The sequence below is a fragment of the Spermophilus citellus genome (assembly GCF_964194105.1).
Source record: "Spermophilus citellus genome assembly, chromosome: 5".
Classification (NCBI taxonomy): domain Eukaryota; kingdom Metazoa; phylum Chordata; class Mammalia; order Rodentia; family Sciuridae; genus Spermophilus; species Spermophilus citellus.
In genome coordinates, this window is record NC_138186.1 from 14,196,971 (window position 1) to 14,268,244 (window position 71,274).

Genomic DNA, 71,274 nt, shown 5'->3' on the forward strand with positions numbered 1-71,274 from the left:
TACTTTAAATCTGTAATTGGTCATGCACTATCAGACTTTATAGCCACCAAATAATTGATTAATGTACACACAAAATTTCCTAACTTGTAGACAAATAAATCATGCAATTATGTAACTAACCCCCTCCCCCACAAAACTTTATAGCCAGATGACAATGAAATGTAAAAACTGATCATAGATTCTATCCTGAACTAGAGGGGGACAGTGCTATAGAGTATGATTGAATCAACTGAGAAAACTGGAGTAGGATTGATTTATGTAAGTATTGTGTTCATCTTTAGTAAGGGTACAGGGTCACGATGCATGCAAGTTAAACTTAAATGGGTCAGGGAAAAAAAGGTTGCAAGGTGCTCAAATAATAAGGGAAATGGGACAAAACATTCATAATGGGTAAATCTAGACTCTTTGTATTGTTCTTTCTTTCACCTTATCTGTAAACTTGAACTTATTTCCAAATAAAAGGGTTTTTAAAGTTAAATTAAAGGTCTGGAAAATAGGAGAAAATTATATAAAAAAATAAGAAGTGATATAGCCTATGCTCTGCTGACTTCATTGTTGATCACAGCTCACAAGCAATAACATAAGCAAATCATTTTTACCTGGCTCTTGCCATCTAAGGGCCACTCACGTGTGTCACTGGAGCAAAGTGTCATTGTAATAATGAAATAATGGTTTTAAAAAAAGAAAGCTGTTTTACTAAGCTTGAGTTTGAGGGGGGGGTGGCTCAAAGTGTTTAGAAAATATGTTTATAGTTTCACGGGGTCTTTTAGTGTTGAAATGACCTTGTTATGTAAATTCAAGTCCAGTAGATTGAAAGTTTTGCCTGTGATGCAGGGATTTGAAAGCTGGCTGAGATTCAAACCTCAGTCTTCAGAGTTTTCTATTTCTCATTTCTTGATATGGATCAAGTGTGATACAAATTCCTAATTAGCACATAAATTTTTCTTGGTTTAATATAAAAGTGGCATTTTACCTTAATGAAATATGAAGTTCTTTAGTAATGTTCTTTTTTTCATATAAAACAAGTTTGCTTTATTTTTACCTTTCCTAATTGGGGTAGCTGATCATCTGGAAATATTTTTACAAAGGGTATAATTTTAAATTAATTTGCTAAATTTAAAATGATGCAAAAATTAATTCAAAAAATAGATATTTTCTATTTTCTTTCTTTCTTTTTTTTTTTTTTTTGTGGTGCTGAGGATCGAACTTCCAGGGTCTTGTGCATGTGAGGCAAGCACTCTACCAACTCTGCTCTATCCCCAGCCCTGGATACTGTTTAGATGTCACATTTTTCAGGGTCTTATTTGGAGAATAAGATAGGTTATATCCATTAAAAAGGAATCAAATAAATCATTAACCAATATTGCACAATCATAAGATAAATAGCACAGTACAGTGTGAATGAAGCATTCAACGAATGGATGTTGCCAGTGATCTTCCTTCCACATAACACAAATGACTTGCTGACAAATGGAACTGTCATTATTGATGATTTCTCTCTGTGCTCTAGGTTGCAGTACATGTTTTGCAGAGACACTTGAGTTAAAACGCATTTTCCTCTTGTTTTTTATAGGGTGTTCATAAGAATGGAAGCAGTGTTTCTTTGCCAGATTCCTTATTGCTGCATCTCATGAATCTACATAATCCTGAGGCAGAGCCTAAATTTAAGGATGACAAACCTGTCACCACTGTAACAACAACAGAGTGAGGGCAAAAGCGAGTAAAGATAAAGAAGTGTTTAAATTGATATTCAACAAGGAAGTCATTTCAGTCCACAACGTCTGCTGCATAATTTTTCCAAGATGAACCGATACACGACCATGAGACAGTTGGGGGACGGCACCTACGGGAGTGTGCTGATGGGCAAGAGTAACGAGTCTGGGGAGCTGGTGGCCATCAAGAGGTATGTGCCATTCTTACGTGTGCAGCTCTAGTCTTGCTCTCCTTTGCTTGCTTGAGATTGCCAACAAGCACTTAGAGCGGTCTAGTTCAGATCCCATGCTCGTTTGACTAGTGAGCGATGCTATTCTGGAAAAAGGTAATATTCTGTGGAGCCTATTATACATTTCTTTAATTTTCTGCTTTTTCCAGATATTCTGATAAATGAAAAGCATGAAGTGCTCTTCTCTTTATGAATAATACATTTAGACTCAACCTAAAAGTAATGAGTAATTTTCATTTCATCAGTTGATGACCGATGGTGTTGCTCAGTGGTAGAGTGTGCAGTGACTGCTCTGGGTTCAATCCCAGCACCATAATAAAAAAATTAAGTTGAATACAGCGTAGAGCTTTTTATTATTTTTAAAACAATAAGCTTCAATGTAAGGTGGTATTTCAGTGTGAAATTGACTTCAGAATGGCATAGGATATTTTCCTGAGTATGCCAATTGAATAGCATTAATTATTGCTAATTATTTCTTTTTAATCTGTTGTATTATCTGTTGGTGCATAACAAAATACCATAAAACTTAGAGATTTAAAATAAGAACAAATATTTATTAATTTACACAGTTTCTGAGGGTCAGGACTCCAGAGGTGACTTAACTGGGTAGTTCTGGCTTGGGGCTTCTCATGAATTGGCACTGGGATATTGACCAAGCTTGCAGTCATCTGAAGGCTTGAGTGGAGCTGGACTATCAACTCTCAGTGAGGCTCACTATATTAGTCTGCTAGGGCTCTGTGCCAGTCTGATTGGCTTGAAAAACAGAATTTTATTAGGGATCCAATGCAGGGCTTCTACCACTGAGCTATACCCTCGGCTCTATTTTAAATTTTATTTGGAGACAGGGTCTTATTGAGTTGCCCAGGCTGGCCTCAAACTTTCAGTCCTCCTGCCTCAGCCTCCCAATTAGGTGGGATTATAGGTGGGAATCACCATGCCCAGCCAAATATCAGAAATTTGTTTCCATTGATTTCTTCGTAGTTTAGAGGCTGGAAGTCTGAGATCAAGGTGCTGGCAGGATTGCATTCTTCTGAGGTCTTTTTCCTTGACTTGCAGATGGCTGACTTTCTGTGTCTTCGTAGGTTCTTCCCTCTGTGTGTGTCTAAGTCATAACCTCCTCTTTTTATAAGGACACCAGTCAGATCAGATTAATGGCCCTTCCTAAGAATCTCATTTAAATACCTCTTTAAAGACCCTAGCCCCAAATACAGTCACACTCTGAGGGGCTAGGGGTAAGGACTTCAACATGTGAATTTTTGGGGAGGTGAATGGGGACACAATTCATTCCATACCATAAAGGGCTACTGTAACAAAATCACAGACTGGATGGCCTTAAACAACACATTAATTTTATTACCATTCCGGAGCCTGAAAGTCTAACGTCAGAGCGTTGCCGGGGTGGTCCCTTCTGAAGGCCGGGAGGGAAGGATCTGTTCTAGGCCTCTCTCCCCGGCTCTCGGAGGCCGTCTTGTTTCTGTGCTCCTTGGCATCACCATCTCCCTATCCCTATCTCTACGTCCAAGTTTCCCCTTCTTAGAAGGGCACTGGTTATACTGGATTAGGAACCAACCTAATGACTTCATTTTAACTTGATTTCCTCTATAAAGACTGTAACTATATTCAAATATAGTTACACTGGGGTTCCGGGGATTCAGTCTTCAACCTAGGAATGTTTGAAGGACACGATTTGACCCATGACACTCACTCACAGGGCTGGTGAGTTTGTACAGATCAATGGCAAGAGGCTTCCATTCCTTTTCACATGGGCCTCTTACGACATGGCAGTTGGCTTCCACCAGGATGAGACTGATTACCATGTCCCCAGAAGTATGACGATCTAAAATTTAAATGCTTAACAAATATTTTAAAATATCATTATCCTATAGTGGGGTACGGAGGGAGAGCATGGGAGGAATAGACGAACTCTAGATAGGGCAGAGGGGTGGGAGGGGAAGGGAGGGGGCAGGGGGTTAGCAATGATGGTGGAATGTGATGGACAGCATTATCCAAAGTCCATGTGTGAAGACACACACACAAAGAATTCTAATGCATTCCTCTGTCATATATAAATACAAAAGTTAATTAAAAAATAAAATATTATACAAAACATTACATGAATAAGGAAACTATATTTTCAGATTGTTCTTATTAATAAATAAGTAAGTATGCAGTGTACAATAATATAAAAGAAAGATGTATCAGTGCGACTTAATAAAATTCAGCACCTATTCATGATTTAAAGAAAAATTCTCAGCAAATAGGAATAAAAAGAAACTTTCCTAACCTGAGAAAAACTGTATGATTCAGCAGAAGTAGGGCCAGGAAAGCTGGCCTTGAGCCCAGGTGAGCCATGTCCCTGTGCTGATCCGTCTTGCCCTGGAGCTCCTGACAGGACCATTTGGGCAGAAACCAAAGAAATGGACATGTCAGAGAAATGAGATGAAATTCTCCTCATTTGTAGATTAAAATGATTATGTAAAAACCCACAAAGAAGTACTTTTTAATACACAGTAGATTTTTTTAGAAAAATATTTTTAAAGGCCTGGAAGATACACACAAAATTCCTGACAACTGTGGCTTCTGGTGAAGAAGGCAGGAGAAAGGAGAGGGCTTGGGTCTTGTGGTATCACGGAAGGTCTCCACCATTCGGATCTCTATGACAAAATGCTCATTATTTTGTTCGTGTGGTAAAAACATGGTGTTTGTTTTAAGCTTCATTTTCATAAAACGGGGAACCGGTGTCACTTGCATGGACCTAGGTAAAGTGTTGGGAGCAATGAGGGGACCAATACTCTAAGAAGTCAAATAGGTTGAGGGATAAGGAGAGGTCATAAGGGGTAATTTAGGAATGCTTTGGCGATTGAAATATTAAAAGCTTCAGCCAAAAGTAACTTAAATAGGGGTTTATTTTTCTCACATAATAAAAAGTCTTGGCACAGGTCAGCCATTATATATTTTAAGTGAATGACTTCTATAATATGTGAATTAGATCTCAACCTGCTGTTATTTTCTTTTTTAAGTCTTGAGTAGGCAGCTCAGGCTAGTACCCTGTCTCAATGATATCATCACGACGTAGGCTCCTCTGTCTTCCAAAAATAGCTGTAGCTTCTCCAGGCATTAAGTATGAGTTCTAAGGAAGAAGAAATGGGAAGGCCTGAGGCCAGTTAGTTATTTTACTTTTTGAAAATTTGAGAAGCAAAATCTTTCCCATGGTCCTAACCAGAGGAGTTCTGGTTACTTCCCATTGGCCAGACTGTGTCACATGACACACCTAGCTATAAGGGAGTCTGGGAAACTGAGTACTTGGCTGGACATTTTGTATCCCTGAGGCAAAGCTGAGCTCTGTCAGTAAAGAGGATGAGAAGAAGGGTTCTTGGATAGTTAGCTCAGGATGTCTGCCACATTAAGTAGTATCCCCTGTCCACCAGCGTTCTGAAGCAAGGATAGAGCAGAAATGAATGAGTCTTGTGAGAGTTGAGAAAATTTAAAAATTCACATAGCACACAATTGCTAAACTCTTATTTTACTTGGTTCTCAGGATAAAATAAAGACAAGGGAGACACATTACTGTGCATATTGAAGAAGCCAACAACATAAAGTATGTTAAATCCTATGATGGGGGGATGTTGGGTCCTGGGGAACACAGAGAAGTGATGCTAGAAAAGTAATGTAAAAGGTTTCCCATAGAAAGTGAGACCTCAAGAATGAGAAAACAATTACAAAAAAACAGGAGGGGGATGGGTTGGTAGAGTACTCACCCAGCATGCACGAGGCCCTGGATTTAATCCCCAGCATGTGTATGTACGTGAAAAAAAAAGGTGGGATGGGGGAGAATGATCCAGTCAGTAAGAATAGTGTGTATGAAATTTTGGAGGGAAAAGATTATTAAAATGAATAGAGGTAACCAGATTTGCAAACCAAATTTCATATTTGCATTTAAAAGTTCAAAGCTCTAGCTTGGTTGTTTGGAATTATCAGTTGAGCATTCCTAATCCACATATCTGAAATTCAAATGATCCCATATATGAAATTTTTGAGCACCAATAGGATATGATGGTGGAAAATTCCACAGTCACTTCATGCGTGGAGTTACATGAGATCAGAGTTAAAATGCAGGCACACTAAAAAGGTTTTATAAGATTGCTTTCAGTCTGTATGTATGAAGTGTATATGAAACATAAATGAATTTCATATTTAGACTTAGGTCTCATCCTCAAGATATCTCATCATAGATAGACAAATATTCCAAAATCCAAAATCTGAAATACTTCTTGTCTCAAACATTTCAGATAAGGTATACTAACCTGTATTAGTCTGCAAATGGTAATTGAAACTCTATAGAGGAAGATGCAAAGAAGTCCTCACACAGATGACTGACAAACCCCAGCATATAAAGGGTGGGCTCTGGAAGAGGGTTTTACAAAGAACACTGAGAGAATAGGGGGAAGCCAGAGAGTGTAGAAAATAACTAATCCCAGGGGAAAGATTTTTTTAGAGGAGACGTATTCAACTGGAAGATAAGTAATAACTAGTGACTGAAATGCATCTGTATTGTTTAAGAATGCCTCTTGCTGCAAGTAACAAACATAAGTAAGTTAAAAAATGATGACTTAGATAAGTGATTTGTTTTTCCGACATATCTGAAGTGTTGATTCCAGAACTCTTTTAATGATGCAACAGGGTACCCAAAGAATATAGATCTTTTCTATCTTCTTCATACTGAGCAGTTAACACTTTTTGTTGTTGTTCAAATATGTCACCTAATGACCACATTATGGCTACTTCACCTCCAGGCATTACACCTATGCTCAAGATGGGAAGGAGGAAGAATAATACCAGCAAACTCTTCTCTTATCCTTTAAGAAAGTATTATTTCTTTCTCAGAGCCCTAAGGACTTCCCTATCATGTTATTGGCTAGAATTGGGTCTTGGTCTCCCTACTTCCAAGGACCTGCAAGGGAACAGTTTTTACTCTTCCAGCCTCTATAGTGGAAGGCAAAAGTAAAGTGCTAGAAACGGCTTTTTGGTATCCACACCATATTATCTGCTGTGTCGTTCCTTGGGTTGGGGGACTATGACATAGCTGGCGGCTACAGTAAATGTCAGTCCAATGAAACTGTAGAAGAGATCAGCTAGACTGCAGTAGAGCAAAGAATAGAAGGAAGGATGGTGACAGCGGTACTGGGCTTTGGATAGTTGGGAAGAATGTGTAACCAGGTAACTGAAGTCACAGAAGAATTGCCGGATACCAGTGAGATTCCCCCTGAGATTCCGTGGACAGACGTGGAAGTGGAGCCTCTTCGAGATTACCCCGCCCTCCCTCCACCAGCTGTAGGGAAGGCAGAGACCAGAGGATGCCCAGCGAGAGTGGTGGGAAGCTGGGAGAGGGCGGGGCCTTGAGAGGACAGTGAAGAAAGGCTGGGCCCGCTGGATGAGGCCAGCAGAGTCAAGCAGGCGACTGCAGGAGTAGCAAAGCTTGAAAAGGGGGAGTGTGAACGCATCCTGGGGTAATGATGGTGGAAGGCCGGGTTACAGCCAGAGTCTGACATTTTTAAAGGTGAGGTCTTGGAGAGTAGCCACTCAAGAACTGTCCCTTGTGATGATCAAATGTGTCTGAGTGACTGTACAGGACAGAAGAGAACATTTTGGAGTTGGGGAACTGTGAAGCCAGGCCACTGGCAGGACTGTCCACGTGGGTGCTCCTCAGTCTGCAGAAGGGAGACTCAGGGTGGAGCTCACCTTGAGTTGCTTCAAGAGCCACTGAGAAGACTTTGCATTTCCTCATAAATTCCTATGCAAAGGAATGAACTTCACCTGAAAATGGTAGATGACAGACCCCTTGATTTCTGTTCTCCATGCATCCCTATTTTTTACCAAAACCACTCACATCCCATAATATCCGATCAGGACCATCATCTTATGCGTGATGGCATAAAAATTTCAGCACTCCCAATTTAGGCCATAAAAATTCTAGGTTTACACATTTTAAATCTATCCATTCCTCTCCCCCCAAATAGAATAAATTCTATGCTGAATATATTCTGAATGTGCAGATGGAGAAGAGCTGCCGGTCCTTGGTCTTCAAAGTAGACAGTAAGCGTGTCCCCTTGAGAAGAAGTTGCTTATATGGGAGGAGGTATTTTTCATTCTAAAAACCTTTTACAGAGGAACGAAGAATTGGTGTGGGGGTGGGTGCTGTTAGAATGAGACATGCTCAGTTATCCACGAGGCTGAAAAGCAGAGTGGAGGACAAGGGCTAGCACACCACAGAGGTGGCCAGGAGAAGCGGGGGTGTGTGTGGCGATGGCAGATGTCCAGTGGGGTGGGACAATCTGAGAATATGAGTGTGGGAAAGAAATTGGAGTTCTATGCCGCATGACATTTTCAATGATGGACCGCATATATGACAGCACACTGCGTGGACCACAGTCACACAGTCTGCACCAAAGAGCATCGTGTACAGGAGGCCCCACCATCTAGATTGTGTCAGAGCACTCTAAGGCGTACACACAAGGACAAAGTGACGGAAGGACACACTTATCAGAAGTTATCCCTTAAGCACACACAACTGTACTTAATTTCATAAGGAAAGCTTTTCAGCAATCTAGAGATGCAGTCAGAAGTGACTGCATGTGTTGAGGGCGAGTGAGTTTAAAGAATAAAATAAAAGGTTCTTTTCTGAAGATGCCCTTTGGGGGATTTTAACTTATGGCACCATGTATCTGCTGCCATTAAAAACCAAAAAAACTATAACATCAGAGCACAATGGAACCGCTGCTCAGGAGGATGAAGCAAGAGCATCTCCTGAGTACCAGAGTTCAAGGCCAGTCTGGGCAACACAGAGAGGCCCTGTCTCTAAACAATAACAACAAGGGGGAAACCAAGACACTTCAAATTTCAAAAGCTGTGACATTACAGTGCATGCAAGGCAGGGGAGGAAGATTCCTTCACCTCATTGAGATCAATGTTCATGAAACTTCCACTCTTAAGGACTTGGGAGGCAACTCCATTTCTGAGGTGTTCCTGGGTGTGAGAACTTATGTCCTCAGTGAGCCACCTGTGGGTACAGAAATGCATCTAGTGGTTTAGCAAATATTTATTGAGCACCTGTCATGTACCACAACCAGATGTAGGCATCTAAGAGTGTCCCCAAGGAACTTATATTTGGGAAAAGAGGAGGACTAAACCTAGTAAGTACATTATAGAGGGTGTTCGCAGGTGGTGAGCGCCGTGCAGGAGCAGCAGAGCAGGAAGGGTGACCTAGGAGAACAGCATTATCATTCTCCTACCAGGAGTTGTTGGGAGTAGCCATGAAAATTAGCTCAAGGCATTAAAGAAATAACAACTGGTCTGGATTAGACTCCCACTCCTTTAACAGCCAGCTCTTCCTAGCTGTTTCTGTCTGCCTGAATCTTATTTTTTGTCTTCGTATGCAAGTACCTTCTATCTTCGAGGTCTCAGCTGACATACTCTCTTATCAAGATGGCCTGACCATTGATCTAAAAGATCCCCTTGCTGTTCTCGCTCATGGTCCCTATAACTCATTTCTGCTTCTGCTTTGTGTTCACTTATCTGAAGTCTAGTTCTAACAGATAGGAAATTCCGTAGTAATCGTCTCTGACTGGCTCATTCTTCTGGTACATAGTAGAAGGCAGACAAATGGAAAAATGAGAGAAAACAGCAGGAGCCTAAAAGGAAATGCCTTTTATTAGCTATACCAAGAAGCTGGATTGTCTTTGGGGTAATTATTGTGCAAGGAATTATCTGTATTTGTAATTGATAGATATATATGTCACCTTAAGAGGAAGCATTGCTGAGAAATAGTAATTGCTGGAAAGAAAGAACCATATTAGTAAATATGGACGAAAAGAATACAGATTTTGCAAGTAGAATCAAAGTGTCAATTACTACTGAATTATGAAAAGTTTTTGAGTATATTTTTATCTGGTTTCTAAAAGATTAGATACTTTTTTAATCTTAGAAAGTTGTTTTTTGGGCCAGGGATGTGGCTCAAGCGGTAGTGCTGTCTCCTATCATGCGTGTGGCCCGAGTTCCATCCTCAGCACCACATACAAACAAAGATGTTGTGCCCCACCGAAAACTAAAAAATAAATATTAAAAAAAATTCTCTCTCTCTCTCTCTTTAAAAAAAAAAAAAGAAAGAAAGTTGTTTTTTAAGAATCACAGCAGATAATAAATGCAGTTTGGGATGGATGTGATCATTCTACTAAGTGAATTTTCTTTTCTAGCTATATTTGAGTTGATTTTTTAGTTGTAGTTGGACACAATACATTTATTTATTTATTTTAATGTGGTGCTGAGGATCTTTGAACCCAGGGCCTCACACATGCTAAGTGAGCACTCTACCACTGAGCCACAAACACAGCCCTGATTTTTATTACAAATTCAGCATTATGCTACATTCATCTTTTATATTTTAGCAAGAAATTTTATGAATCTGTAACACTGAAAAGTATCTTTCGGTACACTGATAAACCCTTGATTTCATTTCTTCATAAATTTCTAGTACTTGACTAGAGCTGAATTTCTGATTCATTAAGGGTATTTTAGGGATTATAACAGTGATGAGCTACATGTTCTATAGTCAATCATAGATAATTGGTAAAAATAAGAATATTTACTGTTTACTGAGTCCTGAATTAAACATTTTGCAATATACTTTTTCTTGTGCAATAGCTTCTACTTTATGGCTAAGGAATTTGAGGTACAGAGGGGCCATGAGGTCACTCATCCAAGGTCATCAGTCAGTGAGCTGCTGATGGCTCAAGTTTTGAGGCGAGGCCATACAATTCCACAGCTCACATTCTGTGTCCTTAACCGTGATGTGCTGCCGGCTCTTTCCCCAGTCCCTCCACTGTGTGTTATACCCTGGTAGAGGCTCTGGATTATGAGACTTATTCCAATTAATAATGTAGCACTAAGCTTCTTGGGGATCTTCTAGAACACCTTGGTAGGAGATTATAATGCTAAACTAAAGCAGTAGGGCCTATTTGGTTTTTAGTTTTCAAAAGACAGCAAGTGTAATTCCTATCCCCGAAGAAACATTTTTTAGAACACATCTCCTATCTGATATTGAATAGACTACAAATCTATTCATATGCAAACACAGCTTCTACCTATGGTGTACATAATGGAATTGCTTGATTACTCTAAATACACTCTTGGTATGCATCTCTAATGGTATCCACACTGGGATGGAAGAGGGAAAGAAAAGGACAAAATCCAGGAAAGGCTTGGTTCAGCCTCCAGTACTAAAGGAAGCAAGCAAACTACTTCTAAAGCCTTCTCGCTCTGAGTCTTCACTGCTTAAGCCATTTAACTTTATGGTCCTCTTTTCTAAAGCTAGGTAATGATATAAAAGTTGTTTGATCAAATTATTGACTAATTTGCTACCAAAACTGTGATTCTTCCCCTGTCCCTCTCTGGGCTACAGTATTGCTTATTCTTTTCTTTCTTTCTTTTTTTTTTTTTTTTTTGGTACTAGGCAGTAAACTCGGGGGTGCTTTACCACCGAGCCACATCTCCAGCCCTTTTTATTTTTTATTTTGAGATAGGGTCTCACAGAGTTGCCTAGGGCCTTGCTATATTGCTGATGCTATCTTTGAACTTGTGATCTTCCTGCCTTAGCCTCTCGAGTTACTGGAATTATAGGAGTGCACCACTCACCTGCTTATATTCATCTTTTAAGTTCCAAAAAAGAAAGGAAATATGGAAGAGGCTCTTTGAGAAAAGCATAACTAAACTGATTAGGAAAATGTTAAGGACTCACCCGGAAAGGAAGATTAATGGTAATGCATCTTTGTGCTAAAGCAGAATGTCAGACCAGACAGGCAAGAGCCTTTACCAACAGCCTTGAGAGGCCGGAGGAGCTGATTTCCTTTAAGAAACTAAACAAAAAAGAGAAGTATCAGCTCACCCAAATTTGTACCTTGTATTCCTCCACCCTGTATGTTAAACGTTTCCTTTATTTATTTCAGGATGAAGAGAAAGTTCTATTCTTGGGATGAATGTATGAACTTGAGAGAAGTGAAGGTAAATCTTAGAGATGGAAAGCATTTGAAGCCCTAACTCCTTCTCGGGTGGGCCTGGGGACAGTGGCTGGGAGAGCAGTCTGTTCTCTGTGGGAAGCATCCCAAAGACAATTGTGTCTGCTTTTCCTTTACCTTCTTGGAGACATTTCTCATTTCTTCTTGCTCTGATGTTAGTGGAGAACAAAAAATAACTATCTTCATATTTGAAAGTTCTCTCACTTTTAAAAGAGCATTTTAAATTCATATTATCAAAAGAAAGACAACTTTCCAAACTATAACATACCATTTCCTTATATTTTTTCTGTATAACTTGGCCCAATTTTTGGAGACTTTTACATGGAGTTTCTCATGGCTAAATCAGGAAAAAAAGTTAGACCTATTAAATAGACTGAGAAAATGTGACAGATTGAATGTTTGGTGGAAATTATTGACTTGGTTTATTTTGCATTCATTATTTAAAACATTTGCTACTTGCTTTAAGCAGATATTCTAAGATTCTTTTTAGATTATGGAGATATTAAAATACAGTTCACTAATTTAAATGAAATGGAAAATTATTTAAGGTAGTTAACATACCTAGCATTGATAAGATTTTTCCAACTTCTATAAATTTGCTTTAAGAATTTAAATGCGGGCTGGGGATGTGGCTCAAGCGGTAGCGCGCTCGCCTGGCATGCGTGCGACCCGGGTTCGATCCTCAGCACCACATACCAACAAAGATGTTGTGTCCGCCGAGAACTAAAAAATAAATATTAAAAATTCTCTCTCTCTCTCTCTCTCTCTCTCTCTCTCTCTCTCTCTCTCTCTCTCTCTCCTCTCTCACTCTCTCTTTAAAAAAAAAAAAAAAAAAAAAAGAATTTAAATGCGTTGTTGTTTTGCAGTCTCTGAAGAAACTTAATCATGCCAATGTGATTAAACTGAAAGAAGTTATCAGAGAAAATGACCATCTTTATTTTATATTTGAATATATGAAAGAAAACCTCTATCAATTAATGAAAGACAGGTATGTCTTAATTTTATACAAACTGTATTTTGGATATTATTTCTTCCATGAATTTCTTGGATCCTTTCAATATGCCATACATTATGATATATAGATTTATCACTCCAGGAGGTGGATTTAAATACTGGAGTTATTATTTTTTTAATATTTTTTTAGTTGTAGTTGGACACAATACCTTTATTTTATTTGTTTATTTTTATGTGGTGCTGAGGATCGAACCCAGCGCCTCACAAGGGCTAGGTGAGCACTCAGTCTACTGCTGAGACACAACCCCAGCCCCATTAGTTATTATTTTTATTGAACGGTAGCTCTTTATACTGAAGGACCAGCTGGGACATAGCCACCTTCTACAGAAGTCAAGGTAAATATTTTTATGTAAAAATATTTATATATAAATAATTATTATATATTTATATAAATAACATAATAATAAATATTAAATAATATATAATGTATGAGATTTGTGTATTTTTATATGTTTATATATTATATAAATAATATTAAAATATTTATATATAAATAAATATATGTGCTTCTTTCAAAAAATATATATATGCTTTTTAAAAAAAAAGAAGTCTACCCATACTATAATATTCAGTAATAAATCTGGCCTTAGGCAAAAGTAAGGAAATTATCTTTATTGTCCTCTCAAGCATCTTATCAAAGCATCTAATCTTAGGGCTGGGAACCTAGCTCAGGGGTACAGTGCTTCCCAGCATGCCCCATGCCCGATGCAGCTCTGCCAAAAAGAATGGAGAAAGGACTGAAGTAGCTCTCAAGAAAGGACCTAATAAAATCACTGGTGAGAATGTCTAAGTGAATGATAATTACCAATCCCAAGGAAATTCTCATTTTAATTGTGACACCTGTAGACAGAATCTCTAAAGGTCAAAATATTAATTGTTGGTCACTTCAGTTGGTGGCCTGGCAGAGATTCATATTTTGCAGCCTTAATTTAGTCCTTATTAAAATCTTACTATAGACATTATGTGAACACAATTAAAATCGCATTGTTAATACTGTAGCCATTAGTCACATGTAGCTAATGAATTCTTGAAATACCTAAGTTGAAAATTCTTGAAATACCTAAGTTGAACTGTGGTATTAACATACAATAAATTACACACCAAGTTTGGAGAACTTGGTACAAAAAAAAAGAAATTTATTAATCATTTTACATTGATTGCATATTGAAATAAATTAATATGTATAATTTTTTGTATTTATGTATCAGTTAAAAATAAGTTAAAAATAAAAATTTTTAGAGAAATTTCAAAGTTAATCTGTTTCATTTGCTTTTTTAAAAACGTGGCTACTAGAAAACCAAGTATATTAGTGACTTACATTTGTAACTATTAGTGTATTTCTATTGGACTTCAGAAGTACAGTAATAGTTACTAATATGCAATATAAAACTGAAATATGCATGCCCCTTAAAACTCTTAGAGCCTACATAATACAGATTTCTTAGACCATTGGTTTATCTGATAGTGATTCAATTTTCCAATTTACTTTGTTCCTCTTGGGACAGTTTAGAATTTAGCTATTGAAACTAAACTATGAAGCCAATCTAGGTGCCCTACAACAGATGAATAGATAAAGACATTGTGAGATATATATATATCTCCATCAACCATAAAGATGAATGACTTTATAACATTTGCCAGTAAATAGATGGATCTGGAGACTATTATGCTAAGTGAAATAAACCAATCCCCAAAATCCAAAGGTGGACTGGTTCCACTGATATGCTGAAGCTAAACCACAGTGTAGTGCGGGAGTCGGGGCAGAGGGGAAAAAGAGAAATTCAGTATATTAGACAAAGGGGAGTGAAGGGAAGGAGGGAGAATAGGAATAAGAAAGACAGTAGAATGAATCTGACATAATTTTCCTATTTGCATATATGAAAATACCTAAGTGAATCCCATTATTGTGTACCCCCACAAGAATGGAGTTCTAATTAGAATAAGAAATATTCCATGCTTGTATAATATTATCAAAATGGATTCTACTATCATGTATAACTAAAAGGAACCAATAAGAAAAGAATTTAACTATTGAATGTGTATGAAATACATTCGCTGTTGGATTTGAGTTTTTATGAAATATCAGAACACACTTTAAATTTATGACCTTTAACACGATGAATCTATAAATTACACCATTAGCCAGTATCTTAAGGCCAAGAAAGGCTAACAGAATTTCATGACTGTGTATTCATTTCTTCCAGAAACAAATTGTTCCCTGAGTCAGTCATCAGAAATATTATGTATCAGATATTGCAAGGGCTGGCGTTTATCCATAAACATGGTAGGTGTCTTTTCAGTCTGATCTCCCTGTCTCTTGTCAAGGTCACACACAAGAATTATATGCCAACTGTTCAGTAATGGGGTACGTGCCTATCTATACACACAGACTTTATAATATCATAATCCTATATGGAGTATCTGTATTCTATAACTAATAGTTTGCTCATCAGCCTGTTGTCTTAGTCATCATAATAAACTCATCCTGCAACCTATGCCCCCTGCTTGTAACAGAAACATTAACAGTGAGAAGATCTTTTGGGAAAGACTGGGATTCTTTGTTCTAGCGTCAGCAGTCACTAACTTTTATTTATTTATTTATTTTTTATTAGTTGTTCAAAACATTACAAAGTTCTTGACATATCATATTTCATACATTTGATTCAAGTGGGTTATGAACTCCCATTTTTACCCCGTATACAGATTGCAGAATCATATCGGTTACACATCCACGTTTTTACATACTGTCATACTAGTGTCTGTTGTATTCTGCTGTCTTTCCTATCCTCTACTAATCACTAACTTTTAAGTAGCATATAGCCCCTGTGGTATGATGTTTCATGATTATTGTTAGGATTTACATTATTCTCTGAGTGAAATTAAAGCAGGTGCTTGTTCCTGTTTTCTATGAATTGCTTATTTATGTAATTTTAATTTATGTAGGGTTTTTTGCATATCTATCAAACCAGAATAATCATTAGTTCAAAAATCTAACATGTTTATTTTTAAAGAACATTTGTTTAGAAACACTAGATATTTAGGCATTAAGTTGGAAAAGTGTATATCATATCATTGCTGCAGGCAGACACAGCCATCCCAGTCTCCCTTCATGTCTTGTCTGATAATAATATAGTATGATTCATTGGTAAAGGTCAGTTATTTCTTAAGTACATAGAAATACAGGATGACGTGCTATTTTAATTGTTCATAATGAGTTGCTAATTTTCAGTACATTTTAAACTCTGCTCAATTAACTCTTGATATGCCTGACTTTATTTATGCATTATTAACTATAACCTAACATAAAGGATTTAAGGAGACAGTTAGCTTAGGATTTAAAAATTGTGGCTGAATAATCAGAGTTGACTAATATAGTTGACTACACAGTGATTTGAGAAATAAAGTTCTAAGGACAATAGGCATTTTTATAAAAGCCATTTTTTTTGCTATAGTGAAGCAACTCAGATGTAATATTTTGTGATAAAAGAGATATTTTAATAGTACCTGTTTAAGAACAAGACCAATAATTTGTTAAAACAGGACAATATTGCCAGTAGATTAGAATGCATGGAGGAAAATCTCAGTTATATAAATATGTAATTGGTTAGTTTGCTAAGATTTCATGGATTAATGTCACTGGCTTTGAAGTGATTAAAAATGTTTAGGCTTTAAAATCCTAGCCCCAAAGCTGCACAAAATCCTCTCATAAAAATCACCTACAGTTCTTCCAACTGGAGAGGCCTCAGAGTCCAAACCATCGGTGTCCAACAGTAAACCTGAGGTGGCTCTTAGGAAAGGACTCCCTGCAACTCTGACCTACTAGGAGGGCTTTCCTGTTCTTTGGGTTTCCTGCTTCATTTTCTTTGGACTGCCCATCATCCTGGGTAACTAACCATCTATCTATATTTCTTTTCTTTTTTTGTACCAGGGATTGAACTTGGGGTACCAGACCACTGAGCCACATCCCCAGCCCTATTTTGTGTTTTATTTAGAGACGGGATCTCACTGAGTTGCTTAGTGCCTCGCTGTTGTTGAGGCTGGCTTTGAACTCATGATCCTCCTGCCTCAGCCTCCTGTGCCACTGGGGTTAGAGGAGTGCACCACTGCACTGGGCTGTTTTATGTATTGAATTGGTAATAAAAACACTGGGCTTCTCATTACTGAAGCTACTGGGGCGAATTTAGCTAAAATAATCTTAAATGAAGAAATAAGTTAAAATACGTGTTTTGTCCATGGCTTTTTGAAATTAGTGATTATTCTCAAGGTATTTTGTGTTATACTGCACTGTGTCACAGGACTGGTGAGACCAGCTACACAGACTCAAGGCTGATGAGGAAGTGACTCCAGGTGTTAATTAGGCTCCTCCCTCTGGGCCTTGACTCCTCATCTCTTACCCAGTAGTGACAGCAATAGCTTTCATTAAGGTTGTCCCATTAGTGGAGACAGTGCGGATCCTGCCAGATCACTTTGAAAGCAGCATCCCTGCATCTCATTATTTTAATCAATAAATGTGGTTGTTTTTCCAGCACCATGTTTAATTATGGTAGAGAGATTCTGTTGTGTTTTGTTTGTGAATCAAATCAAACTGTTTGAACATGAGGATTTATTATGTTTTTCTTCTCTATTTTGCCAAGGCTTTTTCCATAGGGACATGAAACCAGAAAACTTGCTTTGCATGGGCCCAGAACTTGTGAAAATTGCTGATTTTGGACTTGCAAGAGAATTGAGGTCACAGCCACCATATACTGATTATGTATCTACCAGATGGTACGTAGTTCTGTATAACTTTCCTGAGGCTCAAGTTTATATTGAAGTTTTCCTGTGATTAATTGTTATCTATCTTTCTGGAGGCTCCATTTTGGGTATTTAAAACAATATATAGAAATGAATTTTGTATTGTTTAGAAAGAGGGAAGCAGTGGTTCATATATTCTGATCAGTAAAATCATCCTAGCTACTCAGGAGGATGAGGCAGGAGGATTGCAAGTTGGAGGCCAGGCTGGATAACTTAGCAAGATCTTGTCTCAAAGTAGATTTATAAAGCTAGGTTAGGTTAGATATAGTTCAGTGTACAGTACTTGTCTATCATGGGCCAAGCCCTGGGTTCAGTCCTCAGAACCGCTACAAAAGAAAGAAAAAGAAAAAGAATCTCATTTGTTCATTCAGCAAATATTATTGAATACCTACTATGTGCCATATATTATGTTAAGCACTGGGAACACAGACGTGAACAAAACAGAAAAATGTCTGCTTCATACTGCTCACGCTACAGCTTCTTTTTAGAAACAAGCTAAAAATATCATGAGTCCCAACAGGAAGACCCACCTGTTTGCCAAAAGACCTGTAATAGCAAACTACCTGCATATCCATCCACAGTAGTAAAGTGTATCACCCAATGGGGCAGAGGTGAGGGGGCAGAAGTGTCGGGATGAGTGCGTGACAGGTCCTCTGGGAGGTTGATAACATGCCTCTTGACCTTGATGCTGGGTCCATGGGTATGTTCGATTTGTGGAAATTCATCAAACTGTCCTCTCATAATAAGTGCATTTTCCTGTATGTATATTATATTTCAGTAAAAATAAGAATGAATATATGTGTGCATATATATATATATATATATATATATATATATGTATAAGTGATATATATAATAGTGATATACATGATTATGGAGAGGTAAAATATGAAGAGGCGACAGGGAGTTGAGGGGAGATGGGGGGAGGGGGGAGTATTGCTAATTTAATGGAGGGTCTCACTGAGAATAGGCCTGGAGGAGGTGCTGGGGCAAGTGGGAGCTTTCAGACTGAACCCATGCTGTGAAAGTAAAGGCTCTGAGACAGAAATGTGCCCCTAGTAAGTTCTGTAAAGAACAGGATGAGAATGTGCCCAGTCATCAATGGATGGGTAAAGGCAGGTGAGAAGCAGCATCTACATAGTTTTTCAAGTATCTCTCACAAGATAGCTACAAGAGACCAAGGGAAAGTTAGTTATTTTAGTGGAGAAACCTGACCACCACCACTCTAACCAGGTGATCAAAATTATCATTAAGAATCTAACAAAGATTTTATTTAGAAAATCAACACCTTGGTGGGAGGGTCGGCGGCGGGAAGGCGATGGCGGAAAGACGAGGTGAAACGGCTGAAGGCTACCTTGGAGGGAATCTCCAGTGAAATTGAGGTGCTCCTGAATCTAGAGGACAGATTTCCAGCGCACGGGATTCGGCTGCAGGGGCTTGGTCGCGGGCGATTTCTCCGCACGGAGGGTAGCAGTACTTGGTCAGCGGACCGCCCCGCAGATGGAGTCTGGGACTCGCCCTAGTTAATTAGCGGCAAGGTACCAGAGCGGGATTACAGTGAAGCGGATTCTGGAGGCTCCTGCCAGTGGCGCACTGGCCGCGCTGAGTGCTGAGTTCCAGCTTTGAGACAGAGGAGCAAACCGGTCCAGTTCGATTCCCGACACCGGTCGGAACACGGAGGAGGACAGCAGCCGCCATCTTGGAGAGCTGATGCAATCATCCCTGTTTTCTACTGATCTCAGCTCATTCAGCTACGGAACAGGTGATTCCAGGCTGGTATTTGCCTGCGTCGCGCAGACAGATCGCTCAGGCTCGGGATTGGAAACTCTGAGGAGAATACTCTTCGGGCCTCACCCCTGGCAAGGCAGGCGCCGGACTTTGAGCGGCCAGATTCTAGTTCCCCGGGTTGCTTTGGCCCAGGGTGGGAGATCCTTCGGGGACTCCGGGCGGAGGCCAGTTACAAGTGGATTGTGCGCTGAGGGGCGGCGTGGCTCTAACTCCCGGAACAGTTTTGGCTCGGGGCTAGGGAGCCCGCGGGGACTGCGTCTTTGACCCTGCCCCTGGCGGAGCGTACACTGAGCTGGGAGAGGTTGGAGCGGCCAGGCTCGGGCTCCCGGGGCTGCTTGGGCCTGAGGCTGGGGTACCTCTGTGGAGCCTGCTCCTAGCAGAGTGTGGCAGGGATCGGAGAGGCTGGGTTCTGGCTCCCGTGGCTGCTTGAGCCCAGGGCCGCAGAACCTGCTGGGACCGCGAGCTGAGGCCAGCCACAAGTGAAACTTGCGACGAGGGGCAGCGGGACTCTGACTCCCGGAACAGTTTTGGCCCGGAGCTGGGGAGCCCGCGGGAAGTGCGTCTTAGACTCTGCTCCCAGCGGAGCGTGCACCGAGCAGGGAGAGTCTGGTGCGGCCAGGCTTGGGCTCCCGGGGCTGCATTGGCCTGGGGTTGGGGAACCCGCGGCGGTTGCTCTGAGGAGCCTGCTCCTAGCAGAACGTGGCGGGGATCGGAGAGACCGGCTCCTGGCTCCCGAAGCTGCTCTGGCTCAGGGTTGGGGATCCTACAGGGACTGCTTCTTGGTCCGGGCCCTGCTGGGTGCTGCGGGGGCCTGGGGGGCAGAGTGGAGCTGCCGCCTGCACCCAGAGCAGGCTAAGGGACCCGCCGGAGTGGTATTGCGACACCCCAACTGCAGCTGGGGCCGAGGAGAGTAGCCGCCCACGCCTGGAACAGGACCAGCGACCGACGGCAGGGTAGCCAAGTCACCCCACTTGGAGTGGAGGCCGTGAAGAGCCGCCGTCTGATCCTGCAAGGTAGGCAGACCTGCGTCCCACTGGCAGGACAGGCTCGGCAGCCTGCCAGTGTGGTGGACGAGTAGCATCGAGGCAGTCACGTCACACTGGTTGGAGTGGGGGTTGAACAGAGCCGCCGCCAGCGTCCGGAAGGGGCCCAGAGACCCGTTGGAGAGGCAGTTAGGTACCCCCACTGGGAGTGGGGGTTGAGCAGAACTGCCGCCCAGGCCCGCAAGGTGGGCAGATCTGAGACCCACCGGCAGAACAGGCTTGGAGGCCGACCAGCGTGGTAGACACGTCACACCAATTGGAGTAGGGGTAGAGAAGAGCTGCCGCTCACATCCGGATCAGGACCAACGATCCGAGGACGTGGTAGGAACGTCACCACAATTGGAGTGGGGGCAGAGTAGAGCAGCCACCCGTGCCCGCAGGGTGGGCAGACCTATGACCAACCAGCGTGGTAGATAGATCACCCTAATTAGAGGAGGAGCACAGCCACTACCCGCCCTACAAGAGAGATATCCCAACTATACAAGAGCAATATAAATAAACGGGGAAAAATTTCAAAAACACAACAGTTTCACCAAGCAGAAAGAAACGCAAGCAATATGAAAAGACAAGGAAAGAAAGGACCACAAGCAATGCAGGTCAACTCAACTCTAGAAGAGGTAATAGTTGCAACAGATGGAATGTCAGATAAAGAGTTCAGGATATACATGCTTCAGATGATCTGGAGTCTCAAGGAAGACATGAGACAGCAAAATCAGACAATGAAAGATCACATTGACAAGGAACTACAGAAACAAATCCAGGAAGTAAAAGATCAATTTCACAGGGAGTTAGAAGTAATAAAAAACAAACAAATAGAAATCCTAGAAATGCAGGAAGCAATAAACCAACTTAAAACCTCAATTGACAATACTACCAGCAGAATAGATCACTTAGAAGATAGAACATCAGACAATGAAGACAAAGTATTTCAACTTGAAAAGAACATAGACAGCTCAGCAAGACTGCTAAGAAACCATGAACAGAACATTCAAGAATTATGGGATAACATTAAAAGACCAAACTTAAGAGTCATTGGGATACAGGAGGGCACAGAGCTCCAAACCAAAGGAATAAACAATCTATTCAATGAAATAATACGAGAAAACTTCCCAGACTTGAAGAATGAAACAGAATCCCATATCCTAGAAGCCTACAGGACGCCGAAAGTGCAAAATCATAAGAGATCCACACCTAGACACATTATAATGAAGATGCCCAACATACAGAATAAGGAGAGAATTTTAAAAGCTACAAGAGAAAGAAAGCAGATTACATTTAGGGGCAAACCAATCAGGATAACAGCTGATCTCTCAACACAGACTCTGAAAGCTAGAAGATCCTGGAATAACATTTTTCAAACACTGAAAGAAAATGGGTTCCAACCAAGAATCGTGTATCCGGTGAAATTAAGCTTCAGGATGGAAGATGAAATTAAAACCTTTCATGATAAACAAAGGTTAAAAGAATTCGCAGCTAGAAAACCATCTCTTCAAAAAATCCTTGGCAAAACATTACAGGAAGAGGAAACTGAAAATAACATTGAAAACCATCAGTGGGAGGTAGGACAGTAAAGGGGGGAAGTAATCAAAGAGGAAAACTAATCAGGTTTAGTAACATAAATAAACAAATGTGACTGGAGGAACAAACCAAATCTCAATAATAACCCTAAATGTTAATGGCTTAAACTCACCAATTAAGAGACACAGGCTAGTCGAATGGATCACAAAACAAGATCCAACAATATGTTGCCTACAGGAGACGCATTTGATAGGAAAAGATATACATAGACTGAAGGTGAAAGGCTGGGAAAAATCATTCCACTCATATGGACTGCGGAAACAAGCAGGAGTGTCCATACTCATATCAAACAAAATAGATTTCAAGCCAAAGTTAATCAAAAAGGATAAAGAGGGACACTGCATACTGCTCAAGGGAACCATACACCAACAAGACATAACAATCATAAATATATATGCCCCAAACAATGGTGCAGCTACGTTCATCAAGCAAACTCTTCTCAAGTACAAGAGTCTAATAGACCACCATACAATAATCATGGGAGACTTCAACACACCTCTCTCACCACTGGACAGATCTTCCAAACAAAAGTTAAATAAGGAAACTATAGAACTCAACAACACAATTAACAACCTAGACTTAATTGACATATATAGAATATACCACCCAACATCAAGTAGTTACACTTTTTTCTCAGCAGCACATGGATCCTTCACAAAAATAGATCATATATTATGTCACAGGGCAACTCTTAGACAATATAAAGGAGTAGAAATAATACCATGCATCTTATCTGATCATAATGGAATGAAACTGAAAATCAACGATAAAAGAAGGAAGGAAAAATCATGCATCACTTGGAGAATGAACAATAGGTTACTGAATGATCAATGGGTTATAGAAGACATTAAGGAGGAAATTAAAAACTTCTTAGAGTTAAATGTAATCACATACACAACATATCAGAATCTATGGGACACATTGAAAGCAGTTTTAAGAGGAAAATTCATTGCTTGGAGCGCATTCCTTAAAAAAAGAAAAAACCAACAAATAAACGATCTCATATATCATCTCAAAATCCTAGAAAAAGAAGAGCAAAACAACAGCAAAAGAAGTAGAAGGCAAGAAATAATTAAAATCAGAGCTGAAATTAATGAAATCGAAACAAAAGAAACAATTGAAAAAATTGACAAAACCAAAAGTTGGTTCTTTGAAAAAATAAATAAAATCGACAGACCCTTAGCCATGCTAACGAAGAGAAGAAGAGAGAGAACCCAAATTACTAGCATATGGGATGAAAAAGGCAATATCACAACAGACACTTCAGAAATACAGAAGATAATCAGAAATTACTTTGAATCCTTATACTCCAATAAAATAGAAGATAGTGAAGCCATCGATAAATTTCTTAAGTCATATGATCTGCCCAGATTGAGTCAGGAAGATATAGACAGCCTAAACAGACCAATAACAATAGAGGAAATAGAAGAAACCATCAAAAGACTACCAACTAAGAAAAGCCCAGGACCAGACGGGTATACAGCAGAGTTTTACAAAACCTTTAAAGAGGAACTAACACCAATACTTTTCAAGCTATTTCAGGAAATAGAAAAAGAGGGAGAACTTCCAAAGACATTCTACGAGGTCAACATCACCCTGATACCTAAACCAGACAGAGACACTTCAAAGAAAGAAAACTACAGACCAATATCTCTAATGAACCTAGATGCAAAAATCCTCAATAAAATTCTGGCGAATCGGATTCAAAATCGTATCAAAAAAATTATACACCATGATCAAGTAGGATTCATCCCTGGGATGCAAGGCTGGTTCAATATATGGAAATCAATAAATGTTATTCACCACATCAATAGACTTAAAAATAAGAACCATATGATCATCTCGATAGATGCAGAAAAAGCATCCCTTTATGTCAAAACTCTAGAAAAATTAGGGATAACAGGATCATACCTCAACATAGTAAAAGCAATCTATGATAAGCCACAGGCCAGCATCATTCTGAATGTAGAAAAATTGAAGGCATTCCCTCTAAGATCTGGTACAAGACAGGGATGCCCTCTCTCACCACTTCTGTTCAACATAGTCCTCGAAACACTGGCCAGAGCAATTAGACAGACGAAAGAAATTAAAGGCATAAAAATAGGAAAAGAAGAACTTAAATTATCACTATTTGAAGACGATATGATTGTATACCTAACAAACCCAAAAGGGTCTACAAAGAAACTATTAGAGCTAATAAATGAATTCAGCAAAGTGGCAGGATATAAAATCAACACGCATAAATCAAATGCATTCCTGTATATCAGCGACAAATCCTCTGAAACGGAAATGAGGACAACTACTCCATTCACAATATCCCCCCAAAAAATAAAATACCTGGGAATCAACCTAACAAGAGAGGTGAAAGACCTATACAATGAAAACTACAGAACCCTAAAGAGAGACATAGAAGAAGACTTCAGAAGATGGAAAAATATACCCTGTTCATGGATAGGCAGAACTAACATCATCAAAATGGCAATATTACCAAAAGTTCTCTATAAGTTCAATGCTATCCCAATCAAAATCCCAACAGCATTTCTTGTAGAAATAGATAAAACAATCAGGAAATTCATATGGAATAATAAAAGACCCAGAATAGCAAAAACAATGCTAAGCAGGAAGTGTGAATCAGGCGATATAGCGATACCAGACTTCAAACTATACTACAGAGCAATAGTAACAAAAACAGCATGGTACTGGTACCAAAACAGGCGAGTGGACCAATGGTACAGAATAGAAGACACAGTAACCAATCCACAAAACTACAACTATCTTATATTTGATAAAGGGGCTAAAAGCATGCAATGGAGGAAGGATAGCATCTTCAACAAACGGTGCTGGGAAAACTGGAAATCCATTTGCATCAAAATGAAACTGAATCCATTTCTCTCGCCATGCACAAAAGTTAACTCAAAATGGATCAAGGAGCTCGATATTAAATCAGAGACACGGCGTCTGATAGAAGAAAAAGTCGGCTATGATCTACATACTGTGGGGTCGGGCTCCAAATTCCTCAATAGGACACCCATAGCGCAAGAGTTAACTACCAGAATCAACAAATGGGACTTACTCAAACTAAAAAGTTTTCTCTCAACAAAAGAAACAATAAGAGAGATAAACAGGGAGCCTACATCCTGGGAACAAATCTTTACCCCACACACTTCAGATAGAGCCCTAATATCCAGAGTATACAAAGAACTCAAAAAATTAGACAATAAGATAACAAATAACCCAATCAACAAATGGGCCAAGGACCTGAACAGACACTTCTCAGAGGAGGACATACAATCAATTAACAAGTACATGAAAAAATGCTCAACATCGCTAGCAGTCAGAGAAATGCAAATCAAAACCACCCTAAGATACCATCTCACTCCAGTAAGATTGGCAGCCATTAAGAAGTCCAACAACAACAAGTGCTGGCGAGGATTCGGGGAAATGGGTACACTTGTTCATTGTTGGTGGGACTGCAAAATGGTGCAGCCAATTTGGAAAGCAGTATGGAGATTTCTTGGAAAGCTGGGAATGGAACCACCATTTGACCCAGCTATTCCCCTTCTCGGTCTATTCCCTAAAGACCTAACAAGAGCATGCTACAGGGACACTGCTACATCGATGTTCATAGCAGCACAATTCACGATAGCAAGATTGTGGAACCAACCTAGAAGCCCTTCAATAGATGAATGGATTAAAAAAATGTGGCATTTATACACAATGGAGTATTACTCTGCAATAAGAAATGACAAAATCATAGAATTTGGAGGGAAATGGATGGCATTAGAGCAGATTATGCTAAGCGAAGCTAGCCAATCCTTAAAAAACAAATGCCAAATGTCTTCTTTGATATAAGGGGAGTAACCAAGGACAGGGTAGAGAGGAAGAGCTTGAGAAGAAGATTAACATTAAACAGGGATGATAGGCGGGAGGGAAAGGGAGAGAGAAGGGAAATTGCATGGAATTGGAAGGTGAGCCTCAGGGTTATACACAATTACATATAAGAGGAAAGGAGGAGTAGGAGAAAAATTATATAAGTGAAGAAACGATTTATAGTAGAGGGGGTGGAGAGAGAGAAGGGGAGGGGAGGGGAGGGAAGGGGAGGGGGGATAGTGGAGAATGGGATAGACAGCAGAATACATCAGTCACTAGAAAGGCAATTTGTAAATCAATGGAAATGTAACTGATGTGATACAGCAATCTGTATACGGGGTAAAAATAGGAGTTCATAACCCACTTGAATCAATCTGTGAAATATGGTATATTAAGAACTATGTAATGTTTTGAACAACCAACAATAAAATTTAAAAAAAAAGAATCTAAAAAAAAAAAGAACAGGATGAGTGGGGAGCACAGCAGTAGGAAATGAGGGCAGAGAGTTTGCAGGGAGGCCAGATCACACAGGGCTTGGTAGGTCACTGTCGGGACTAGTTTTGAATCTGAGCCAGTGGAGCTGCTCCAGAAAGATTGTGTGAAGAGATGCCAGGACCTACCAGCTTTGCAGGCATCACCCCGGCCGCCATGTTGAAAGCATGTTTTAGGGGATCCAGGGCAGAAGCAGGGAGACAGATAATTTGGGCAGGGAAAGATGGTGACTTGAACCTGCTGGCTGGGTGGATGGTGAGAATTGTGGGATTCTGTGTGCATTTCCCCATGAAGCAGGGTGCGGGATAAGAGGAAGGAATCAAACCCTCCAAGGTTTTTGTCCAGATTTTCTGGAAGGATGAAGTCACCACTCGTTGAGCTGTGGAATGCTACGGAGGCCTTGGCAGGAAAAGCACAGTTCTGTCTTGGGTGGAGTGAGATGACAGCCAGTGGACGCCAAAGTGATAGTTAGATGTGTGATCCAGAGCCCAAGGGCAGAGGCTGGGCTGAAGACATCAGTTCAGAAGACCCCAGTATTTCAACTCTCAGGATTGGCTGAGATCACCAAAGGAACAGTATAGTTAGAGGAGAGGTCTGAGGATGAGCCTGGATAGAGTGACTGTGTGTCTCTTTTGCCCAGGACAGTCCCAGCTGGTGCCATTATCAACACACTTCCTGTTTCCTCTGGGCTCTTTTCCATAAACTTAGAGACATGTGAACAGTGAGCCAAGATTGCATCTTGACACATGGCAAAATACGAAAGATGGCCAGTTATTTCCCATCTTTCTTTATGCCTTTCCTGAAGAGTGTGACAAATGTGTTAGCCAGGAGTGGTCCTCAGCTACCTCTTCCAAGGTGGGTGGCAACAAAAGTATTTGACACTGTTCCTTCTGCCGGCCAGCCACTTGTGCCACGGCCTAAGCCATAGCTTTGAGGTGCCAATTGGTGGCATCGTGGCTGCACAGGAAGTGTAGGAGGTCATTACTCCTCTGTAAAATACCTGTAGGGTATATCAGAAGTGCTTTGAGGGGTCTCTTTGGGGCAGCAGCACGAGAGTAGAGTCCAAACTTCAGCAGCGGGAGTCATAGCCGGACAAGCATTTAGAGAGTTTCTTCCACTTTTTAACCGAGTATTGGTTGAAAGGAGTGCAGCCGAAACTGTAACCAAAGGAGGCATTATGCTTCCAGAAAAATCTCAAGGAAAAGTATTGCAAGCAACGGTAGTAGCTGTGGGTCAGGCTCTAAAGGAAAGGGTGGGAGATTCAGCCAATTAGCGTGAAGGTTGGAGATGAAGGTCTTCTCCCAGAGTGTGGAGGCACCAAAGTGTTCTAGATGACAAGGATCATTTCTTATTGAGACATGGTGACATTCTTGGAAAGCATGGAGACTGAAACAAATCACTGTTGAAATGGCATCCTATGAAGCTGTCCATTCCACTGAAGTTCTGAGATCTTTGATCATGTAAAGAATTTCCACATCTCTTTTGTAATAAACTGACGATAATCTTAATAACATCCTCTTTCTCAAAAATTTAGCTGTACTTGTGTAAACATCTCCAAATAAAATATGTAATGAAAAAATAAGTGGGGGCTGGGATTGTGGCTCAGTGGTAGAGCACTTGCCTAGCACATGGGAGGCCCTGGGTTCGATCCTCAGCACCATATAAAAATAAATAAATAAAATAACAATATTGTGTCCAACTACAACTAAAAATAAATTAAATAAATATTTTTTTAAAAAAAAGAAAAAAAAGTGGTTTGAAGCCCACAGGGTGGTGCACACCTGTACCCCCAGTGACTCAGGAGGCTGAGGCAGGAGGATCACAAGTTCAAAGCCAGCTTGGGCATTTTAGCAAGATCCTGTCTCAAAAAAAGATAAAAAGGTTAGGGATATAGCACTATTTAATTCAATCCTCAAACCACACACACACACACACACACACACATACACACACAGACTCAAAAAAAAATTGAATATTCTTTCTACGGTGATTATTACAAAGTATAAATCTACAATTATTTTCTTGTTCGTTGTTCTAGTTTGAATTGTGTCTCCCTAAAAGATATATTGAAGTCCTAATCCTGGTACATGTGCATGTAATCTCATTCTAAACTGGGTTAAGCTGAGGTCTTGATGGGGTCAGGTGGGCCTTAATCCAGTCTTCCTGGTGTCCTCATAAGAAGACACACAGAGACAGCCATGCACGGGGGAGAAGGGGAGGCTCCCAGGAAAGCAGTCGGGCGCAGAGGTCCAGTGGTATGTCCTGGGCCCAGGATGGCCAAGAGCAACACCAGGAGCTGGGGGAAGAGTTTCCTGGAACAGATCTGCCCCTACAGACCATAGCCCTACCAAGCCTCCAGACACAGCGGGTAAATTCCTGTTTTTTTTCCTGGGTTGTGGTACTTTGTTCAAACTACCCTGAGGTGAGGAATACATTTGGTGATGCTTTCTTAAGAAATCGTTTTGCACTGAAATCTTTTTATCATCAGTAATTTTCCAAAAGAAAACTGCATATTTCATTTTTAAAAAATGTATTTTTTGTTTCTTAAAAGAGAAATTGCTGATGAATTTACACAAAACATTAAGTGACATTTGCCATCCACAGGGTACATAGTCGCTGAGCTAGAGTAAAGCAACTCTCCCCAGGCAGTGTTAGCGTCTGTTTGAAAAGTTAGTAGCATTTTAGAAGACTGTTAAGGACAGCGTTAGCACGTGCAGCTTCGGATGAATTCACATTATTCTAGGACGCAATGCTGAGTTAATTTCTGTCCACTTTGGGTCCATCTTGTGCAAGTAGAAAGGTGAAGTGATTGGCTGTGCGTGTACACGTGCTTTATTGGAGGAAGGATGTCATAGTTAAATGATGCCATTTTAAAACAAGTGGAAATGCTTCAAAGGAAAAACTCAGTTACTTTATTTCTAGCAACGACTTCTAAGTTTTCATTATGATTCGTAGAATCAAAATGAAACTTTTAATAGGCTCATTCTGTGAAAGGGGAAAAATCTGACATTACTGTGAATGCTACCTTAATTTCAACTTAAAAATTCTTCATTGAAAATGAAAGTATTGTTTTTACATTGATAATACAAATACACATTTCCACAAGCCTAACTTCATAAGAACAATGTTCTTACCAAATGAAGATGGAACCGAGGAAGCGGCAAGAATTGCTTATGATGTGGGTCTGGTTTGGAACTGCATCCACACAAGCTGCCAGTCAACATATAAACCATCCCCAGAATTTACCAATCATCCGCACACATGCTGAGGGAGAATAACTGAACTACAAAGTCTTGAGGATACTGAAGTTCACTAAGAAGAACTGGAGCATGGCAGCATGTGCTTTCTCTCCTTGCTGTCTGCCATTGACTTTGAAGAATTACTGTGTAACCCAATTTAGGTGATTTGACAATGGCACCTTAGCTTCTTTGTAAACAAGTCCTTTAAATTTTGGTTGTGTTATGTTTCAAATCACTTGGAAATTTTTAATCAGAATTTTCAATAAACAGAGGACCAAAAATCCAAGCTTATAGCAACTTGTAGTTACTGAAAACAAAGTCTGAAGACAGGAAGTCAATATTTATCTACAAAAGCAAGGGTGGAATTGAAGAAATGATAAAAGTTCAAATAATGTAGTAGCTGTATTTTGTTAAATGTGTAATTACATTTGGAAAATCTCTTGAGGGAAGATTCTTTGGAATGAGATCCTATTTTTAATTGGATAAATTTAGATTCTATATTGACATGGAATGGAAGTGAGAATACTTAAGTGTTTCTGTGTCTAAGTTTGGCAAAATATAAATCAGTTTTGTCTCACAAAAAATATTTGTCAAAACATAATAACAGGTGTTGATACGAATGTACAAAATTAGCAAAATCCTAATAAACTGCTGCTGGGATATAAAATGATAGAGAGGTTTTGGAAAAGGCCACAGTTCCTCAGTGGTTAAATATGGGCACGATGTGGTCTAGAAATTCCACACCTAGCTGTACACCCAGGAGAAAAGGTGTCCACACAAAAGCTTGTGCATGGATATTCATGGCAGCATTATCCATTACAGCCCAAAACAGAAATAACCCAAACATCCTTCCACTGATGGATGGGTCAATAAATGTGGCAAATTGATAGAATATTTTTCAGCAATAAAAAGATAGGGCTGGGCCAGGGTTGTAGCTCAATGGTAGAGCACTTGCCTTGTACGTGTAAGGCACTGAGTTCAATCCTCAGCACCACATAAAAATAAATAAAATAATGAAGGTATTATGTCCATCTACAACTAAAGATATTTTTAAAAATGAAGGGCTGATACATGCTACAATATGGACAGACCCTGAAAATGTTATGCTTAGTGAAAGGAGCTAGTTACAATCATGTACGACTCCGTTGTTAGGAAATTAGTACACAGTAGGCAAGTGGAGACAGAAATTTGATTAGTGGCTGCTTAGGGCTGGGTACAGGATATCAAGGGAGAGGTGAATAAGAAAGATAGAGAAAATGTCTTAAAATTGATCATGAATATACTAAAAGCTATTGAATTGCATAGCTTAAAGGGTGACTTGTATATTATATGAATCATCTCTCAGGAAAGCTGTTAAAAATATTTGTCAAAGAACTCTAGGTGAAAACAAAAAGAGTGCTACAAAACATTTGTACTGCAATATTTTCATGTTTCAATGTGGAGAAAAAAAGTTAGAATTGAAAATATTGTCCAGTTAGCAGACTTTGTGCTGGGCTTACCAGGTACCTTTGGTCTTCTACATATTTTCCTCAATTAAAAATATTATTATTAGGCTGGGGTTGTGGCTCAGCAGTAGAATGTTCACTTAGCATGTGTAAGGCACTAGGTTTGATCCTCAGCACTACATAAAAATAAATAAAATAAAGGTATTGTGTCCACCTACAACTAAAAAAATTTTTTTAAAAAAATATTATTGTCTACAGAGAAGATTGGATTGATGGTATGAGCATGTTTTAAATTTTATTCTAATTTGTTATCTATGACAGCAGAATGCAATTCAGTTGGTAGTACACAAATGGAGCACAGTTTTTCATGTCTCTGGTTGTACACAAAGTAGAGACACACCATTCGTGTTTTCATACATGTACTTTGGGTAATGATGTCCATCTCCTTCCACTGCCTTTCCTACCACCATGCCCCCTCCCTTTTCCTCCCTCCCCTTTGCCTTAACTAAAGTTCCTTCATTCCTCCCACGCTGCCCCCCCCATCCCCACTATGAATCAGCATCCTTAGATCAGAGAAAACATTCAGCATTGGGGGTTTTTGGGATTGGCTAACTTCACTTAGCATTGTATTCTCCAACTCCATCCATTTACCTGCAAATGTCATAATTCTATTCTCTTTTAATGCTGAGTAATATTCCCTTGTGTATATATACCACAGTTTCTTTATCCATTCTCTACTGAAGGGCAGCTAGTTTGGTTCCACAGTTTAGCTATTGTGAATTGTGCTGCTATAAACATTAATGTATGCTGTTTTTAAGTCCTTTGGGTCTAAATTGAGGAGTGGGACAGCTGGGTCAAATGGTGGTTCCATTCCCAGTTTGGTATGAGCACTTTAAAACTGATAAAAAGAAAGAAAAAAATGTACTACTCAGGGATAATCTTTGTTAACCTTTCATTTCCTACCCTTCATGTGAATATATGCTGGACATGATGCTTGGGGTATGTTTTTTTTTTTTTCTTAAAATATCAGAGAGTACTTATTTCCCTGTTATTCATTTGAGTTCCTATCTCAGGCTTCATGGGCATTTCATAGGTTCCTGTAGAGCCCCACCCCTTGTGAATGTGTCATGTCCAGCCCATCCCAACACACGTACACATGCCTGGCACACAGGAGAAAATAAGTATCCCTTGATTGAAACTAATGACTAGAGTTCTGTTCTACTGCCCATACGCCTGTAAGGTCGTACTCCAAACAGCCTTTTTGGTTTTTGTCTTATTTTTCAAAGGTACCGTGCTCCTGAAGTTTTACTAAGATCTTCAGTGTACAGTTCTCCCATTGACGTGTGGGCTGTGGGAAGCATCATGGCCGAACTCTATACCCTAAGACCTCTGTTCCCAGGGACAAGTGAAATTGATGAAATCTTCAAAATCTGCCAAGTTTTAGGGACTCCCAAGAAAGTAAGTAACTCTTATTTGATCTAACTTTACATTATTTCCAACTTGCTACTTTGCTTTGAATTTTATAACTTTTTGATTATCGCTTTTGGCTAGGTACCTGACTTTTTTCATTTTCAAATAGTTTTATACTTCAGTGATTTTATCACAATCCTATCATTTTTAAAATGGAGTAGGATGAGGATCACCAGAAGCCAGAATCCCACCAGATGGAGTAAGAGATTGCTGCCTTTCCTTGCACTCAGAAAAATGAGAAATTATATTACATCTGATTCAAATGTATGATATGTCAAGGTCATGTGTAACTAATTAAAACAAATAAAAAATTTTTAAAAAAGAAATTTTCAGAATGGTTCTATTTAAGATTCTTGGTTTTGTTTGCAAAACTTTGCTTTTAAGAAAGTTTCTGAAAACAGAAGCAGACAATACCATAATACTTACTAAACGGAAGTAACCTCACTCAAACCAGCCCATCTCAAATAAAAAAGGAAGTAAATCATAATCATTGTAATGTTCCTTTCTCCTTCCTTTTATACATGGTAATTGAGATATTGCTTCTTATAAAATAAAAAATATATATTAACAAAAAAGAACTAAGGGACAGTTCTCTTTAGAGTGTGACTTGGGGTTGGTGACTGGCTGAGACTCCTCCTTGCTCTGTGAAGGTCCCCGGGCATCAACCAACATCCCTGGGGCCCTGGACTTACTTTCTTTTAACCCTTTCTTGTTTCCATTTACATACCTTGGCCAGGGGTAGTTGGCACTTTTTAATTAATATTGCATTTCAGGTGAACCTTACTTTCTGGGATGTACTTAGTAGTGTAATTATGTACGATTACATCCTAAATAAATCAGTATGTGCCTTGTAGTTAATATTAGAGAGGTAAGTGTAGATATTTAAGCTCTAACAAAGTTATTATTTTCCAGCTATGTAATTCTTCACATTAGACACAATTTATAATATATAATGAGGATCTTTGTAGGATCAAGTGTTTGTAAAGCACTTGTTCTATGTGTTCAAAGTCACCAATGTCATCATCAAGATCCAAAACCAGACAAGAGTGTAATATTGTGAAATATGGAGCTTTCTCATTTTTTCCCTCTCAATTCAATGTTCTTTTTTTCTATGTGGTTGGTAGAACCTAATCAGAAATAAAGGCTGATATTTTATTTCACATTCATTTATATGAATCAGTATTCAAATTTTCATACCTGAATTACTTTTGTATCTTTAAATTGATTACTAAAACAATTTTCTTTTTGCTCCCACCCCCACATATATATTCTTTCAACAGAGTGACTGGCCAGAAGGATACCAACTTGCATCCTCTATGAATTTCCGCTTTCCTCAGTGTGTTCCTATAAACTTAAAAACCCTTATTCCCAATGCCAGTAATGAAGCCATTCACCTAATGACTGAAATGTTGAATTGGGATCCAAAGAAACGACCAACAGCAAGCCAGGTGAGGCAAATCTCCCTGTTACACCTTTTAAACTTTTGAGTTTTATCCATGTCAGGGATGTTTTTATCTGCATAGACATGCTTAACCAGGGCTTACCAAGAGAATGCATCCCTAGGGCATCCAGTTAGTATAGTCGATCAGCTTCTCCACAGGGAAGATCCTTGGAAGAATTGCAAAGATAGCCACGAAGGTGATTTTGTTTGGGGATTCAAATGAGGAAGCTTTTAGGAGGTTGAGTCTGAAAGGGATGGATCTCTAAAGACAATTCAGGCATGCGACAGACAAGTTTGGAAGACCTTTTCATGGGTAGCAAAAAAGGCATCTCTTCAATCATTTGTCATTTTAGACTTTTCTACTCTCTCCTTTGGTTGAGGCTTGGGATTCTCGTTCTCTTCACACTCCGGTAATCATTAGAGAATGGAGTGACAGTGTTCAGCCTCCAGCTCCCACAAGAGGGCAGCACTGGGGCACACCCTTGTTCCTCTGTGACTGTTGGCAAGTCTCAGAGTCTTTACAAGTTTTTATTTGCAAATAAGTTAAAAAATGGATGAGTTTCATTATGTTCTAATGATTAAACATAAATCATATGTGAAAATTACCTAAGAATTACTTTTCTCTTTTAAACTTTAAAATAAACTAAGAATATGTTTTCTGAAGGCCATCTGGAAGAACAAATGGGAAAGAAAGTCAAGGCACGATTGAACAAGAATAAGCAAGTAGAGAGCATGTAGGTGGTCAGCCTGCCCTGCAGTCATTAAAAATGGTCCTTGAAGTGATCATAATGACAGTAGTGAAAGTACTGCATAAGAATTGACAAATAAAACGTTTAAGTCAGGATAAGATAAACACAGTGTCACAAATGGCAGGGAGAGGGTGGGACTGTTCAGTGAATGACAGTTCACTGGGACAGTTTGCTAACTCTTCAGGAAAAGTGAATTTAGGTTCTTACCTCTCACCATACTTCACAAATAAATCACTGTGTGTGTGTGTGTGTGTGTTTTAAGTAAGTCATTAAAAACTAAAAGAAAGGATATGCATTTGATCTCAGGGTAAGAAGAGCATGGATATTAAAGTAATAGGAGAAATCACAAAGGGGAACACACATAAGATTTGATTACTTAAGAACTAAAATCTGGGGGACTTAACCAGGGGTGGTGGTGCCCACCTGTTATCCCAGTGACTCAGGAGGCTGATCACAAGTTCGAAGAGAGCCTGGAGGCAACTTAGCTACATCTATCTTCATCCCCCACACACCTTTTTTTTTTTTTTTTAAGACAGCACTAGGAATGCATTGTTAAGGGTGGGCAACATATTTCAAGCTAAGGATGTACATAATTTAGATTTGGAAACACTTTGATGAACTAAATGTTAATGTAATTTAATATTTCTGTGCTGTTATAGGCATTGAAACACCCATATTTTCAAGTGGGACAGGTGTTAGGCCCTTCCTCACATCTTCTGGAATCAAAACAGACTTTAAATAAGCAGCTGCAGTCATTAGAATGCAAGCCAGCTCCTGTTGACCTAGACCCCAAGCCTCTGCCAGACGTAACTGACCAGACTGTCGGACAGCCCCAGCCAAAGCACAGCCACCTACCACTGCAGTCCATTCAGCCGCCACAGGATGGGGACCTCCAGCAGCCTCCAAAGCAAGAGAGTCAACCGAGACCGCCACAAACACTGTTTCCTAGCATCGTCAAAAACCTGCCAACTGTAAGTGGCATATGATTGAGCCAACGCATTAAGTGCCAGGCAGCTCTAATAACATTGGGGAAGATATAAAATATCATCCTGTGTTAAAGCTCCTGCCTCCTCTGCGAGTTGCATGACATGAGAGAACATTTTATATGTAAGAAAGAAAGACTTTCTGAATGAAAGTTAAAAAGTTTGCATGCTATAGTTTTCCTTGAATAATTACATCAATACAAAAGAACTCAAAGAAGAACTGAAAATAATTGGATACTCAAGAGTCCTGATTCTAAATTTCAGGAATTTTAACAAGAATTTTGTGCTGCTTTTAAGTTCTATTGCACTTGAATGGGTTTTAAGTGTCAGGCCTAGTAGAAAACTTCCTCTTCCCACTTCTAGGCAGATCCAGGAGCTCATTAGGTGTGGGAAGGTTTTAGTTGCCCACTCAGGTATACACCCCCACATGCATTTGCATTTGGTTAGGACTGACAAATCTGAACAACACTTTATCTAATTCCTTATCAGTTCACCATCCTCAAGTAAGTGAGAGCCTCCCATTCCCCCGGCACTGATCACATTTAACATACTATTACTTGTTAGGTGTGTTTATTGTGTATTACCTGCCCTTCCTCCTAGTGTGCAAGCTCTTTGAGATCGGGAATGTTTTATTACCAACACAGCCCAGAACCTAAAGTGCTGCCTGCCACGTGGTACATTCTCAATATTTGTTTAATAGTGATTACCATACTATTTTAAAACCACCTCCTAAATAAATAAAAGATCAATTGAAAATTAAAAAAAAAAAAAACTACCTCCAAGGTCCTGAGGAGTCCTCTCCATCTTTGAGAAAGTACTGAACTTTAGAAACTTCTGCCTATCATACTGACTTGAACTCTGGTTTTCCCTGGCTTTTAATAAAAGCTAAACACTCTTCTAGAAAGGCTGTCTTTTAGGTAGAGCCGAAATAGCCCTTATATTACCTTCCCTTTCTCCAGGAGAAATAGCCCTGGTTCCCTCATGAGCTCTGCATGTGATGTCCATTCACTGACAAGCCTCCCAGTCCCCTCCTATCTTTTTCCTGCCTGAGCTAGAGCAAGGATGGATAGGGAGGAAAAACAGGTTGTCTGGAATCACGGGTCCACTGGTGCCACTAAGGGTTACATTTTTTTTTTGTTGTTGTTGTTGTTGTTGTTTTATTCTCTAAGAAGACAAATCAAACATTGATGCAATCTGAGAGGGAAGGAAGGAAGCGGATATGTTGAGCAGCTACATGTAGAAGTAGCTACAAGCCAGGCATGATGCTAAGCCCCTGTGTGTGCCTTCTCACACAAGTTCAAGTACCAATAATAACCTAACCCTAAAGTTTTACATAGCTAACAAGTTCCAGAACTGGATTTGAGCATTGTTTCAACTAAAACTTTTAAATCTATTTTTTTTATACACGCTTCTGCGAAACATGTTAAATACCTTTACTTGGGCATTTGATCTTTAGGATTGAGAAAGTTGCAGGACCTCGCTTTTACCTCCCAATTTTCTAATTATGCTTGAACCCTTACTTTTACTTTTCTGTCTAACCATTCTATGTAACCTGTTGCCAGCTACAGATTTGTTTTTTATTTTCCTCCTGTATCTTCATGATGAAAAGAATGCAGTGAGCCCTTGAGCAGGCCACTAGAACCTTCTAAATTGACACTGATCCTTGAAATGGTACTCGTCCAATGATTGACCCTTGTCCTGACCCACCTTTGCTTCACTACTACATTGTATTAGTAAAGATATGAAACATTCTGTCCCCAAGTTGAATGAAGTCCACACATACCCATCTAATGAATTCATTGCTTGCTTTTTATGAAAACGGTGGCCTACAGATCCACCAGGTTTTTTTCCTTAGTGCTCACAAACAGATGACTTTAAAATCTTTGCCCTCGTTCTATATCAAACTTACTGATGTGATATTTGCAAAAATATACCTTCTACTTTGAAAACTATTTATAGTTGCCCCTTTGCAGTCTTGTCAGACATACAGGATCACTTGGGTGTCGCTGACCCCATTCAGCACTGGTACCTAACACAGAGTTCAAATGAAAGGAGCCCAGAATGCAGCTAATTGTAATCTTCCTTAACTCCACTCATCTGGACTTTAGATGTTTTATTCTCTGCAGTCTGGAGATTGTTCTCCCTGGCCACAAAAATAACAGAATAGAAATTGGCAAGTTCCACTGCTTGCCATCATCACGTGGTGCTATCGGTTCACGCAATAGCCCGCCCATCCCCTCCCAGCATAGCTGCCCTTCCTTCCGAGCTCTGTTCCCCAATTTTCAATTGCCTTTGGGATTTTTCAGTTCATATGTGTCTCTTTAAATTTGTATGAAACCAGTTCATTGTCTGCCCCAAACCAGGACTCGTTCCTCATTCCATCTTTCTGTTAATGGTGCCACTATTCTGAGACACTCAGGCTTTTAAAGTTATCCCTCCCATTTCCCTCTGTACATTACGATTATATTCAGGGCCTTTTAACACAAACCTGAACGCTGTGCCTTAACCCATAGGGATTGTCTTTCTCACATAATTTGAAGTTGGGAGGCAGCAACCCAGAGCTCCTGCAGCTTCCAAAGAAGCTCCACCCCTTAGCAGGTGGCTTTCATGCCTCTGGTGGCAAGATGACTGTTGCTCTTTCAAGTGTGCCTCTGCCCTTGGGAGAGGGAATCATGAAGGACACTAGAAAATATCTGTCTCCATGTCCCCCTCCTTAAGGCTGTCCCCACTTGAGAAGGTCATTAAGGCTTTGGAAAGTGAAGTCACTTGCCCAAAGAGACACAGTCAAGTCTTGGTTTTCTGGATCCTTTACATCAATAAAAAGTCATCCAGATCCTAAATATGGAAGTCTTTCCTCCTCCTAAATTCAGATTTCTCCTCCATCTGAATTCATGTCATATTTTTGGCAGGTGCTACCTATTTTTGTTAATGTTTTTAAATGTGCACATTATCTCCTTAAATACATTCATGTACTGCATGGCGATGTCTCGGTCAACAATGCACCACAGTATGATGGTGGCCCCGGAAGATTATAATGAAGCCAAAAAATCCCTGTTAATTTAGAATGTGTTTGTGTTTTAAGCTAAGTATTATTGCAAAGAATCAAAAGAGTTTAAAGATTTTAAAGTTAAAAATGTTATAGTCAGCTAAGGTTAATTTATTATTGAAGAAAGAAAAATATGTTTTATAAATTTAGCATAGCCCAAGTATACAGTGTCTAAAATGTCAACGGTCATGTGCAGTAATGTCCCAGTCTTCACATTGACTCACCACTCACTCACCCAGAGCAGCTTGCTGTCCTGCAGCCTCTGCTCATGGTAAGTGTCCTGAACCTATGTATCATTTATATCATTTTTCAAAATAAACTTTTTAGTTGTAGATAGACACAATAATCTTTATTTATTTTTATGTGGTGCTGAGGATCGGAACCCAGGGCCTCACATGTGCTAGGCAAGCACTGTACCCTAGCCCTGTATCATTTTGTATACTATATTTTTGTCTCTCCACACCCCTTTTTTTTGGTGCTGGGGTTTGAACCCAGGGCTTTGTGCTTGTTGAGCACGTGCTTTCTTACTGAGCTACACCCCCAACCCCTCTACTATACTTTTCCTATGTTGAGGTGTATGTAGATACACAAGTACTAACCATTATGCTACAGCTGCCCACAGTACTCAGTACAGTAGTGTGCTGTACTCATAGCCTAAGAGCTATGGGCTACACCTTACAGCCTACCTGTGTCGTAGGCTAGACCATCTAGATTTGTGTAAGTGCTTTCTGTGATGTTTGCACAATGACAGAATCACCTCAGGGTGCGTTTCTCAGAATGGGTTCCCGGTCTTAGAAGACACAGGACTGGATGAAGGCTCCTTGAGAATGTGACTCTTAGTGCCTGATAGACTAGCTTGTGTAAAAGGCGTTCACAAAGGACTGAGGATTATGATGACTGATTTTCCCACAGAAGCCAAATGGTCCACTGGCTCATAAAAGTGCTAGAAGGCGTTGGGGTCAGACTATCCTCAAGGCTGGAGACAGCTGGGAAGAGTTTGAGGACTGTGATTTTGGAGCCTCCCATTCCAAGAAGCCAAGCATGGGTGTTTTCAAAGAAAAGAGGAAAAAAGATTCTCCACTTCGGTAAGATCTCAGTTTTCTCAGGAAAAGATATTTTTACCATGCATCAACTTTATTTTACTCATTTCCTTTTATGAACTATACCATAAAGGACAAAAAGGTAGCTTAACATTCTCTTCTCTGAAACACGAGTCTTTCTGCTTACCTCTGAAAAGCTACAAAACTTAGGTTTTCACAGTAATGGATGATGATTTGCATGTGTGTAGGGAAGGGTTACTCTTCAGCTTTCATGATGCTCTGGTGCATTTATTTTTTTGATACAGGGTCTCGCTGTGTTGCCCAGGCTGGTCTCCAGCTCCTGGGCTCAGCCTCCCAGAGCTGGGGCTACCCGTGCCCTCCAGCAGGCCCAGCTCACTCTTGGTCATCATTACACCCATTTGAAATTCCCACGCAGTGTGCAGACGCAGAACACCGTGCACAGAGTTGATGGTTTCCTCTGATGGTGTTCAGATGAGTTCTCAGTTTCCTTTGTGTTCAAACATCTTTTGACCATTTTCTGAACCTTTTCTGAGAGTTACACGTCTCTAGCAGTTCCTTTTCTTTCTACGATTTATGTCATTATTATTTACGTGATCTTTGAAGTTAGTCTGGGTTAAATTTTAGTGAACATTTTGGGAAAATACTTTGTTTTCTTCATCTTTGGACCAGAAGAGGAATAGGGAGAAAGTATCCCGAGTCACCTATTATCTAATAGCTTCTTAGCACTGTGCAGTGCTGAATTCTTCACCTGGGGCAGGGGGTACACATGTCCCAAAGAGATGGATAATGAATCTCTAAAGGATATTATGTATGCTGGGATCATTCTTAATCAATTTCCAGATCCTCAGGTTCCATAGGTCCTCTTCCCTAAAATACACAAAATTGAGGGAAAAACATTTACATTTAAGCCCTCTCCATCTTTAGGCAAGAAAGTTTCCCCCCTCTACAATATTTCCGGTCTTGCACAGGCATTAAGATGTAACAACTTTTGGGGTGTTAAAAAAAGGGAGAAACCAGAAGCCTGGTGCCTTCAGTTCAAGAGGCTTTCCGTTGTTCCTTATGCTCCTAATGTTGTCCCCTGCGTTAGAAATAGAGGCAGCGCTCAGTCGTGCATACCTATAATCCCAGGTACTTGGGAGTCTGAGACAGGAGACCCCTTGAAACCAGCCTGTGCAAAAAATTAGACTCAGAGAGAAGAGGGGTGGGCGGGGGGAGAGAGAGAGAGAGGGAGAGGGAGAGGGAGAGGGAGAGGGAGAGGGAGGGAGAGGGAGAGGGAGAGGGAGAGGGAGAGGGAGAGGGAGAGAGAATTTTAGCTTTTGTTGGAAAGCATAGTGATTTGAAAACCCTAGAGCATGAGGGGTTAGTGTTGACTATTCTTTTAGATGTACTAGAATGTTCTGTAGGACTATCTGATTTTGCAAAACCCAAAGATAAAAATTTTGCATAATTTTTTGGATGATTCAGAGTGTGTTTTATGGACCAAGGTGGTTAAAATTTAGTTAATGGGGCTGGGTTGTGGCTCAGAGGTAGAGCGCTCACCTACCATGCGTGAGGCACCGGGTTCAATCCTCAGCACCACATAAAAATAAAATATTGTGTCTACCTATAACTAAAAAATAAATATTAAAAAAAAGATTAGTTAATCAAGTCACGCCGTGAAATACTTTAACTGTAGTACACCCTCCCAACGTTCTATCTTCTATGTATAATTTTCTGTCTACTATTGGCAAGGAACAAGAAAATAAATTTATTTCATTTATGATGAAAATCAGATAGTATAGATAGAGATCAAATCTTGAAAATGTGCAGTGATTTGCATAGTTCTCTTTTTTAATTAGTTGTATCTGGGAGCCCAAGAGTTTGAAGAACATAGGTGGTGCATGTAGATGACCCGAAAACCTTTTAAACCCACTTCATTTTAATTTTACTGAACTTCTTCATGTTTTTTGAGGGTGGTAAAGGTCTGAAGCAAGACCTAAGCTATCATATAGAATCTGCCTGATTCTTGTAAGGGAACAATTGGTTAATTTTCTCAACATCAGTGAACCTTTTCTCTTGAAATTCTTTAGTAAAATAAAAACTGTATGACAATAAAATGCTCATGTGGGCATTTCTTCCACATTTTTATTTTCTGGTACCTTTCAGTGGTCCTATACAACTTTAGGCATATAGTTATTATTAATAATATGATACCATTTCCCTAAACTTTTTTCATAATTTTTTTTGGGGGGGGATTGAACCCAGGGACACTCAACCACTGAGCTACATCTTTTTTTATTTTGAGACAGGGTTTCCTAAGATGCTGAGATGGGCCTCAAATTTGCAATTCTCCTGCCTCAGCCTCCCGAGTAGCTGGGATTATAGGCATGCACTACTGCATTGGGTTATTCATAATTTATTTGCTCCACTAAAACTCTCTGCAGAAGAGGGCACTGATATTCAGATAGGTTGAGTAACTTACCAAAGATCAGATGAGGCTTAATTCAAACCCAAGGTTTTCCCTCACTGATGCCACACCACCTCTTACACAATGGAGCCCACATACCTGGTGAAGTGAACAGCCTTGCTGTTCCCTGCTCAGAGTCTCAGACAGCCAGGGCTTCCCCAGCAAGAATACAGAGTGCCAAATACTAAAGTGTACACCTTTTGTTTAACAGTTGTCTTTTTAAAAGTGAATAAAAGCAAGATATTTATATTTCTATTTGTACCTGTAGACATGTATACTTGGTAAACTTTTATTGAATATGTAGTAGGTACTAAGCAAAGGTCTAAACATGACTTAGCCTGTCCTCAACCCATCAAATACACCACAGCAGAACAAGACCTTCAAGACCTGTAGGACAAGGCAAGAGTGTCCTGGGTGCCACTGTGAGGCAACCACAGGAGCTCCACAGTTCTGCCTGTGAACAGGTCTCTGACAAGCAGATTTGAGAACAGGAGAACTTTCCTAGATGGCATAGCCAGAGTGGCTGAGGGAGGTGTTTCCACTGCAGTCCTACCTGTGTCTAGTGCTCCCACACAGGGGGTGGCCCAAGTTCAAAGGCCATCCAAGTCAGTGTCCCTTGCCCATGGGTGGCTTGATGAGTAGGTTGTAGCAGTGTGGATTTCTAGAGAGTAGCCAGAGATGCTTGGAGGTGGGGACCGGCTGGGAGTACATGCAGGTCCTGGCAAAGGAAGAAGTCAGTCGGGGGGCGGGGGGGGGGGGGGCGGCAGAAGAGGTCAGTCCTGAGGCTCCTCACAACCCAGAGTGTGCGTCTCAAAACAAATGACAGCCCGTCCTCAGGTAGTGACGGCTGTCTTGTGTACTGCTGTGTGGTCAAGATGGCCTTGGGAACGAGGCAGAGCTAAGCCTGGGAGCTGAAAATCCTCGATTTCCACATGGAAAAGTGGCTCTTACTGCCTTCCTGTTCAGCTCACCACTGTCCCACATTTTGAAAGTGCAGCAATTTCAGTAAATATAGATACATATCATACATATCACACACAAGCAAGTTGCTGCTCAGTTGTAAAGCTTTGTGTCACATACCATCCAGTATCAGAAACAGTTCTATGTGCCACTTAGTCTCTACACAGCGGGGGGGCTGTCGTCAGCATTCCTTCAGCCAGAGGACTGGTGCAGCCTTCAAAGTGAGACGCTTTGGCTGATTTGAAAGGATGCAGAGAGGTAGGGGAGAACTTCTTGATCTGGGCGTTATAGCCACCTTCTGTTGACTTTCAAGGCTCTCAGAGGCAGTACCCTCAGGCTTCCACCACTCCACAGAGGAAAACAAGAGCTTACCTGCTGCGGTTCACCTAAAGTCTGATTCCCAACTATCATCTGCATCAGTGGCTAAACAGTACTACTTGAAACAATCAAGATACCTTCCAGGTAAGTAGAGAAAATAAAACGTTTATTACTTGTTAAAAATGTGTCTCATCAAAATAGTCTGATTCTTGTAAGGATGGGATTAGAAAATTCACTCCTCCCAGGCACGGTGGCACACGCGTGCAATCCCAGTGGCTTTGGAGGCTGAGACAGGAGGACTGTGAGTTCAAAGTCAGCCTCAGCAAAAGCAAGGTGCTTAGCAACTCAGTGAGACCCTGTCTCTAAATAAAATATAAAATAGGGCTAGGGATGTGGCTCAGTGGTCAAGCACCCCAGAGTTCAATCACAAGTATCCCCTTCCCTCAAAAAAGAAAATTTACTCTATAGTAAAATTTTTATCAATGTAAGACATGAACATGGTATTTGCTAGGTTTTTACTATTCATTACCTGATTGATCCCTTTTGAAAAATTGGAAACTCTTTTTAGGAAATATATTCTTGACCTAAAGTCCCTATTCATTCTCATTAAGTCAAAATTTGAGAAAGACTGCTATTTATGACCTTCTATTTTGGTTCTTGAACTGAGAAAAGAGTTTTGGAGTTCTAATTTTCTGCATAGAAAATCTTCATGTCATTACGTTATGAGATGAGAATTTGCCCACTATGCCTTTGTAATCAGACTAAAACTGTCAGTCATCACTCAGGATGCTTCTTCATCTTAGGTTCCTAAAGAGTCCAAGAAAGTCATGGTTCTCTCATGGGCAGATACTATACAAAAGCTTCCAGAACCCCACTCTGGTCTCAGGATAGCTTTATTGTTAGTTTCTTATTCAGGATTTTCTGGAGGAGGATTAAGGCCCCAGAAGGAGTCTTCTCTGCAAGCTCCCCAAAGCTGGATACAGATTTCCCACTTAGCCAAGTATAGCATTTATCAGCTGTTTTATAAATGTACTTATTGGATGACTAAGACATTTCCTGACTTTCCCCATTTCTTTTTTGTTGACAGCACTTTTAACTGTGCCTCTTAAAAATACCTGTGTTGCAGATATTATGTGGCTTACTCATTCAAGCAGCATATATTGTAGTGCTGGCGATTCCCAGTGATGGAGAAATAAACACTACTCTCATAGAGCTCACCATCTTGTGTGTGTGTGTGTGTGTGTGTGTGTGTGTGTGTGTGTGTGTGTGTGACAGGTGTGTGTGTGAACATACACTGTAAGAAACAGTGATGGAGTGATGGTGCAGAGGGGGGGAACCAAAGTTGACTGCAGGCTGGGGAGGAGGGGGTCTGAAAGACAGAGTGTATTTAAGAACAGAAGGTTTAACATCTGAAGTTCCCTGAGCTGAGGGGAGAGCAGAATTCAGCCTTTAGGGCAGGGGAAGGAATTTGCATTTTATCCCTGGTCCACTGCAGGAGGTGAGTGGCACCTGATGTATGTGTTAAAAAGACTGTCTGCTGTATAAATAATAGACTATCCAGGGACAAGAAAAGCAGCAGGGAGCTGAGTTGGGAGGCTCCTGCAGTCACCTAGAGAAAGAGAATGATGACTTAAAGGATGGAAATGGACTTGCTGGTGGATTGGAGGTGGACCGTGAGAGGAAAGGAGCTTGTCTGGAGCTTGAATCTTGGGTGGATGGCAGAGCCAGGCACTGAGATGGGAAGGACTCAGGAGGAACAGTTTGGGTAGGGAAGAGGCTGTGCCTCCCATTTGTGGGGAATTGCAGTTGAGATGCCTGGGAAACAGACCAAGGAGAGGTGGATGGGAGTGGAATAGAAGAGCCTGGAAAAGGTCCCAGAAAAACAGATTTGGGAATCACCAGCATGCAGGCAGTCTGTACATCCACAGACCCAGACAGGATCGATCACCCACCGAGAGACTAGGGGGGAACATGGGCTTTTCTGGGGAGGTAGAGGAGGAAGAAAACAGCCAGCCAGATGAGGGTCGGAAAGCCAGAGAAGGTGGTTTCCAGAGGCCAAAAAGGGGAAATTCATCAGAAAGAGTAGGTTGCTGCTGAGCAGCTGGATAAGGAGGGATAGAAATGTCTAATTAAATTTGACAGTGGAGAGAGAGGTCCCTGGTGAGCTTGAGTTAGTTTCAATCTGGAAGTTAGATCCAAAAGTACAAAGAACTGTTTGAAATCTAAACCTGTCACACAGATGGCATGCTTTGTCTTGACGATGGCCCCTTTGCACTGGATGAGGTTAGAAGGGAGGTGTGGCATTTAGAAACGAACCTAGGATGGACTGCAGGGGCCATCAACAGTGGAGACCTAGAGCAGGTCTGCAGATGGCTGGAGATGCTCGCTTGAGAGGGAGGAGCACTAATGTGCTGGAGGAGGGGCTGAGCCAGGGATGGAAGCCCTTAGGAAGGCAGAGGCCTCAGACTGAAGGCCACAAGGCTTGGGGTGCACTTTCAAAAGCAGCAAAAACACTTGTGTTGTAATCTCTGGGTACCGGTAGATTTGTAAAGTTTGGTGTTGAAACCGTGAGAGTTCTACTCAGCCTGGATGGGCAGGGATATGAGAGTCTCGTAGAAATACACTCTGTTTAAATAAGATAGTCCACTTCTCTGACTGAAATTTACAAATCAGTCTTCTGACTTATTGAAGGGTGACTACTATAAATTGTTGGCAGAGGGTAAGTGGGCCCAAAGCACACATTTTCATATTCTGCTTCCTAATGGGATTTTCAGGAATATATTTCATGGTATCTAAGACCTGTCTGATCATTTATTTTTTAACTAAAAAAAAAAATCTAGCAAATTCTGCAAATTCCCTGGGGTCAGAAGTATGGCTGTAATTGACACTTAAAAACTAGACTCAAAATTACAAAAAAATTGCTTAAAATCTAAGCTTGAGCTGTCCTGTCACCCGGCTGCATTCTTTACCTGAAGATGGCCTGTCGGAAGCTGGAAGAGGTTAGAAACTAGAATTGGTCTCAGTTCAGTCACTTGGAGAAACATTTACTGAGCACCTGCTGTGAAGTAGTAACCATGCAGAAGATAAAACCCAGATAACAAGCAACCCTTGACATTTTAAATCCACAGTTAATTTCACAAGTGAATGTCTTCAGGGATAAAAAATATCATTGTGGACTCTTCTTTACCCTAAAACCAAGTATAAAAGGTCTTATTAAGCATTGACCTTTAGGACTATGAGAGCTCCAGAAATGTACCATATGATTACAGGACAGCATGATACTATAGCACAAGGACTGGCAGATCTGTGACACTGGCCTTCAGGGAAAGAACACAAGCATGTGTCATTGTTACTGAGCTGCTACTGACCAGCTGTGTACTTGGAACAAGACTTTTGAGATTCGGTTCTCTGTTTCTTTCAGTGGGACTGCAGTCATCCACCGGTTTACCTTGTAAGCCTTAGGTACTTCATTATCACAAGGGAGTTGCAAATAGAATATGCAATGGAATAGTCTCAGTGGTACCTTCTGGTGTCACCCTCTGCTCCTAGATCCAGTTGATGTCACCACTGCTGTCCAGCAGAGCAGTTTACTCCATAGCACTTTTGTTGTTGTTCTAATTATGACAGCTAATGCATCTGTACCCATTGTCCACAAATGGAGCACAGCTTTTCATTTCTCTGGCTGTACATGACGTAGAGTCGCACCGCACCACGTGTGCAGTCATACACGTACCTAGGGTGATGATTAAAACCCTGGCTGGAGGATCCTTGTCTCCCCCCACATATCACTTACCTTCTTCCCTCCACCTGTTCATACGTGAACCTAAATTTCTCTCTCTTCATAGTATGTTTAGTCTTTGTTTGAACATGTGTATTTTTCCTTCAAGTTTATGATCACATGCTAATCTTTGAAATGACTGTTTTGTTCTTCTAAGGTGTGAATCCCAAGAATGTATCCTTCGTAGCTAGTGGAAAGAATATAAACCCATATGCTTGGAATAATCAGCTATTTCCTAAGTCTCTGGGACCCATTGGCACTGAATTTGCTTTCAAAAGGAGTAATGCAGGTAATGCAAGAATAGATTTAAAATGTAAATGTACGTAGTCTGCCTTCTACAGATGTTTGCTTTTAAATACATTGCACCTACCTTCTTCCAATGGAGATGGGTGTGGCCGTGCAAGGGATACACAAAGCTTATGAACTATTGAGCACAAAGAGTGCCAAGGGAATCATTTGCCAGATCCTCATCTTCCATCTGGGTTCCTTCCTAAATGGATCTTCCTTATTGGCGGGGTGTTTCTGAATTCTGCTTTACAAGAGAAAAGATTTTGACTTTTATATTTCCCCCAATGTAAAATATCTGGGTGCCAATCAAAGGGACACTTTGATATGTTGAGGTCAGAGTTGAGAAAGTAAGTATCCCAGATACCTGTGAAGCAAATCCTTTCTAATGGCGGGGGGGGGGGGGGGTTCTAGTTTTGAGCTTAAAAATTAATGGAGAATCTAATTGGGTTGTTAGTTGACAGGTAGTTAAATCCTTTTATCTGAGCTATGATTCTTGGTCCATAAATTTGAAGAGAGTACAAAGAATATATCGGCAAGGCTATCACAAAACACCCTTTATTCCCTTTTGAGTTAAAAGGTTTCTCAGTGATTCTGTCTCCATAAATGACAGAGACAAAGAGAGAGAGACAGAGACAGAGAAGTAGCACTGGTATTGGAGCCCGTGAAGTCCCGACAAGAAGTATTCATTTGCTGAAACATAAGCTATTTGGAAAAAGTCTCATCTTTCTTATTAAGAGATGTTTCTAAGAAAACTTTTCTTATTTAGTTATCAAAATTTATAATACTCATCTTTTTTAGTAATTACGTACAATGAATCATTATGATTATAACTAGCCTAAATCAGATTTTGTTTCAAGTTTATATGGATTTTTGAGTGATCAATTTAAAGACTTTTAAAACTAAATTATATTTGGATAAAAACTGGAAGCTGAAGTATGAATGAAAATATAAAATGTAAAAAAAGAACTTGCTCATGTATTTTTACATCAATAATATGGGCATGAAATCACTATGGTCTTTAGATTTCATTGGTTATATTTAAAGGAGAAATACACTGATTTTATGTGGATATTGACAATTACAATATGCCGGCGGTGACATCCTCTTGCATGCCGGACCTGGTGGTGCCTGCCTGTAATCCTGACTCTCAGGAGGTTGAGGCAGGAGGATTGAGAATTCAAGGCCAGCTGGGGCAACTTAGTGAGACCCTGTCTCAAAAGTAAAAACATTTTTTAAAAGGAAGAAAAAGAACATCCTCTTCCTAAACTTAGGATGAAAAGTTTTACATATCAACAAGTGTGTGAAGAGGTATGGAACCCTTAAAAACGTGGTGGCATTGGCCAAACAAGTTTGATGACTGCAGTTTTCATGAGGGAGCAGTCCAGTGAGGTGTTCTGGTTGGACATTTTCACACCTAGACTTTCCACAATGTTTTTAGACTCTGAAAAGACTCACCCATCTGATAAAGATGAGGTGTCTTACACTGGGGGCCTGTAATTAACTTATTTTTTCTCGGGTATATAAAGTGACATTCACAGAACCAACCATTTACACTAATCAGTTAGAATGAAGCTTGAGTTTCAGGGAAATACTCACCTGGCATCAAACGAAAGCCGTGATGACACAGGGGAGTGTCTTCCCATTTCAAGGGCTCATTCTGGATCTTTTCATTAATCACCTGATTCATTTTCCCTGCTTTTCCTGTAACATTCTCCTTACCATTGGCTCTTTCTTTCCACCTGCCTTCTCTTTAGAAGAAAGCATAATTAAACCAATTGAAAAACTATCATGCAATGAAAGTTTTCCTGAAAAATTAGAGGAGCCACAAGGTAATTTCTGGGCTTGTTCTTTGACTCTGTCTCCTAGTTTCCCTCTCATCCTCCACCCGATCCCAGGCCAAGGTGACCAGCTTTCAGCATTTCCTCTTGTCTGTATTATCCTCCTTTAGTAGTTGGGATTTTAAGACTGACTCACTCTGAAAAAGCTCTATATTTGTCTTCTTAAATTAACTATGGCAATTTATAGAAATCAAGCAGATAATTCTATTGAAAAGAATTAAAAGAATATTTTCTAATCTTGTGACCAGTATTCCTTTAATATTTTTTTGATTCTGACATTCCTATCTTGGGCATTAGCAACCATTTCAGTCAAGTGAATGGAGATGGTGGATTTCATAGGGAGGTGATGTCACTGTTTTCAACAATGCCAACCCCTAACTCCAACTCAAAACTCTGTGGCTCACAGGACTTCAAATAATAAGCCAAAATAATTTAAGAAGACTTAACTTTCTGTTCATTTTTTTCCTCAGCAGCTTCTTTCTGCATTGCGTAACTGCTCCTGTGTTGCTTTTAGTGTCTGATGTGTCCCTCTTTTGTCTCTCACACGCTTTTCTGGTTTTGGACAAGTGATTTAAGCTAGTTTCCCCATCTATAAAATGGAGGAAATCCTGTTTACTTAGGCATTACGATATAACTACACATAGAATTTTGTCACACAGTAAGGACTTAGGAAGTGTTCAATGGTGAGAATGAGAACAATTGATGTGTCCTGATGTGTACTGAATACCATCATGGCTTTGAACTTCTCTTCTAAAAGTAAAAGACAATGTGATTCAAAATGTGCGCCGGAGGTGAAAAGAAAGGTCCACAGTGGTGATGGTCACCACGATGTTGAGGACGAACACTGAATACCAGATTCTGTGCTAAATGCTTTGCATGCATCTTATTCAGTCCCTACAACAACCTTAGGAGCATAAGTCCACTTCCAACAGACTTCCAAAATGAAAAAAGGGGGAGAACACATCAGGGGACAGGGCTTCCTGGCAGGAGATGCAGCCCCATGTTAAGAACTAGCATCATAAAGCCTGGTGTGTTTGGGGTGAACTGAACATACCTTGGCCTTGACTTGGGCTTATAGCTCATCCCCTTACTAATTGTGGGAACCCAGGCAAGTCTCTTAGCACTGCAGAACCCGCAGTGTGTATACTGTTCGTCTGAGAGGGTTGTTCTAGGGAGTGAATAAAGTCTCTGGCAAGTGCAGCACAGTGCCTAGAACATACCAGGTGCTCAGAAAATAACATTTAGAAGTAATGGGGGTAGTGGTCAAAGTTATTCTCTGGCACCCTAAAATATTCACCTTCTGACTCTGAAACTTTGGATACGCCACTAGGAAATCTTGGAAGTTACAGTACTTACAATCCTTCCTTTCTCAAAAAAGAAGTGGGGTCGGCTGGCCAGAGGATCCACTTAGCACCTCTCGGTGCCACAGCCTCAGGTAAGAGCGACTCAGAGGTGGTTTTGAGATTTCTAAGCAGAGCAGAGCTTTTAAAAGCAGAATACATCAGTCACTAGAAAGGCAATTTGTAAATCAATGGAAATGTAACTGATGTGACACAGCAATCTGTATACGGGGTAAAAATGGGAGTTCATAACCCACTTGAATCAATCTGTGAAATATGGTATATTAAGAACTATGTAATGTTTTGAACAACCAACAATAAAAAAAAAAAAAGAGAGAGAGAGTGAGAGAGGAGAGAGAAAAAAAAAAGTTCATACAGTCACTTTTTCTGAATGAGACTGTTTAACCAGTGTCACCGTATTAACGGAGTTCTAGCTGGTTCTGTCAAAATGTTCTGTTTTTCTTCTAACAATATGGTTTGAAAGTCTAATAATTAAAAGAAGAGCTGCCTCTAATTAAGTGGTTACTGTCTGCCAGCCACAAAGGGCTCTGTGGAATTGTCATTTAGTCCCCAAAGCCACGGGGGGGGGGGGGGGGGTGCTCTCTTTATGGATGAGGAAATTGACCTAAGCTACTTACCCAAGGTCACACCGCTGTGGAGCCAGCACAGAAACTGGGCTTGTCACCTATCATTCCAGCAACTTGGGAGGCTGAGGGAAGGGCACTGTAAACAGGAAGCTGGCCTCTGCAACTTAGCAAAGACCCTGTCTCCATATAAAATAAAAAACAGGGCTGGGGTGTAGTTCAGAGGTGGTGCTCCAGGTTAAATCCTTAGTACCATGCAGACACACAAAAAGAAAGAAGAGAAACAAGTGGGCTTGTCCATTTGCGAAGAGCGGGCTTTGCTACACACCAGGATGTGAGAGGAGGCATGTGTCAGCGCTCTCCTGCCGCACGCCCCTGGCGCAGAGCAAAGGCTTGGTCAGTAGTGTGCGCTTGCCTTGGGCGTCAGGGCGTCTCTGCAGCTCCCTCAAAGGACAGAGTCCACATGGCAGAACCTTCCCACCTGGCCTTTGTTGGAGGGTAGTGTTAGGTGAGGGAGGGTTTGTTCCTCCATTCTCCAATGTCACAGCTAACTGAGTCACATGCTCCCTGGTGGCATGGCATATGACAGCCATGTGCAGAGGTTCACTCTTGAAATCTGTGCCTGAGCCTCCCCAGATCTGGCTATGAGTGTTCTCTAAATTATTTTAATCTAAAATAGATATCCTTAGTGAAGCACCTAAAATAAGCATAAGAGATAATCAGAAGTTGGGTAAAGATACTCATGTCACCTATAATCTCAGTGGCTTGGAAGGCTGAGGCAGGAGAATCACAAGTTCATAGCCAGCCTCAGCAAAAGTGAGGCGCTAAGCAACTTGATGAGACCCTGGCTCTAAAGAAAATACAAAATATGGCTGGGGATGTGGCTCAGAGGTCAAGTGCCCCTAAGTAAGTTCAATCCCTGGAACAAAAAAAAAAAATTGTCTTTTCATTTACAATTTGACCCCCAGAGTATTCTCAGCCTAAACTAACTAGGATCATATATTGAAACTATGGATTCAAATTTCCAGTCTTTAAAGTTCATACTATTACAGCTCAAAATGTAAAAAAAAAAAAAAAAAAAAAAAAAAAAAAAAAAACACTGAATCATTTTAACTTTTTCTTACCACACTGTAAAGTCTTAAATAGTACTCGGTTGCTTTATCTGTAAAAATAATTGTTCCATTACCTCTCTGCTGAAACAAAATCTACCTATATAAGTAAACATTTTCTATATAGCAGTCATTTTTAGAATTCCTCAAATAATTTAAGTCAGCCTTTCAATGAGTCATTCACCATGACTTAGCAGCAATTTTTAATATAAAAGCAGAAAATCATGTCAAAGCATTCTGTTTTCTGGATACCTGCTCTTAGAAATTGAGTGGGTCTTAAAAAAATCTACAAGATATTCAAGGCATTTATATATTTATTAATTCTCAGATTAGCATGTGTATTCCTGTTTTCATTTTTAAAGTAAATACTTTCTCATAATTTTTCCTCTCTTCATTTACTCTGTTTATCCTATTTTCCTACAGACGGTGATAGGAGGAGAGGTAAAACAAAAAGAAGTAAATATTAATCACTCTCAAGTGGTCCAGGCAAATACTTAGGAAGACACTGTTCTGTAGGAGACGTGTCTTCCAGTCTGCCCGTTGGGTGGCAGTTTCCCACAAGAAAGTAAAACCAGGTCATTACCATATTTATTCGACTTTTTTCTCTGCTCTCATAGTCTCCCTCTCTGCTTTTCTTCCTCACCCTCAAGTTTTGAGAAGAAAAATCAAACTAATCTCTCCCCGCAAACTTCCTCATACCTCCTCATCCCCTGCTTTGAAAGTAGCAACAGGAATGGCGAGGAGTAACTTCTTATACAGGCACCAATGGGTGCCCAGGGCCTGGGCTAAGCACTCTGTGTACACTAACTCTGTTACCAAAGGCTCATGGTCTCCACCATACAGAAGTTTTATATCTGATTTATATCATGGCATTGATAAAATTCTTTGTAACCCCTTTAGCATTTTCTACAAAACGTTAAATGCCCTTGGTAGAACAAATGCAATTTTTATAATAAACATACAGCCCGACATGATGAGGCTGACTGCCCGGCTCCTGGGAGACCCTGACGTGCAGGTCATGGTCCAGCTGGGCATCGAGGCATTTCTGGCCCTGCGGTGATATCTGGGCTCTGTTGTCAGCTACTAGGTTCTTCTTGAAGGGTGCTTGAGTCCCAAAACACTATAATTTCTAGAAAAGGAATCCTAAATCCAGCACTTGCAGTTTCTTGGCAACATGCTTTCCTTTTCTAAGAAGTTTTAAAAAAATGTTGGCCTGAACACAGTTGGACTTAAGTGCATTTAGGACTTGACAGGCTGTCGAGACCTGGAAGAAGGCTTTTCTTTTTGGCACTTCTCAGACCCCTCACGTCTAACCCAGGGATCTCTCCCCTATCTTAAGACCATGTTCCCTTTCCCCTTCCCTGAATCGGGCAGGCTTATCATCTCTCCCTTTCCCTCTGCTCCCAACGTCACATCATCTCTGCTCTGCCCAGGGTGCCATTTTGACCTGTGGCCCTGTTGGGTGAGTTTGATCATTTAACTGATTGATGTTTTTTATGTTCCACTGATTACAATGAAAGGGCTTTTCTTGGAAAACACGGTGCCTTACATATTTCCCTCCTTTTGTTTTTAGCCAGCTTCTGAATGACTTAGAGAGATTTAGGCTTCCTAAGAGTGGGATGAAATACCCGACAGCCCATTCATTTGGAGAGCTGTTGGCCTCCGGCCCCAGCCAATCTACACAGCAGTCAGGGCAGCTTTTGGTCCAGGGCATTCTGCACTCACGCTTTGTTCACTGTAAACTGAGGTTAGAGCCACGTACTCACATGGTTTTCTCCTGCTACCCAGTGTTACAGTAAAGTGTAAGAAAAACAAGGGAACCATGCCAGTAGGTCTAATATTGCTCACGTGAGGGGTGTCAAATGCTTAGATTCATTTCAGTGTACTCCCAGAATGGCAGCTACGAGTCAGTGTGAAAAGGTTCAATCCCAAATGGAAAGACTGAGCATCCCGCAGGTAAAATGCCTATGAAAACTGGCTCCTAATTTGAAGTAAGGAAGGGGTAAGAGAAGAATGTTCTCTGTAAAAATTGACTTACTGTTTTGTCACTTATTTGAGATGTTTAAGCAATTTTACTTTATCAGTTGTTGAGATAACAAGTATTTAGCAGATTTGAATTTTTTTTGCAAATTTTTAAGCAGTCAAATTCATAAATAAAACAAAACTTGTGATTAAATGTCTGGGATTCTAGAACATGTCATCACTTAAGGGAGTTGTGTTATGACCCATAATTTTCCCAGTTTAAAAAAAAAATGAAGTTTTTTGCTAGGCATGGTGGTGCACACATATAATCCCATCTACTTGGGAAGCTAAGGCAGGAGAATCTTAAGTTGGAAGCCAGCTTGGGCAACAGAGAGAAACCCAAAAAAAGAAAAATGAAGTTTCTTAATTCTAGAAATCATATTTTCATTTAAAAAAATCGATAATAGGACCCTATATGGGTACTTCCATGAAGCCAAGGTTTTATAGGACCCACAATTCCAAATATATTTTCTGTAATGATGCTGCATTTGAATATTGCATTGTGGGTACTGCTCACTGACTTTGAACCAGGAATCTCTTTTCTTTCTTGAATGTTGCCTGTCTTAATGTGAACTATTGGAAATAGAGCAGCAGCAGAATGATAAATCAGAAATGTTAGCTCTCAAGCTACCGAAAATCCTAATAGTGCCACTGTACTACTACAATTTTTGCTTTTAAAATTAGAAAAAAAAATCTCAGATCTTAATCTTTTAAAGGTAAATTTGAATTTCTCCCATAAAATGAGAAGATGAACTGACTTGTTTTTAATTTGATAATCAAATGAATAACATTCTAATTTCTGATTCTGATTTCTTTCAGAATATGCTTGGAACACAAAAACTGGCCGGGGGCCATTTTCAGGACCTACCTACAATCCTACAGCAAAAAATCTAAATATCTTGAATCGTGCACAGCCAGTCCCTTCAGTGCACGGGAGGACAGACTGGGTGGCCAAGTACGGAGGCCACCGGTAGGACCTCTGGTGGGAACCCTTAGCATTGCTCCACAGAGTATGTGCAAGTCCCTGACCTTGGGAAATGTCTACAGATGTCTATTTCTACTGAGATCTGGATGAAATATGCAATAGTGGGTACTTCAAAGAGCAAAAATCATCTCCTATTTTCTTTCCTGGAAACGAAATGCATTTTCTTAGCATCGTTGCCCACAGTGCTGATGTGTGGGTAGGACTTTACAAAGTATTGAATAAATTATTTGCCAAAGTATCAAGTATCTGATCTACAAATTAACAGACAGTAAGTACAATAAGCAGCTTCTTTTTAAAAAATGCCTCCAGAAAATAAGTGTTTCAAGTGTTGATTTTCCTTTGTTGTATATTGGCCTCGCAATGTGATATCACTTTGCAGTGATTCAGCTGAGAGGTTTTTTATTTTGTTTTTTCCTGGTAGTGAGGCGGACTGTTGTGAGCTGTGAGTTCTGGGTCTTGCTTGGCTACTGCTCTGCTCTCCCACTTTGGCAATGGCAGGACTGTAAAAGTTTTTTTCTACTTTGACACTATGAGCTCAATGGCAATTCCAATCTTGAGCAGTATGTTTCCTTGGAAATAAATTTCCACTTAACATAGAAGATGTCTTCTCCACTAGATCTTAGTGGAGAAAAAGCCCATTGTTTGAACTTGACCAACACAAGGGCTGTGAGTTGGTGGCCTGTCTGACCCAGTGGCTTAATGACTTCACATTGAACACGTCAAGGTTCTCTTGTCATCGCATCAAGAAAGTTTTTGAAACTGTGTCTGATGCTTGTTCATTTGACTTGCAGAATACTTTTTTCCATGTTCCTACCACAGGCAAAGATGAAGTGGCCAGCCGGTCCCCAAAGCAGCGTTTGCCACCGCAGGCCACTGACTCGGCTTTGACCTTCGTGTTTGCTCGACAGAGCAGATGCATTCAGTTGCCATAGCAGTGGTTTCACTTAGTACAGCTTTTTTCTTAGTTTTATTCTCAAATTGGTATATAAAACAGACATTTTGAACTTAGGGGGCTATTCTATTTAAACCTGCCACCTTATGGACTGGACATTAGTACTGTATATTCCTTTTCAAAAATAATGTTATCAGCTGCTGACATTTTTATGTATTTTATGGCTTTGTAACAAATGTTAATGTAACTGGTATAATATTGTGGGCATTATCCAAAGGCATTATAAAATAATGATATTTTTGTATAGAAGATTCAACTGTTCAGGTTTCACATGCTGAAATCTAAAGGGCAACATACCTGTCAGTAATGGTTACATGTAAAGTTTTAATGTCCCCAAAGCTAATAAAAATTATTTTGTTTCTGAAAAACTAAAACTCTGAATAGATATTTAAATAAATATGGCTAACTAGTGTTTTCTTTACATTTTTAAATTTTGTACCCTGAGACCTAAATGTTGTTGTTTTTATTAGTAGCCTTTTGAGGGGGCAGTTTTGTTTATAGAAATATTCATCAGAAAGTACAAAGGAGTGACCATGTTTCCCCTCTTCCTCCTCCTGACTCAGATATGCCCTAGTAACATCTATGTCACCTTGATACGTGTTACACTGATGAGCCAATATTGATACAATAATTGAAATCCATATTTTGTATCAGCTCTTCATGTTGTACATTCTTAAGTGTTTTGAAAAAACGTATAATATTATGTATCCACCATCATAGTACCATGCAGATGGTTTACTGCCCTAAAACACTCCAGTGTTCTACCCAATCATCCCTCCCTACCTCCCCCCAAATTCCTGGCAACCACTGATCTATTTACTGTGTCTAGTTACCATTCCATTTTCAGAAGGCCATATAGTTGGAATCATATGTTAACTTTTTTAGATCGGCTTCTTTCACTTAGCAATATGCATTTAAAGTTCCTCCAATAAGCTTGAGAGCTTATTTCTGCTTATCACTGAATAATATTTCAATGAACAAATGTACCACAGTTTATTCATTCACCTACTGGAGGATATCTTGGTTGCTTCCAGATTTGGGCAATTTTGGATAAAGATGTTATAAACACTTACATGCATGTTTTTTTTGTGTGGACATCCATTTTCAGCTCATTGGGGGAAATATCAAGGAGCATGAATGCTAGATTGTGTGGTAAGACTATGTTTAGTTTTGTAAGAAACTGCTAAAATCTCCTCCAATATGACTATGATATTCTACATTCCTGCTAGCAATGAGAGTTCCTGTTGCTTTACATCCTCAACAGCATTTGGTGGTGTCATTTTTCTGGATTTTGGTCATTTTAATAGGTATACAGTGGTGTCTCATTTTAATTCACAATTCCCTAATGACATGTTTTGGAGCATCTGTTCACATGCTTACATGCCATCTATATATCTTCTTTGATGAAGTGTCTGTTCAGATCTTCTGGTTAGTTTTTAAACTGGGTTGTTCATTTTCTGTTCAAGTTCTCTTTATATTTTGGGAAATAGTCATTTATCAGATATGTCTTTCGCAATTTTTTTCTCTTAAGTCTGTGGCTTTTCTTTCTTGACAGTGTCTTTTGTAAAGAGGAAGTTTTTATTTTTAGTAAAGTTCAATTTTTTTTTTCATGGACAAGTACTTTTGATGCTATATTTAAAATATCACCACCAGGGCTGGGGATACCTGTTAGTAGAGTGCTTGTCTTGAATGCACAAAGCCCTGGGTTCAATCCCCAGCACCACCAAAAAAAAAAAAAAAAAAGTGTCATTCACCAAACCCAAGATCACTTATGATTTTTCTGTGATGTTATCATCTGGTATTTTTATAGATGTGTATTTTACATTTATATAAATAGATCTCTGATTCATTCTAAGTTAATTTTTATAAATAATGTAAGTTTCTGTGTCTTCTTTTTTATATCAATGTCTGGTTCCAGCATCATTTGTTGAAAAGCCTATTCTTTCCCGATTGAATTAGTTTGCTCTGTTGTTAAAGAATAATTGGCTATATGTATGTGGGTCTATTTCTGGCCCCTTTCATTCTGTTTTGATCTGCCTGTCTTTCTTCTCATTAATACCACACCATACTGTCAGTTCTCTGACTTTGTTTCTCTCCTTTGATATTGTATTGATAATCATGGGATTTTTGCCTCTCCGTATAACCTCTAGAATCAGTTTATCAACATCAAGAAGATAACTTACTTGGAATATTGACTGGCATTGGGTTGAGTCTATCAACTTGGTTAAGAACCGACATCTTCACCTTGTGTCTTCCTAGCCATGTACATGGAATCTCTCTCCGTTATCTGGGTCTTCTTTGATACCTTTCATCAGTTTTGTAGTATTTCTCATACGGATCTTGTACATGTTTTGTTAGATTTACACATAGGTGTGTATGTGGGAGTTCTTGGTGCTAATGTAAATGGTGTTCCATTTTTAAATTCGGATTTCAATTGTTCATTGCTGGAATGTAAGAGCAACTGATTTTTTATATTAATCTTATACTCTAATAATTACTAGTTCCAGGAGTTTCTTTGTTGTTTCTTTGGAACTTTCTACAGATGATCATATCATCTACAAGAAAAAAGTGTTTTATTACTTCCACTCCAGTCAGTACACCTTTTATTTCCCTTTCTTGTCTTGTTGCATTAGCTAGGATTTCTGGTGTGAGTACTGAGTAGAAATGGTAAGACTGGACATCCTTGCCTTGTTTCTTATTTTAGCAGGAAAACATCTCATTTCTCCCTATTAAGTATGATGTTGGCTGTAGAATTTTTGCAGACATGTTCTATCAAATTGAGAAAGTTCTCCTCTATTCCTCATTTTTGGCAGTGGGGGAGGGGAGCTTGTTATGAATAAGATGTGCAATTTTGCCAGATCCTTTTATCTGCATCTATTGATGTGATTTTCGTCTTTAATCTGTTGTTATATGTTGGGTTACATTAATTTATTCTCAAATGTACCTCACATGCCTGGTAAAATCCCACTTGGTCATGGTATGCAATTCTTTTTATAAACACTATAGGCTCAGATTTGCTAATATTATGTTGGAAGATTTGGTTTATAGATGGAGAGAGAATGTGGCAATGTTATTGGTGAGTTGGTGAAATAAGGGAAAGGCATAAGGGTGTTTATGAGAACTGCTGAGACTTTTCAGCCAATTTGAAAATTTCCAAAATAAAATATTAAAGCAATAAAAATATATAAGGCAAAGATCTCATAAGTTTGGGAAAAAACTGTATGACCATGATCAGAATGGGGGGATTGTCCCAGAGAACAGAGCTGGTGACCTAATCTCAGTCACCTGAACATGAACAACAGAGCAAAGCGTGTCCAAGGCATGCGGCATACAAACCCTCACCCAGTTATGCTCTTCTCTCACACGTGAAGCATTCACAAAAATGTGGCCCTATAGTAAGCCACAAAAACTGAATTTTCCAAAGTGGCCACATTTTCTTTCCACAATATTACTAAACTAGAATGTAATAACATATAATTGACTTAAAAGTCAACAATATTCTAAGCATTTGATTATTTAAAATGAAAAAATAAAAGATGGAATGAAAACCTCTTCAAAATGGACAATGACAGATCTCTATATTAAAACATGTAAGTGTAGCCAAACAGGTCTGAGATAAAAAAATTACACACTTGATTCATTTGTGGAAAAATAGGCTTACTGAATACGTTAAATTTGAGCTTTTTTCTCAAATAGAGTTAACAAACAGTAAAAAGTTAGGCTTGGGAGGCTGAGGCAGGAAAAATCACAAATTCAAACTTAGCAAGGTCCTGTCTCAAAAAATAAAAAGGGTTGAGGATGAAGCTCACTGGTTAAGCACCTTGGGTTCAATCCCTGATACAAAAAAAAAAAAAAAGTAAAAAGATTAAAGATTAAAGTCTAATTTTTTTTTCAAATGTTTATTTTTTAAAATATTTATTTTTTAGTTGTAGTTGTACAAAATACCTTTATTTTATTATTTTTTATGTGGTGCTGAGGTTCAAACCCAGGGCCTCGCATGTGAGAGGTGAGCGCTCTACCACTGAGCCACAACCTCAGCCCTAAAATAAAACAACTTTAAAGGTGGATTTCAAACCAGTAGTAAACGCCGTGCGTACACACACACACACACACACACACACACACACACACACAGTCTGAGAAGGCCAAGAGGAGCCTAGGGAAACAGAAACTAATACAACATGGTGCCCTGAAGCAGATCCTGAGGAGAAGCAGGGTAGTAGGCCTGGGGTGTAGGTCAGTGGGAGAGCAGGTGCTTAGTACATACAAGGGAAAGTATTAGTTTAAGGAAATCTGGATGAAACATAGACTCTAGATAAAAAGGACTTGTCATTAACTGTAACACGCAACATACTATAATGTAAGATGTTCACAATGGGAAATAGGTGCAAAGTACCTGGGAGCTCTGTATAAATTGTCTCAGGTATTCAGTAAATCTATAGCTATTCAAAAATTGTCATTTTAAAAAGATTTAAACAATCTGTCCAGCAAATATTTACTGATGTGGCTTTCTCCTAATGTAGTATGTATGGGAATAACAAGAGGGTGGGTCCGCATGGAACATATCCTCAGGCAGGAATTAAACACACAGAAGCTGCATATTTACAAATTATCAGAGTGCTAGGAAGAAAACAGGACTTTTTCTTAATATTTATTTTTTAGTAGTAGTTGGACACAATACCTTTATTTCACTTATTTATTTTTATGTGGTGCTGAGGATGGAAGCCAGGGTCTCGCACATGGGAGGCGAGCGCTCTACCGCTGAGCCACAACCCCAGCCCCAAGAAAACAGGATGTTATAAAGAGACTAGAGGAGGGATGTCACAGACTGAGAGGCCTCTGAATGGCTCTAAGTGCAGGAGTCTAATTAGACTTCACATACACCTCTGCCTGTGGAAAGAATGATCATAGGGCCAAAGCGTGAAAATAAGGAGTCCTATTAGAAGCTTATTTAAGACCCAAGTAGAAAATCCCAACTACTATGTATGACATAGAGCTCTAAGCAAACAAACAAAAACAAGTAAACCACGGAGAGGCTTGAACTTGGGTGCTACAGTGCTGTAGGAGTAGTCAGAGTAAGGCTTATGTTGAGGCTTCTGAAGGAAAGCTATTAGTTGTTGGTGTTGCCACTGTTCCTTGCTGTTTTACAGAACTTTATTATTCTTATAGATTTTTAGTTGTTTGTCTTGGATTTTCTAGCAGATAATGAACAATCTACTTAAAAAAACAGAACATCTTTTTTCCTACTGTTCATTTGTACCTCTCAATTAGTTCTCATTTTATTGCTTTTGTCTCATGTCTCAAGGACAATGGCAAATCTTGACAGTGACAGCAAAAACCCCATTATTTCTAAGTTTAATGTAAAGCCAGAGGACTCAGTAAAGTATAGCTAATAGGACGTCTCAGGCTCCCCATCACCTCTCAGAAGGTTCAAGTAGCAATCATCCAGAACGTCATTTTGAAAACCCACTACATGTGAACATGCCTGAGACACCACAGGGCCTGCAGAACAGGGCAAAATCCACATCAGAAGCCTTACCCTGCCTACTCCACAGCTCCCTGTGCCTCATGTCAGTGAGACCAGGGCAAAGGAGAGGTAGCTCATTATCAAAGAAAAGGCAACAGGTAGACAGCACTTCCCACCGACCCTTGCTAACAGCCTCCAGGGGAGGGGAAGGGTTGAGCACTTTCCAACACAAGCAACCACCCGCTGGAAGGCTCTCTTCCTGCCTTTTGATCACATAGGCATGAGAAGAAAGGAAACCTAAAAGCTATAAAGGGGCAAAACATCCCCACTCCCTTGGGCACCAGCTCTGGGCTCCCTCCTCTCCAGAGGAGAGAGTGTGTGTCTCTTTCTCCTGTTACTTTCCGCCCTTGCCTTGGCCTTCATCTTCAGCACTGGGGGATGATCCTGACTTTGAAGCCTGGTATCAACACACCACCAGGCAGATGTCCTTGGGCCACTGTTTCCACAGGGGAAAAGGAGAAGCAAAGCCAGTCCTGCAGTGTCCCTGGCATTGAGATGCCTCCCAAGAAGCCCACTCCAGCCCCCCCCCCATTAGGAAATACTACAGGAAAGGACATGACTAGACCACCAGGGTCACAGTGGGCAAGGTGACCCGTGTGTGCATCTTGCTCATGCCTACCAGTTCCTGCCAGCTGTGGTGCCAGGTTAGAGAAACCGGGAACCTCAGCCCAGCATCTCCTGTGAAGCTGAGCTTCAGAGCACAGTGGGAATTCCAACCTAGCTTAAGTGTCTAGACTGCTTGTCTCCTTGCCTAGCCTCAGAGCCCACTCCAATGACCCAAGCAAAGAGATGCCCATCCCTGTGCATTTCAAGAAAATGAAGGGGACAGACCAGCTGGATCCAGGAAGTCACGCAACAGCTTCACTTAGCCAAAAAGCCTCCACAGTGACCCCACCCAGGCAAGGAGACTTCTGCCACCATATATTTCAGAGAAGGAGGAGGCGAGGCCAGCTTGATCCAGGAGGTCAAACTGCCATTCAGCTCAGTCAAAAGCCTGTACACCTGGGCTCCACCCGGGAGGCAGTCCTGGACTGCACAGTTCTAAGGAGCACAGCCTCTGGCCCTGCCCATCCAAAGAAACAACTCAACCTAACCTTGGAGTCCAGCCTGCAGCCCTGCCCAACTGCAGATCCCAACAGCAAGATGCCCTGCCAGGGAATCTATCCCAGAACCATCTTCGTACCCAGCTCTGCCTCAAAGCAAAGCCCAGCCAATGATCTCACCCAGCATCAGAGCGAAGTTAGTGGCTCAGCCAACTACGGAATTCACCATAGGCTCCGCCTGTTAGGGATTGTCACCAAGTGGTCCTTCCAGGCTCACTAAATGAGGTCTATCCCTGCCACAGAGCACCTGTAAAGGCCAAGACAGGGCAAATGCACAGACAAAAATGCATGAACATAATAATGATTATAAGCAATGAGGGAATCGCAATACCTCCTGAAGAAACCAATAAAACACCAACAATGAATGCGAAAGAAATGGAGGTCTATGACATGATTGAAATTCAGTAATCATTGAATATTGTAACAGATTAAAAATATCTACTGAAAATACAATTAAGTCATGCATGGTGGTGCACACCTGTAATTCCAGTAGCTCGGGAGGCTGAGGCAGGAGGATCTCAAGTTCAAAGCCAGCCTAAGCTACTTAGTGAGGCCCTAAACAGCTTAGTGAGACCCTGTGGCAAAATATAAAAAGGGCTGGGGATATGGTTCAGTGGTTAAGCTCTCCTGGGCTCCATCTCCAGTACCAGGCAAAAAAAAAAAAAAAAAAAAAAGGGAATAAATTGTAAAGGATTCATGATGAAGAACTAAATATGCTTTAAATGCCTGCAACTATATATTGTGTCCAATTAAATAAGCTTTCTTTCCATGTGAAACATAAGTAAGTTTGGTGAACTACAAGAATATACAGGTAGAAACAGCTGTTTCTTGCAGTACTGGCAACTGCACTCAGGAACACTCTACCACGTAGCCACGTCCCCAACAATTTTCATTTCAAGACAGGGTCTTGCTAAGTTGCCCAAGCTGACTCACCATCCAGAAGTTCCAGTCCAAAATCAAGTAGTTTCATTTCTCTATGCCTTTGGTGAGAGTAGCACATCATGCAGGAGCATGTGGTGGAAAAGATCTCTCACCTCATGAACCAGGAAAAGGAGGAAGAGGCCAAGGTCCTATGATGCCACAGTCCATTTTTAGGGGCACTCCCCCAGTAACCTAAGGACTTCCACTGGACCTCACTTATTAAAAGTTCCATCGCCTCCTAATAGCACCACCACTAGGGCCAGGTCTTTAACACACGGCCTTTGGGGACACATCCAAATTCTGGCAGAGGGCAGTAAGTCACAACTGAGTCATCTCCCCTTGGTCTGCACACAGTGGAAGTGTCTGGGGATACAGGTGTAAAGATGAAGGCCACCTTCCCACACCGCCCCCTACACGCCCAGCCCAAACCACTCAGAAACACCTGTGCCACCTCCAGGTGTCCCCACCATTGTGATACTCAGGATCTCAACCAGTTGTTTCCTTCCTCCCAAATACATGTCCATAAAAATCTATTTTTAAAATATCCAAAGGACAATGAGGCATTTGCCTGACTTCTTCTGCCTCTTTTCCTTTATTCTACACAGGACCAACATTTAGAGAAAAGGTGTATCTTGCCTGGCTCATGGATCTGGAAGTTCTAGTCTAAAATCAAATGGTTCAATTGTTTTGGGCAAGTAATCTGACTCTCCAGGGCAGGAAGCTGAACTCACACCACTGAACTGTTTACAAATCAATGTGTGTGTGTGAGGTATGTGTGTATATATGTGTGTGTGTTGCTTGGGATGAAACACAGGCCCTTACACGTTAGGCAAGCCCTTTACCACTGAGTTACAATCCCAGCCTTTATTTAAACTGTCGTGTTCCTACGACTAAAACACTCAGGGTCACTCCAGAACTGAGCTGCACGAAATAACCACACAAGAAGCAGAGATACCTTTTCCTTTGGGGTCCTGTGATGGCTCCTCTGACCTTAAGGGTCCACAGAAAGAGAGCAAGAGAGCACCACGTGCTGAACCCTTTTATTGAAAAGAAGCCATTCAAATGAGGCAAGGGGTCAGGTTTCAGGGGGTTGAGTCTAGCTTCCTGCTGAGGGCCATTGCCAAGTAGAAATGACGCATCGAAATTTCCTTGCTAGCGTACCCCATGTTAAATGGATTTCGCTGTTGACATTGCATGTAAGGTGACCTTGCTCAAGGACCAAGGTTTAGAGCTGATCAGGTTTGAGGAAGTATCCCGGTCCTTGGGTTTAGGGCGTTCCCGGTTTAAGACAATAGGGGTTTTAGGGAAGTTGGAGGTTGAAGATTATTGCTGCCGGGATTAGGGTGTTCCTGCTGCTAGTTCCCGTTGAGTTCTCCTGAGATTCAAAGGAGATTGGAAAAAAGCCTCGTGGGGTAGGTGAATTGGGGGAGGAGAACTGGGATTGCCCCAGAACCTGTGTAGAGGCCGGTGTGAGTTCGGGAATAAAGAATTGCTATTTGAATCTACAAGGTGTGTGGTGGCTCGTGATTCTGTGCCAAGCCAAGACATTGGCAGCTTCCTGATGTCTGCTGTCAACAGGTTGACTGACATCTAGGAAGGCCACACCCAAAGGCAGAGCAAGAGAAGGGGACACCCAATGGGCATTTCCATGGAAACTTCTATCCCAAACAGGACAAAGGGGTAGTATTACAAAGGAACAGTGCTTGTAGCTCAACTCCATGGGTGACACGCCCACATCTAAAGACACACCCTCAGCCTTCAACTTCCTGGATGGGGACAACATCCAGGTTACTACAAAATGTAGTGACTGGTCAAAGCCTCTGGCTTCAGGATGGAAGGCGCAAATCATTCAGAATGGCTCCCACATTAAACCATGAATTTGGTACAACTAACTATATGATGAAAGGCAATTAAAATTAGAAACCGTGGAGTCATTTCTAATTTAAAGTATTTGCAAGTGTTTGCCATCAACCATCAATCATTTCACTATAGTGGTCACTGTCCATAGCACCTGGGGTCCCAGGAGACCAAAAGCTTAATGAGTCAGTGTTGTGATGGGGCTGCCCAAATTCTCATTTTGTTCTTGGCTACATTAACAGAACTGTATATCCAGAATACAGTACCCTGGTCACATCCCTCACAAAGTTCTAGGCACTGTGGTTTAAGGACAGCCTTGTCAAGCAGCATCCTGTCTGGAGAGCCGGAAGGTGAAGGTACACATTAAAAAATGATGTCACATTAAAAAAGGATGAGGGAACTGGGGCCACCTTCAGGCTCAAGGTGGCTCAGCAATAGAACACTTGCCTAGCATGCCCAAATCCCTGGGTTCAGTATCACAAAAAAAGAAAAAAAGTTTAAGCAAATATCTAAGTACCTGAATTACACACTCAATTCAACCAATGTAAGAGAGAAGTAAGTACCCCCCCCCTTTTATTGGTACTGAGGACTGAATCCACGGGCACTTTACCACTGAGCTACATCTCCAGTTCCTTTTTAAAATTTTTTGAGATGGTCCAAGATGCTAAGAGTCTTGCACAATTGTTATAGCTGGCCTCAACCTTGTGATCCTCCTGCCTCAGCTTCCCAAATTGCCAGGATTAGGTGTGTGCCTCCATGCCTGGCTAGCCTTTCCTTTTTTAAAGAGGGAAAAACTACCTGGTGGTGTGTGACTATAATCCCAGCTACTCAGGAGGCCGAGGCAGGAGGATTGCAAGTTCAAGGCCAACGTGGGCAATTTAGCAAGACCCTGTCTCAAATGAAAAGAGCTGAGGAAGTAGCTCAAAGGTAGAATGTTCCTGGGTTCAATTCCCAGCACTGTAATTAAAAAAAAAAAACTGTAAAAAAAAAAAAAAAAAAAAGAAGAAAAAAAAGAAAGGAAACCAAACAGGGGATAAGGTTACTAGGTTAATTCTCAATAATGAACATATTCAAATAAAGCAAAATAAAATGTGCCAGTATCCAGCCACTGTGTCCAATGCTAGGTAATTCAAGCTCTGGAGAGGTCTTTCAGTTCCACATTTACAGATGAACTACTTAAGCAAAATTTCTTTCTTTTTCTCTTTTTCCTTCTGATAGTTCTTGTCTTAGAAATCCTCAGAGATCATTATTAAAACAAACTCCCAGGCAATGTATACCAAAATAACTATCCTTGGTCCTTATTCAAAATGGATAATTAAAAAACTTTCACATTTACCTCCTTTTGTATTTCCAATATCCTTCTATATTTCTATCCAATCTCCTTCTATATTTCTGACAGCTCTGGTAAAGAAGACACCAAGAAAGTGTTACTTATAGTAAAATTTATTTTCACTGATATTTCCTTTTACATAATCTCAGAGTAGGTCTGTGCTGTAAAATGAAAAAAGAACACACATCTGAAATCTCACCATGACACTTTTTCACACTGTTCTTCTGGGTTTCAGGACTCCCAATGTTGACACCTCACATTTTACACCCTGATCTCATCACTGAATTGAACCATACAAAGGAGCCAGTATGGTTGTGCTATCTATGTCCTTGCCACCTCTGAAGGGCTGTGACAATAATGACTAATGTTTTCCCCTCAATGAATTCGGTGTTGTTTTGGTTTGGTTTTTGAAGTAAAATGTCAGAGCATGTAAATATGCTGCACTTCTTTCCCTCAATACACTGAGAACAGTGGAAGTCTGGAGATTTTTAATTCTTCATGAGTCGAAGCTGGGATGTGACCCTATGGTTTGGGTCTATCCAACATACTAATTCCAAGTTTGGCAACCATCAGCAAACTGTTCAAAAGAAACACAAACAAAAAACATCAGGAAAAGGACAGAATAGGTGACCATTTTTAAGGGACTAGTACTCTGCAGATCACAGCTCTCCCTCACAGCTGCACAGGTAGGGAGGTACCAAGGTGGAACAATCCTCCCTGGGAAGAAACCAGAAAAAGAAAACAGCACCACACAGCAATACTGCACTTAAGTCTGAGAACAGCATGTGGTTCCAATCCAACCGCCAATAACATGAAGAGATGAAAAAATTGAAGACGAGAGAGATCAAGGCCTCCCAGGTCACAGAGCTAATTAGTGCAAAATCTCCAGTCAGTTTACAGCCCTTGCTTGACAGACAGCGTACTACGACCAAAGATGGGGACCATAACTTTTTCTGAATCAGATTTTTAAAAATTCCCTTGCCTTCAGGATGTCTTTATTATATATAAGGACTATAAAATTTAAGACAGTTGTGTTTGTTTTTGATAATAAAAGTTGATTACAAAACAGAGGAGTCCATCAGAATTTCCTTTTAGCAGTATTCTCAGTATCAAAGAACAAGTATACAACCAAGAAATGTGGAGCCCTGGCTGAAAGCCATGTGGCAGCCACAGTCACAGCTTTACCCTGAGGCTTCTGCACAGTAGGAAGGCACCTGGACCACCAGAGAGCAATTTAAAAGCAAAACCATTTCCATAGTGAATGAAGATCCTTAGACCGTTGTGACACATAAATCAATAACTACTCTTGAAGCCTGTCCTATTTATGTATGAATTAATTTGAGTTGACATCTAGGATTAGGTAAAATTTACTCAAACATGTAAATTTCTGAATGTATAAAGTAGCTCTGGCAATAAACTGAACAGCGTCCCGGTAAGTAAGAGCAACAGAATGCAACATACCTGGCCCCTGCGATTAAACCTGCAGGCATGAACTTCCCAGAATGGTAGAATCTCATCCCCATGATGCCAGCCAAGGTTCCAGATGTAGCTGGTGAAAGAGAGTCAAAAGTCTTTGCATCTTCTAGGAGAGCATTAGAGTGCCAAGAGTCCCACCCTGCTTTCAAGCCCTGACTCCATCCTGCACTTCCTCCTCCTGCCTCAGGCGGGGCCAGCTCCATGGCTGCCCACATTCTAAAGGTCTAGGCACAAATTCTGGCCAAAGAAGACCCTTCACAACCTGGGCCCAGCCTGCCTTTCTGGCCTCAATTTCCCAATACTCTTCTGCAAAACGCACACTTTAGCCATAAATGCCTTAGTTTTGTTCAAAATGTTACATGATTTTTTTATGCCTTGTGTTTCTTCCCTCTCCATCTTGCTGCTGGGGATCTATCCAAACACCGACGACTGCTAAGCATAGCACTTGGTGCTTGAGAAGACAACCGTATCAACAGGGTCTCTACCCTTTCAGAGAGTCTCAAGTCTGCAGGGGTAACCAGAGTAAAGAATCACACAAGCCAGCCACGTAACAGCCATCGCACACCTGGAACTCCTGCTACTAGGAAGGCTGAGGCACAGGGAGCACAACCTCGGCCACTTAACAAGACCTTGTCTCAAAAAAATAAAGGGCTGAGGACGTAGCTCAAAGGTAGAGGGCCTCTGGGTTCAGTCCTCAGTACCCCCGCCCCTCCACACACACTCAAGAATCATATAGAAAGTAAGTAAAATTTGTATTCTAGGTACAATCAATGCTACACACATAACATAATGGGGGACCAGGCTTTCAGGGAGCTCAGGCAAGGCAGAGGGAAGAGCATGTCACAGGCACTGTGGGGAGGAGGAACGCGGTGCACTCAAGGAAACAAAAAGAGGCTGTGGCACCCATGAAGACATGGCTAGTGAGGAGGAGGGGCCTGACCACCTGCAGCCCTGAAGGCCACACCAGACTGTGGTCCTCCTCCTAACAGCAAGCAGCCCTTCAAGGCTATTAAGCAGAGGGACATGTGAGCAGAGTTGTAGCCCCAAAATATAATTCTAGCTGTGTCCAGAGAACAAACCGTAGAGAAACCAGAACGTAGACACGGGTATCAATGAAGCAAGTCCTTCAGGAATGCAGGCAAGAGGTGGGAAGAACTGGGGGTAAGCAGGTAGCCGTGGAGACAGAGTAGGGGACATTTTAGGGTACTGCTGGTATTGATAGGACTTGCCAGTAAATATCAGACAGGCTGCGGGAAGAGAGGAACCAAGACCCAAATGAAGGAAGAGAAGACGTAGTGAGTGAGTGAGATGCAGCCAGGTGTAGGCAGAGCCCTGAGACAGCTAAAGACCACTCGGCCAGCCAGCTGCTCACATGGGAGCACAGCTAGGAGGGAGGCACTGGTGACTCCCTGTGAGTCTTTGGTGTTTATGAACCATGTTCCATGACACTGTCAAGTCAAGAGAGTATGAAGAAGACAAAATGAGCCAGGTCTTAGGAATCAGTATTTAATGGATAGAAAGGAAGATGGGTACACAGGAGAATGAGAAGATCAAAAGGAAAAATCAGGAACAGAAAATGACAGGTCACACGTGCTGGGAACGGCCAACAGCCCATGTAAAACGAGGACTGACAGTGGAGTCTGCACAAATGCAGGTCACTGGCAGCCTCAGGGACACCTTTCCACGGACAAGGGGGATAAAAATGAAGACTGAAGCAGGTTGACAACGTGAGATGGAAAGAAATGAAGACGGAGTACAAATGGATTTTGAGAGAAGTTTCTGAAAGAGAAGGAAAAGCCAGCAACTGTAAAGGGAAGTGGGTCACCAGAGGTCCTTTTGCTTTTTTAAATGGGGGAGAGATGAGCACATTTGAGCACCTATAAGAGGGATCCACCAAAAAGGGGGAAAACAAATAACAGGAGGGACTCTTGATAGTGCACAGTCTGAGCAAAGTAGGGAGGAGTTCAGAGCCCAGGTGGAGGGACTGCCCTGGAGAGGAGGGGAACAGGGCAAGGGTGGCCTGGAGGCTCATGGAGGCAGGGCAGTCTCCACCCAGAGGCCACTGGTTTTTCCCTTAAGTAGGTAGGAGGTGAGTGCTGGGAGTGGAGGATGAGATGGAGCAGAGCAGTCAGTCCAGAGCACGAATGAGGAAGCTGTTCAGCAGAGCCGAGCCCAGGCACATCCTCTTTTCCCAGCCTGTCTCCAGCCAGCCATTGCTGGGAAGGGAGCTCCCCAGGGAGATGTGCACAGACCACTGTGTGAACATGCCTATCCTCCCTCCCACCCTCATCAGGGCCAGAGCAGCACCTGATACACTTTGGCTTGTGGAGGCACTCGCATCCTGGCAGTGTCTACACCTGGGTGGAGCCCAACAAATAAGTGTCCAAAGCCACCCTGATAAGTAATCTTCCCTTTCCC

At 40.7% G+C, this 71,274-nt stretch overlaps 2 protein-coding genes and 1 pseudogene across 7 annotated transcripts in view; 2 read left to right on the forward strand and 1 right to left on the reverse strand.

Annotated features, from left to right (window-relative positions):
• Nucleotides 1-1,802: 1,802 nt before the first annotated feature.
• On the forward strand, nucleotides 1,803-55,724 carry MAK (male germ cell associated kinase; the record flags this gene model as incomplete). 4 transcript variants are annotated; one of them, XM_081295254.1, is made up of 14 exons in its annotated part: nucleotides 1,803-1,903; nucleotides 11,941-11,995; nucleotides 12,876-12,997; nucleotides 15,228-15,307; nucleotides 17,658-17,790; nucleotides 32,559-32,730; nucleotides 34,023-34,190; nucleotides 35,592-35,903; nucleotides 39,874-40,046; nucleotides 43,742-43,890; nucleotides 47,682-47,813; nucleotides 49,567-49,641; nucleotides 50,981-51,085; nucleotides 55,525-55,724. In XM_081295254.1, 14 exons carry the CDS (start codon nucleotides 1,803-1,805, stop codon nucleotides 55,677-55,679), a joined length of 1,932 nt encoding a protein of 643 aa, XP_081151380.1. In that variant the 3' UTR covers nucleotides 55,680-55,724. The 4 variants fall into 4 exon arrangements, with proteins under 4 accessions (XP_081151380.1, XP_081151381.1, XP_081151382.1 ...); XM_081295255.1 differs by lacking the exon at nucleotides 49,567-49,641; XM_081295256.1 differs by lacking the exons at nucleotides 49,567-49,641; nucleotides 50,981-51,085.
• LOC308650355 (10 kDa heat shock protein, mitochondrial-like) lies at nucleotides 19,136-28,368 on the forward strand (annotated as a pseudogene). Its single transcript has 2 exons — nucleotides 19,136-19,151; nucleotides 27,617-28,368. The product of its transcript is annotated as a 10 kDa heat shock protein, mitochondrial-like (transcript).
• Nucleotides 55,725-67,475: 11,751 nt separating the features above from the next.
• Nucleotides 67,476-71,274, reverse strand: part of TMEM14C (transmembrane protein 14C) — a 6,930-nt gene continuing 3,131 nt past the window's right edge. The window contains exons 5-6 of one of the 2 annotated variants that reach the window (XM_081295259.1): nucleotides 68,842-68,929; nucleotides 67,476-67,957 (exon numbers count right to left, since the gene is read on the reverse strand). In XM_081295259.1, coding sequence (XP_081151385.1) covers nucleotides 67,903-67,957; nucleotides 68,842-68,929 — 143 coding nt within the window. In that variant the 3' untranslated portion in view covers nucleotides 67,476-67,902. Of the gene's footprint in view, nucleotides 67,958-68,841; nucleotides 68,930-70,333; nucleotides 70,636-71,274 lie in introns of those variants that run through there. The other variant, XM_081295258.1, reaches the window with a different exon arrangement.